This window comes from Centroberyx gerrardi, chromosome 3 (assembly GCF_048128805.1).
Source record: "Centroberyx gerrardi isolate f3 chromosome 3, fCenGer3.hap1.cur.20231027, whole genome shotgun sequence".
NCBI lineage: Eukaryota > Metazoa > Chordata > Actinopteri > Beryciformes > Berycidae > Centroberyx > Centroberyx gerrardi.
Genome location: NC_135999.1, coordinates 7,317,712 through 7,387,249, shown reverse-complemented (window position 1 = coordinate 7,387,249; position 69,538 = coordinate 7,317,712). Strand labels below are relative to the sequence as shown.

Here is a 69,538-nt window from a genome sequence, read left to right as displayed (position 1 = left end):
GTGCTGTTGAGGCGGACCACTACAAATAAATCTATGTATGAGAAAGTCTGAGCAGACACCACTTCAAACGTATGGGGCTTTACGAATTAATCAAAGCTCTGCTGGTTCGATGTCTGAGGGCACGGTGCAGCGAGTCAAGTTGGACAGGTACAGTGCAGTAGCCATGGGAACAAGGCCGGCCGCCACCTTCAGAACGGTCAACAGCCTCTCTGCCGCGTTGGTCACACCGTCTGGAGTCTGGAGAGGGAGAAAATTACACAAGACGCCTTTTAAGCATCAGAAAAACACACAGTAAAAATACACAAGTAAAAATACCAAACATTTCCTGGTTACAGCTTCACAAATGCTAAGATTTGCTGCTTTTCTCCATTTCATATCATTATACAATCAATACTTTGTTTTTTTTTTTGGCTGCTGTTCAGACTAAGTAAGAAATTTTAAGAATCACTTTGGGCTCTGGTAACTTGTGATGGGAATTTGTCATTATTGCTGACATTTTATAGACTAAATGGTTGATCGAAATAACAATTGATAGATCGATCGATGAAACTAATATTTAGTTGCAGCCCTACTTGGGAAGAATTCATGATACATCTCACAAATCCTCATTCATATTCCTAGGTATGGGTGGTGGGGCACCCAGCCACCTATGCAAGATGCACCAGTAGCTCACTGGGTAGAACCTAGAACATGGCACTAACTCTGTCAAGGTTAGGGAAACATACATGTGTCCACGCATTGGCATATGCTTGTTTTGAAATGTAAAGACGCTCCTCCACTGACCTGATCCTCTGCACACAGCAGGGGGCAGTGCAGTGAGGCGGCCAGCTTTCTGACAGCGTCCAGGCGCTCTGCGGGGACTGAGGCATTACGAGCTGGAAGAAACAGATGCAGAGGGCAGGACAGCCAGTCAGACAGGGACACAGAAAAAGCTGAGCTAAGGGATAAAAAGCTGAGCTAAGGGATGGTCAATTCCCCACATGGTGAGAGGGACATCACAGATAAACTGTGGAAAATGATCCATGTTAGAAAGTCTTTGCTAAATGTCATCCCATTTGCTCCCTCTTTTGTCCTCGTCCATGTGCTGTGGAGAGTTGAGGATTGAAAATAGTAAAGCAAGCAAATATTTGGGGGATTCAACCCATTTCCATACCATTAGTGACCACGAAACAGACTTTTCCAAGGAAATATCCAGGGTCCAAATACTTCAGGGAAGCTTCTGCTGACTGAAAACTACAGAAAAAACAAACAGTATGTGTCACCATCAACCACCATCAAATGAGAGTAAACTAAGTCTGTATAAAAACCATCAAACTCTCATATTAATTCCTTGAACTATATTTGGAGAGAGCTGCACTTATTACTGACATGTGAACCATAGACATACACAGGCCAAAGCACCTTAGAGAAATAAATAGCCTCTTTCCACACCATGATGAAATTGGGCCTTCCAGCTAAATACTGTGATGACCAGAAATAAAAAATATATATATATTTGAATCTATGGCCAGGTTTTCAATCAATAACTGTTGGTAACAAGATACAAAAAAGCAAACAGATATTTTAATTTGGGAACTGCCCTGGCCAGTTCTAGTTGACAAATCAGTTGAGTTCAAGGTTTCCCTGGAGGTAAGGATTTTAAACTTACCTGAGCTCTGAGGTCAGGTGGATGATGAACACCACCAGGTCAATCCTTGGACGGCTCTCCTCATTCTTCATGGGCAGTGGCAGACTCTTGGCTAGTCTCCTGATCGGTACAACGAACACACAAGATGTCATGTTGAATAGGATTTATCAGAAGGGGCAAGGGGGGAGACGTGAGGGGAACTAAACCCTCTTGTTTTCCCAAAATATGTATCACATCCTCCTTGTTAACTCTAGATTTGAAGGGCATGTCAGATTATGACAAACCATGGTCCAATTATTAGTGAATTAACTAGTAAAAAGGGCATTGGAATAAGGTGTCAATGGTTTAAAATCAGTCACTTAGTCTTAGTACAGGCTCGATTCAGAGCTAGATTATGCATGATAAACTAAAGGAAAATCACCACTGGCCATGTGAGGTCTTTACCCTGTGAATAAAGCAAAGCTAGATTCAAGCATAAGGTGGTGGGTGGTGTTTCCAGTTAAGCTGTGTGCATCCACTTGCACAGGCACTTCTTTGAGTTAACTTTCAGTCTGTAGTACAAAGTAGTACTCACACATTCACAGTGACAGCTGTCTCCTCCACCAACGCGTCTGCTAAACTCTGCTGGAACTGCTCTTCATTCTCCACCAGCTGGGAGACAAACATGACAAATCACCACAGTGGATGACACTCAGTGCTATTCCACACTGCAAAATACTTATACTGCAATATGCTGGGATATATTTAAAAATGTACATAACCTGGCCCAATATGTATTTGTATATATAGATAACATTTATTCAACATATATTTTAGACTACAGAAATACATTTTCTTCCTATGAGCTGTGGACAACATAATCTATATGCAAGTAATCAAAATGCATTTTCGCCACACAAAATGACGTTATATATATATATATATATATATACACACACATCTATATATATGTATATACCATCTACACATACAAATACATTTCCATTTTTTAAACATGTCTCAAATATATTCTCAAGTATATGTGAAATCATGTATTTTTTGCGGTATCAGCTGCTTTGTTTTTAGCACCAACTCGGGCAACACACAGGCTTTGCTCTTTAGCCGAGGTTAGCTAAAGCTATCAAAAATAAACTTACCAGTATATTCGCTGCGTTCAGACCAGGTAATTTACTAAAGGGCTTCAGTAACGACATGTTCACATAAACATAGAGACAAAAACAGTCCACAGGCTCTCAATTTCACAGATTTGGTGAATAACTCCACAGTGGAGTTAGCCCTTTCCTGGTTGTCATTTCATGTGCTGCTGCTGCGCGGTTCTTTTCCGAACGTGCGTCTGACGTCATGACGCTTTTTTTTTTTTTTTTCCTCCAAAACGTGGTTCTTCTCTGCCACCTACAGCCCACAATGTGTCTTGCAGCGCAGTCCACTGATATTTTACCATTTCAAAACACACCTCTGAACAAACTGCTATTATTTGATGTAATACTTTCACATAAATCTCTTTTTGCTTTCCCCTCAACAGGGAGGACAGAATACAAAGTATGCTACAGAAAGTCTCTGCAGCTGGCATGGATTGAGATTCTTGCTCAATGACACTTCAGCAGGATGGGTGATTGTGGACATGAGTTCTTGAACCCAGGTCCGGTTGAAGGACTTTCTCTCCAACCACTAGACTACTCTGGTGCCCAAACATAAATGTATGTTTTCAATACTAGAAAAATCCATTTGACAAAAATCAATGCATAAACAAAAGATGGAGGGAAAGAGACACATCTGTATAAGGAATCCCTTGCATTTGAGTGGAAGCAGAAAATTTTATTCACTTTATAGTAGATGGCACAGCAAAGTACAGATCCCCCCAACCCCACCCCAATACATCCAAGTTGTATCACAGCAAAAAGGACACAAGTCTGTTCACTGGGCCTCAACTTAAGTACCAGTACTTAAAAATGCATGTCATCTACATGCATTTACATGTCTGGAATTGAGTGGAAAGACTTGGATGACTTCTTCCAGGGGACAAGTATGTTTATTTTCAAAGTATGAGTTCATCACCATGTCTTGAATTTAAAGGCAGACTCAAGGATGTGTCGCAGATTTCCGGGGCAAACCTCCCACTCAAAATGAGACTGTTATGGTCTGAGGGCAGATAACAAAAACACAAACATCAAAAAGTGCCTTCAATCATTCACGACTCATTTCTGCGGGCGTTATGTCACATCCACGAGTCTACCTTTAACCAATGTAAATAAATCCATAGCTACTAAACCTCATATGAAACAGACACCAGATTCCTAATGGAACGCAGGCAAAACAACAGTATTAACAACATTGAAGTTCATACTAATGATAAAAAAAAAGAACAACACGTCACCTTAAGTGAAATAAAACAGACTTAAGGTAGGTCTTCCGTTTCTTCACTCCCCCATCCCTCATCGTTGTCCAATCAATTGTACATGAGATCGACAAGATGGCATAAAAAAAATTAAAGTACTGCTTCCTGGTCACTCAAGCCTTTCCTAGGTCTTTCCCATCCATTCACCACACTTGAAAGTCACTGTCTTACATAGAAAACTGGCTCTGCGTGTGACCTTGACCGCCACCCTCGAGGCTGTTCCATTACCCCCATGTTCAGTTCCCCCCCCCTAATGTATATGCATGTCCCATTTTTAACATGAACACACATACAGTACTGACACACACGCATCCACACCCGAACGCTCTCAGCTCTCCCTGCTCTGTTAACTAAACAATATATCCAAATCTGACTCTGGAGGCGTCCCTCCCCCCCCCTCATATCTCCCCCGACTCTCTCTCTTCAGAGCTGGAGCGTCTGTCCCGCTCGTACGACAGGGATCTCTCTCGCTCCCGGCCCCGGGCCGTCTCCGGGGAGGTGGACCTCTCCCTCTCCCTCTCCTCCCTGTCTGCGAACTCGGGCCTGTCTTCGCGCCGCGCCTCTCCTCCTGCGCCCTCTCTCCATCTCTCCTGGGACGGGGAGCGCTCTCTTTCTCTTTCGGTGTGAGATGATCTGTCTCTGGAGGACCTGTGGGGGGAACAATCGGCCATGAAAAGACAAAACTTTAGTAGGAAATCCAGTTCAGTCGTTCTAGCACGTTTTTCACGTGTTTCCAACATGGCTGTTTGTTGAACACGCATTACATTTTAGAACTTAAAAAAAGACCTGCCTGATAAAGAATAAAGTAGCTTTGGTTTCCCCTCACTGGAAAAAATATTCTTGAGCTCACCAAATTCAGATAATAGCTGCCATTTTAAGTACAGCAGTTAAAATGAGAAGCATTTCAGAGAAACATGGAGCTAAGAACATCAAAGCTCCCCCCAGCGCTCAGAGCCATCTTGGCTGACAGCGTTAAATATATCATTTAACTTTCAGGTCTTGCCTTATTCTCTGTCATTTAGGCCCAATACAACATCTGAGGAAGGTAAAAACTTCCGACAGACACAAACATTACTTGGCTATGGATCTGCAGGCTTTTTGTTTGTTGAAAAACAAACTGGTAGTGATAATTACGGCTATTATAATAACAGGCTATAAATTACACTAGCCTTCAAGACAGCATTTAAATTAAATATGGAGTTGCTTTTTAAATTGTCTAGGCATTGGCAGCTCCCTTTCAGTAAGCAGTGGCATGTATTCCACTGTGATCCCCAATGTAATCATCTAGTTGCCCGAGCAGAGAACTTCCAACTGTACGTTCATTTACAAGCACCTGCGTGAAGCTGATTGATGCTTTTCTGTGTCAGGTGAATTTCTTGCTGAAGATGAAAAATTCAAATTCAAGCTCAGTAAAGTTGCATCTATCTCGCTTTGGTTGCCTCCTTCCATTGTCTTTCCATGTATTCAGACTGCCTCTAAATTTGTTATTGTATGTAGTTTGGTGATTTAATGAGGTAAACTGGTCTCAGACCAGTGCTCCTGTTCCAAGATGTTTTCTGCACACAGGCCCGTGCCTTCAACTACAGGACACCAACTAGACAGCGGTTGGACAAAAGCCTCACCTCTTCCTCTTGCTCCTGTGAGAGTGGGACCGTGAGCGGTGCCTGTCCTTGTGTCGATGCTTCCTCTCTCTCTCCCGGTCCCGATCTCCACCCTCTTCTCTGGAACGAGACGAGCGGTGCCGTCTTGAACGATGGGAGGACGAACTGCCTCCGTCCCTGAGATGGACAGATACAGATAGATTCCAAGGTAAAAATGTGACAAACGGGTAGGTTGCAACAAAAAGGGGCATAGGCCTGTTTCTTTCAGGTCCCCACATTGCCGTAATGGGATGTTTTAATGAGCTCCACGAGACTACATTTACATTTAAAAGCCTGTGTTATAAACCATTAAATTATGCTACATATACCAGTAGTTTTAATTCAGTGCTATAAGCATTAAATAAAGGCAATTTAGAGTATATTTGCCAGTGACCCTGCAAATGCAGGCAACCATCTGTCTAAACATCTTTCTCTGGGGAAACGGAGAGGAAACCTTTCACCTCAACAGCTTCTACCCAAGCTACACACTGCTGTATCACATCAGGTTTTTTACACTATTCCACTCTACACCTTTATGTCTATGTTCTATAATGCTCAAACTACTTAATTCACTTCACTGTATTCATAATAAAATGTCCACTTAAATCCCACTGGAACTGTAAGAACACTGTATGCCATGCTGTTATTGAATAATGTACACAGATAATTAATGTAAATATGAAGGGTGGAATGTACACTCTGTGTCTATCGTATACCCAACACTGTGCCTTTGCACTGTATGCAAGGTTGTGTTGTACCATGCCTCGGTATGTTTTCTGAAACAGTAAGTTGTTAATACGTCTCTGCACCAATGCCACCAAGACGGATTCTGAATGTTTAAAGTGATTCTGAGCAAAGCAGGCCTACCTGTATCGTTCTCCGCTTCTAGATCTTGACCTGAGATGGGAACACGGACAAGAGAGTGTCAGTTGCAGTATCCCGATGACACAAACCTGTTCTTTGTACAAGATAACAGTGTAAGTAAGGTTGTTTCTTACCTCCTTCGGTCCCTCTCCCTGTCTCGTTCTCTCTCCCATTCTCTCTCCCGTTCTCGCTCTCGTTCCCGCTCTCGTTCCCTCTCTCTCTCTCGTTCCCGTTCCCGCTCCAACTCCCACTCTCTCTCTCTTTCCTCCTCTCGGTCGCGTTCCTCTCGTCTTCTCATTCGCATCCTTTCTTGTTTCTCAACAACTGCTTTCTGGGTGCAAAAAAACGTAAAACATAACTGAAAAACTGAAAACATAACTGAAACCATAACTGAAAAAGTTACCAAAAAGTGACCATCTATGTTCAGCACAAATGGCTCTGTACTTTTGTACAAAAACGCTTGCAGACATAACCACAGTATGTTTCACAAAGTGGATAGAAACAAGTCTTACATTTAGACTGTGTAGCTTCTCATGGATCTTGTTGTTCAATAATCATATCAATTAGAGCAGTATGTTAGTTCAAATACACCAGTTACCCTTAGTCTGTCAAGCTTCTCTCGGATTTCGATGAAGCCGAGGTGCAGTTTGCCCCCAAAGTGGTCGGCCAGCCGACGATCATTGTCGTGGAGACCCAAGTAGGCGGAGCACACCTCACACACTCTTAGTTTTTGTTGCTGGAAACTGGAGGCAGGCATCGAGTTCCTGTACACATCCTGTAAGAATGCAGATGGTAGCACTAAGAAACAGGCACACATTAAATATGAGTATGAACTAAGGGCAGAGGATATCTTGCTGCTTCAGGCTCAAGGCACTCTGTTAACTCCAAATACACAGTCAGAGAAGGAGATTTAGTTCCCTATCTGATTTCTGTCACTTTCCATATCGAGAGGCGATTCTGTATTCTTACTTTGAAATGCCTTTGGTTACCTGCATCAGGGAAGTATTCGTATGGTAAAACGTAGCTTACCATCACATTTATTCACAGAATGTGAAAATGAGGCATTGGTGTAGATTCAGCCTCGTTAATAAACCACACATAAAGCCTTTATTCAAAGAATTTGAATACCTCTAGTCTGGTAAGTAAGATGTAAGTGAAACTGTTCTAACATAATAAACATCTCATAACACGAAGCAGTCACAAAATCTCTTACCTCTGCCTCTTTCTTCATGGCCCGGGTCTTCTCCACCTTTTCCAGTACTTGCTGGGCCTCGTCCACGTTCCCCTCGCCCCCCAGCTGCTCGGCCCGGGCCAGCAGCTTCCCAATCTCCTCGTTCAGCTCATGGACACGCTCAGCCTTATCAGGCAGAGAGAAACAGAGATAAAATAGGGAGAAAAAAAAAAAAAAAAAGGTAAACAAAGACGATAAATGCTTTTTTTGCTCTATGTGTCAGATTCTTGACATTCAGCTTCTGTGGTTTCGCAGTTTGCCCAAGAGATTAGCAACTCTCTACGATAAAGAGCACAGCATTCACGAAGACCCGATACTAATCCCACTAACAACGTGAACAGTGAGTCGCTCACCTTTGCAGCCACTTCAGCGCTGATCTCATCCTGTGTCTCAGCCAGTCTCTTCTTGGCCAGCTCGGTCCTGCGGTCACAGTCAGCGATAAAAGACTGAAGGTGCTCAGCAGCCTGCAACAAAACAAGGATGAGTGGGTGTCTATACATATGTGTGGGAAACCGCACACCCTCGCATTACCCACAGGCAAGTATGCTACTATTATGACATTCCTGTACGTGTGTGGCTGAGTGAGTGGCTCCAGTGAAATCATAGAGAGACAATAAATAAATATATCAAATGAGGTATACATGGTTGTGTGTGTGTGTGGATGACAATACCACAACTCACATCCAGCTCAAAGAAGTACTCCTGCTGCTTTGAGGCAATCTCGTAGTCCGCTCTGAGGGCCAGGTCATGGACTTTCACACACTCTCCCAGGTCCATTCTCTGCAGGAATCAGAATGACATCAATGCATTACGTTTACATGCTGACTGAAACTTGATTATTTACCAAATCCCAGCATATAGCGGCTGAACCACTGGCTTGACAAGAAAACATTAGTCCAGTTATCAGACAGCATGTCAACATGAGCAGAACAGCATACTTGCGTTTTGAAACAATACTTTAGTTTCCATCTAACCATCCAGCGATCACTCTAGCCTTGAACCTGTAAACTGATCTAGTGGTGTTCACTTTTTGGCTTATGGGCTCTGAAAACAAATGGATGTCCATTTGTGGTCCCCTCAAGCAATGACTTTTACTTTCCCTTGTGAGGATGTTTCACTCAATTATTGATGAAAGCCTAGAGGCTTCATTATTTCACCAGCCTTGACATTTGTCCTGTGATCGAGCCCATAAATTCCATAAAGTAAAATGCCATCCTGCTCTGGTCCATTTTCATCTGCATCACACCAAGACCTGTAAGTTTGATTTATGCATGTCCTTTGCATTACCCAATCACATCTAAAATATGTGTTGACATATACAGACACAGACACTAAGACAAACATACAATGACTTCAAGTACACTTATTCCAGTGGTGTGTGTGTTGGAAACGGGACACTCACGGTGCCTGACAGTATGTCATGAGGACACGAATCCAAAAGGTGACTCTTGCAGACCCGCTCATCTGTGAATTTGATTCTCTGCCGCATGGTGTCTCCTTTAAAGAGAAAGCACAGAAAAGCAGACATACACGGGTTAGTACATAACTGTATTATCTACGATAACTTCGCCAGTGTGCCAAGCCCCTAATCAAAACATACCAAGTGATTCTGGAGCATATTTGCAATGAATGAGTCACTCATCTGTTCCAGTAAAGCCTAAGGTTAGCTACTCGTATAGAGTCGTACAAAATGACAACATCTGGTGGTGAGAAATTGGGCCATGAACAAAATAACAGGATTATAACTGTAACTAAGTAAAACAATAAAATGCATCAAGATCTTTCTAGACCTGCAAGTGATGTTCACTACAAGTTAAACACCTTTACCAAGTTCACTTCAACTCAAAGACAACAGGTAGCTAGCCGGCTTGCTATCCTGCTAGCTGGCTAGGTTAGCAAAGCATGCCTCACTGGCACTATCTGGCTCGTTAGCTTGTTGGCTAATAAGCCTAGCCTGCTAACAGCAACACAAACTTGATTTTGTCAGACAGCGATCTCAAACACAGTCTGTCATCAGCCCGACTCACCATCTCTCCCTGTCCCCATTAGCTGGTCCAGCATCGCTCGCATTTGCGCCTGGGCCGACATGTTTCTGGGTGTTTATGTTAGTCACTCCACGCCGACAGTCTCCACACATGCAGCCTCCACCGCAGGCCTCGGTGACGGCTCCTCCACCACCACGGACAACTTTTCCCGAAGAGAGGAAGCCCAAGTTCCCTTGAAACAACGAACTGGCTATATACAGTACTATTTTACTGGTTATTACACCACACAAACTGCTATATATGGCTATATAACGTGGATGGCACCGGGTCGGTTGAGCAAGTCTAACGTCAATTTGAAAACTGCTGGAGTCCCTCCTGTTCCTCTGAACTAGAGATGGTCGTGTGACGAGTTGAGAAAGCGGTGACTGAATGTAGACGGGGTGTTTTGTTAGCTAACTAGATTTGTATCGAAGGAAATCGCCAGTTCTTCTGTAACTGGAAGATCGACCATAGCATCTAGCTGTATTTCTAGCCGGTCAGCTAGAAGTTGGCAAGTTTATTCAACGTCCTTTCTTCCCTCTCGACTTCCTATCTCTCCGTGCGCGCCGCCGCGGAGTCGCGCTCTCCGCCTCGAGGAAGTGCTGCAGTCCTCGCGCGCTGGTCGGCTGGATGATTGGCAGGTCAACGTCATACGCCTCATTTATCAAAGTATTATGAATCATTCTTTTTGAAATATAAAATAAAACACATGATAATATGTGATCTAAAATATATATTTTTAATCAGAATTGAGTCAGTGAAGTAGAGCTGTCAGATATGTCTTGGACGGACGACGCAGAAACAGTGCTGAGTGTGCACTACATGATCGATACACGAAGTTTATGAACCATAAATATATTAAGTCTTTGAATTATTTATTATTTTTGTGGTTGGTTTTTTTTCGTCCGAGAACAAGACACGCCCATAAAGTCATCCCAGTCCCAGCTGTCCCACCCCTATTACAAACTGGAAAAAATGGCGACGGCTATGCTGCGGCTCTCTCGGCAGTTTGTTAGCAAAAATGTAGGAATAATGAGCCGTAACACCGGCTTGAAAACATCAAACCTGTCTAAGGCGACTCCTTGCCGAACTGTAGTGTCGACAACATCGGGAGCAATCCTGCCGAAGCCGGATAAAGTAAGTATTTTTGCCTGGAAAACCCGACAAGAGCATAAAATTATATTGACAACGTAGGCGGGACTTGGTTCAAAATTGACAGCAGCTGTGGCGAATAGAAAAGCAGGAAACGTGTTGGAACGTTCAAGTCAGCCAATGAACCGGTGTTTGTTTTACGCAAAGGTATTTTCAGGAAGTACTCATATTTTGTCTGTTATGTAGAAAATCTGTATATAATGGAAGTGTCGCATATATTGGAATATAAACACTCTGAAGCCTTGTTTGTTTAATAGTAATACAATCTGAACTTGCCACTATACATCTTGGTGTGCAGTGTTAAGGCAAGAAAGGTCGGTTACGACTGCCGTTAAAGGAAAAGGAATGCCACAGCAAAACTACAAGTGTCTTAGGAATTATAATGATACCACAGGAGATACAAACGTGCCATAAAGGTCACTACTGTTGATATAAACTCAGTATTGAGTACCACAGACACAATAAGTCCCTATTGGAATATTATTTGGTTCGACTGTCGAGTTAACAATATTGTGCCCCTGTTTTAAAAGGACAGCCTAGCCTCCAGTTTACCTGATGTTGGACAGTTCAGTCTAGTTAGCACAGTTAATACAACAGAACAGAAAATCCCTCTTAAAGCCAAAGACAAGAGCCAAATCATTCATCTCCAATGTCATTGAAAGAAATGTATAGACCTGTTTGTATAAGCTGTTTGATCATTATTAGACTGACTCTGTGATTGAAATGAGCTTCATTTAATAATTGATGCTCACAGATTTGAACCTGAAAAAGCATGGAATGTATGTTGTGTCCACAAAGTTATTCTCCCATTCAGTGTCATTTTTGAGCAGCTCCAGGCTTTGTTCATGACTTCAGAGATTAGGCTCTTGTTTCTTGTTTTGGGGAGACGATTGTCCATGTTTACAAATCTAAACTGATCTGTCCTAAAGCAAAATAATATCTTGATCCCTTTAAACTGAACTGGAGATAAATTCATGCTAAGTAACTAACCAGTTCCTTGTTGTCTCCCCCCTTGAATCATCCCTGATTGCTGAATGTGGATGTCACTTATGTTTTCCAGACGTCATTCGGTCTTATCCGCATGACCATAGTGGTGGTGCCTTTCCTGTATGTGGGAACTCTGATAAGCAAAAACTTTGCTGCTCTCTTGGAGGAGCACGACATCTTTGTGCCAGAAGATGACGATGATGACGACTGAGCTAACGCCAGTAAACAAATGGTAAAGTCAAAGTGTACATCGGCCACACCTTATTTCACCTTTAAACATAATCTAAACGTACTTTCTTCTCACAATGTTATCTGAGTGTAAAGGGTGTGCCAGCTGCACTTAAGAGGTAAATCAACCGAAAAGGTGCTGGTTTGTGGCAGTTTGCAATGATGACAGTTGATAACAAGTGACAGTTCAAAAACGTTTTATTTCCTTCCACAGGGTGCTTTGCAATAATGACTGAAAGCATGCCAGCCAGTACAAGGAAGACGGAAAGAGCACTGTGACTTCCAGATCCATCCCTGTATCTCCCTCCATCCATCCCCCTCCTCCTATCTTCTCCCTTTCAGCTCATTTGCTCTGAAATATTTTAAAAAGAGATTTCATATCATATTCATGTGAGGCTATCAAGGCTACCAGTCATGCCTTCACTCTTGTTTGCATGTTTTTTGTCTTACAACTCAATAAATTAAGTCGATACACATGGAAAAAACACTTGTTAGTTTTCTTTCTTTGGTATTCTTGTTTAATCTTAACAGAGGCAGTCGATGCATAGTGGTTTTTGGGAAGTAATAGTCACAATAAAATATTACTCTGACAGCTCCACATCACAGCCAGGCAGAGCCGTAACACCAAATCATATTATTGCATTGTACTGACATCTTATTACATTGCGTATCTTGTTTTCTGTTGGCTTCCTGGCTTTGTTCTTATAAGGTCACTTTTTTTTTACAGTTTTCCCCACCAATCAGGTTTCTCTTGCCCCCTCCTGCAGCGCGGCATTGGTCAGTCTCAGGTGTTCTTTGAGGGAGCCCATCTCCAATTGGCTGCGGCCCTTCGTCTCACTCAGCTCTACATAAGCCTCCTTATAACGCTCGTAAGCCGCCTCCTTCTCCTACAGGTTGGGACATGACAAAGATGGTTGGTGTGTCAAAGTCAAAGAAGGGAAGGATCATTGGACCGGTGTAAAGCAAAGCTCTAAAAATGTGTGATAATTGATTTTTTTGGTGTATAATATTTTGAGCGGTTACAATAATGTAGTGGGTCAGAGCATCAAAGATACCTTGGTAAGAGACTGTACTTCACTCTGTAGGCAGCTGATTTCTTTCTGAAGATAGTGCACCTCGTTTTCTTTTGCTCTTAACAGCGTCTGAAACACACAAAACATGACCTCTTACTATGACCAGTTGATTAAAAGATTTGAGTTTTCACATACAGATGGGAAGTTATGTCTGTGGGGATTTCACCAAGTGCATCAATGTGGTTGAATTTAGAGCTTATGCTGCTAAACACTAGTAATGTGATTTATAAGTGTTGAGAAATATGTAATCCAGGCAGTAGATGGCAGTATGTCCTGCACCAGAATGTGACCAACCACAGATGGACCACACAAATGAGGACACTGGGAGGAAAAAAAAAAAGGATGGCAATATTGTAACAGGGAGCCAGGAATGGGGATACAACACACGCAGTGAGCATGATCTGGTCAATCTGTTTCATTACAAGTGGGTTCAGAATTCCACTGCACATACGGATCCCGCTTCCCGGCTCCCATGACACTACTGCCCAATCCTTTTCCTTCTAGCTGTGGCCCAAGCTAATCAGTTTCTCACAGCACAGGCACAGCCAAGTGTGTGTTAACTGAAACTGGGTTGGTTGCGCAGCAAGAGGCTGAGGTTACATTGTGAATGTACCTGTACGCTCCTCTGCCTGAACTGAGCATCACCTGTTTTCATGTGAATTGAGAGAGTGTAGAATCTAATTCAGTCAACCATTTTACTCATGATTATCAATACCTCTACTTCTGACGGACTGCGTTCAGTGTTGCCATGGGATGCGACCTCTGACCTCTGCCCTGTGATGAAATAACGCATGCGGCTGATCTCCTCAGCCAGCTTGGTCTTTAGCTCCTGAAAGAAACAAAAGGAGAACAGACATTTTTATTATAATGATTGTTTTGTTTTTATTAAATTAACTTCATAAGAAAAAAAAAAAAGGCATGGAATTTGATGAGAACTATCTTGAACTCTAAACCGCTCTTGTAATGTGTAATGTGTTTGTTAGAGAATCATAGAATGAAATTAGGAACCTCTCTCTCTCTCTCTCTCTCTCTCTCTCTCTCTCCCCCCCCCTCTCTCTCTCTCCTCAAACCTGGTTCTCTCTTCGGAGCTGCTCCATCTCTCTCTCCTTGCGGCCCAGCTCTGTCTCTCTGCCTCTGCTGCTCTGCTCAGTGCGGCTCAGCTCCAGGCACTTCTGAGAGTAGCGCTCTGACAGCACATCCAACTCGCTGTGTAAGACGTCACCCTGGGGCCTGACACACACACACACACACACACACACACACGCACACATTATGGAGTAAATTATTATGCCCCATCATGCAAGAGGTCATGGTCTTGTGTAGAACATTTGAAGCCTGCAGCGAGAGCCTGTGAGATGGAGAACAGTCTGACCGCGTCGATGATAATAATATGCCTATAATAAACTTACGTCTGTCCTCTGTACAAAGTCTCCACATGTGCCGCTCCTCCAGCCAGCCTCCTGGCCTTCTCCACCTCTCTCCCCAGCCCCTCCCTGTGAGCCGCTCGCAGTGCCTCCATAGCTGTAATGCACAGAGACGGCAGTAGCAGAGAAACAGTGTGGTGTTCGGACAGCTAGAAGGTGGGAATGTATAGCAGAGTCATTCTGCAACCAGCTAATGGGAGCAGCAACCAAATATTCTGATTGTATAGCATATGACAATGTAATGTGCAAGTACGCCAACTGAAGAAGAGAGTAATCTGTTTATGGAGAGAAATTCAAATTCAAAATTCAGAAATGGAAATGAAAAAATTAGTATTCTATTCAATAAATATGTATTATGATATTTGAATACACAAACCAAGAAACATATATTTTTAACAACAAATACTTTGGTTCTTGTGCTTTGTAAATTATCATATAAATGAATGTAAAATTTTCACAAACATACATATTTGTGAACCCATGTTAATCATTGAAAAGTCCAACTGGTTTTCACCAAAGTTACCAAACTTAAAAAAAAACAAAAAAACTGTACGAACAACATATTTTCGGAGCCAAAAACATTACAGAAATTGGTGACTCTGCATTAGTGATTCAAACTACAGGTGTGCCATGGTTTGTATTTGTTTGTGGGTTTTTGAGACTTTTGTTTCACTTGTGCTGGTGAACCGCTTCACAAACAGGCTGAATCCTGCCTTGCGCTTTGCAGTGGATCAGCCAATCAGATGCAGAAATATACAATGACATCATGATAAACACTGGGCTTGTCCGCTGGCCTGTGGAGCCTGTGGGTCCAGACCTTCAGCATGCCGCCGTACGCCTACTGCGCTGAAATCTCTGAGCGAGAGCGGCGTGACTGTCATCAAGGCTCACATGGCCTGTGTTTGTTGCCACATGATAGGCAGAAACCCTCTTTGATACCCGGCCCCTTGCCCATGTGTTCCCCTCCATTTCAAACACAAACTTCTTTGCCACTCGTCATAGCATCTTGCCAAATTGTGCCCTGGCTGTATGAAAAGGAGCGCACCCAGTGATGAACTCACTGATTGGCTGATCCAAAAGGAGTGCACCCAGTGATGGACTCCAATATAATAATGCATATTTATTGGATATTATCTTATTCATTTCCATTTTTATTTCTATTCACCCCATCTTATATATTTCTGAATTTGGAACCAGAACTCCCACCAAACTTTGTCTCATGGTGTAGTCAGTTTCACAGAGAAGCATAACTTGCAATAGCCTACTAATATAAGAACAATGCTTTTTGCTTACATTGATATTGCTACACTCAGTATATAGTGCCACATCACTATTATGACCCATATATAAGGAGATGAATACAAGATGTCTTGATAATAATACTAATACTAACACTAAATAGGAAGCAAACCCCTAACCTAATCCTAATGTGTTTGTGTCATGCTCTGCCCACTGAGCTCACAGTCTTCCTCACCTTTAGCAGCGGCCTGGCTCTCTTCCTGCAGCATGCTGTCCCTCTGTCTCTCCAGCTCCCTGATCCGCATGCCGTGCTCCTCCTGCAGCTCCTGCAGTTCTTTCCGATGAGCTGCTTCCATGGCCTCCAGTCTGGCCCGACAGGGGGCCCCGGGGCCGCACGGGCTGTCCACCTCCATCCCCATGGCCACACGCTCCCTCTTAATGCTCTCCACCTGCTGTCTAAGAGAGAGGGCCTGGGAGAGGGATTAGTGGAGACCGAGATGGGAGGAGGAGAAAACAAGAATGAGAGGGAGAAGGCAGGAATGGGGAGGAGGAATGAGACAGAAGAGACAGAGAGGGAAGAAAGGGGGAGGAAGGGGTGGAGAGATTTGATATCCAGTTTGGAGGTTGGGAACATCATGACTCTGCTTCTGTACATAACGTCATTTCTGAGTGAATGTTTTTGCTTTCTTACCTCCCTTTGAAGGGCTTCAGCTGTATTTGACTGAATGGTTTGGGCGCCATTCACAGTCGGAGCATCCACTGTGGAGCTTGCTTTATTAGTTTGGGCACCAATGACAGGCTGGAAGTCCTCTTCAGGGATTGACTGATAAGTCTGGGAACCAACCAGAGACTGTAAAGCCTCTGGGGGGCTCGACTGGTGAGTCTGGGCTCCAATGAGAGATTGCGCGCTCAACTCACTAAAGGACATCCGCTCGAACTCTGCCCACTTTCTGTTGACGTCTGAGTCCATGGTTTCAATTACAGGCACGGGTACGCTCCCCTTCTTCAGCTCCATGGAGTCCCACCTGCTGCCCATCTCGCTGAAGGGGATCCCCTCCTCGAACCACTTGTTCCTCTCCTCCAATCGCTTGGCCTGCTCCCTGTCCCAGCCCTCCCCCGCTTCTCTCTGACTGGCTGGAGATAAGTCTGCATCCAGATCCCCGTCTACAGACCCAGTTTGGTGGCGGTCAAGTGGATGAGAGTTAGCAGCAGATGTGGTGGAGTTGGTAGGAGTAGTTACATAGTTGGAGTCCTTGCAGGTGAGCCGAGCGGGAGGTTGGCATGGCGACGGTCTCCGGGAGAGGGGGTTCTCTTTCTCGCTACCGGTATCTGATTGGCTGAGGTCAGAATCAAGGGAAAGGCAAGAGGATAGTGTTACACATCAGAAGAAAGATAATAGATTATGGTTAGTACAGACAGACTCCTGAATCACATTGTCTGCATTTCTTCACCATGTTCAGGAATTCAAGTCTCTCTCCTGAATTCACATCTCTTCTTTGAATTAGATTGAAAGTTTTAGTATATATAACAATAAGTCGTAAAAAGGAACAAACAGCATGAGAACAATTACAGATTTGCCATGCAGGATTTTGCTGTGAAATTATGACTCATCAAATGATAACAGATTCTGTAATTGTTGCCAATCCAAACAGCAGTTTCATTGATTTTCTTTGCAGTTTAATTTTGTTTAATTTATGAGTTCTTTGGCTTGATTTCCCACAAGATTCCCTCTGGTAAATCTTTAGACACAACAACCAAGCAGTTTACCCCCAATGTGCTCTGAGTTCAGCCCATATGCAGACCTTGCTTCATGGAAGCATTGTTGTCAAAAGACAGAATATATATCTATGGGCCACAGCACATAGGCCGCAAGGATAAAGACAGACTCACGGTGTGTTATCCTGGATCGCCTGCTTTAGTAACTTCACCCAGTTCCGTCGTACTCTGGAGGTCATGGCAGAGAGAGTGAACACTGCTCTCTTTGTCTGGAGGAGATCAAAAGAGAGCGGGAAGACACACATACTGTTAATCAGGAAGGAAGCAAACAGCCAAAGCACGTAATTGGTATGTATAGGTGCATGGAGGGGGATTTCTGTCTGCCCTTGTGTGTGTGTGTGTGTGTGTGTGTGTGTGTGTGTGTACTGTACAAAACAATGACCAAAACAGTAAATACATACATGTATTTGGAACCCATAGTTCTTCTCTACATCACAGTCTGACACATTCACACAGGATGTCAGATCGATCTCTCCGTCCAGATCATCTGACTGCAACACAACAGGAAGAGATACAGGCACAGATACAATCTGTATCACTGGAGCAGCAGCAGCATTGCTTTTTTCCTGTTTCACCTCTACTGTATTCTAACATTTTACTGTGTATTATACTGTGTTTTTTCCTGAATGAAGTACTGCAGGTTAAAAACTGGGTAATATTCTTAGAAATCATGAAAAGCATATCTGGCCTTACCTCCTCAGCTTCTGAGTCTCTGTAGAACCTCAGTGAAGCATCACCCAAAACAAACCAGTGTTTCCTCCACTGAGCAAAACACAGGAAAAATTAGGCCAGGCTGAATCATTTCATTTCATGGGCAACATTAAGAGAATTTGTGGTATAGAGGTAAAATACATCTACTGATAAAGAATAACGATCATTACTATATGTGGATTTATTTATGAGTAGTTTAAAAGTAGAGTCTCTTCCTTGGTGCTGTTTACTGTCAGTAGTATGTATGTGATTATGGTTATAACAGGAGTTAGAGTAGAAAATGAGAAAAACGTCTTACCTTGCCATTATCATCCAGTCTGGACATCCACCCCTTGAAGTAACAACATCTGCAAGGAGAGAACAAGATGTTTCAGCATTCTGCATTCAGTAGTGGTTTCTGTCTCACAGCTAAGTGTGAGACTTAGAGGAAACGGAAACTGTCAAAACCAGAAAATAACTGCTGACATTTCTTCATAACATTACTACTGTACATCACTGTGAACCAGAGACGCAAGCGCACAAACATCAATAACTAGAAGAAAGCATGGAAACGGAGAAATGCTGTATATTGAAAATGTGGGAATGTAAAAAAAAAATTAAGGGATTTTTACAGAACATGCTCCTCATTCTAAAAAGTATGGTTGTAAGTGAAACGGAAAGCGACAGAGGAACTGATGAAACATTATTATCAGAATCACTTGAAAACATGGGAGAGAGGGTGAGAGAGAGAGAGAGAGAGAGAGAGAGAGAGAGAGAGAGAGAGAGAGAGAGATACATACTGCTGAGTTTAACATTAAAATGTGGACTGGTGTAGTGACACTTAAACGGCAGTTGAATTAGACAACAGAAACTCTCATTTTGCGTGTAACATGTGTCCCCTTGGTGATGTGACAGTTTCCTGTTTCTCAGGTGACAGCCAGTTAGAACTTGTCAGCACAATATGACAGAAAATACTTACCATGCATGACATTGGGTCCAATATGTATGCCATGAGAGAGAGAGAAGAAAATGCATGTTATGGTTTGCCCCAAATGCAAGTAGGAAGTCACATGTCAGAGCACACCTGCAGGTCTCGTTGTTTTTCGATGGAAATGTTTTCTGAGGGTTTTCAAACTGCTGCAGGCTTTTGCGTACCATCGTTGCATGTGATTCGTCGCACTACACTTCCTGAAATTACATTAATTTGAGTAGTTTCATTTTGTGGTCATCCATCGTTCTCTGCATGTTGGCTCAGCAGTTCTAGACATGACATTGCAATGCTGAGACTGCAGGGTACATCAGCTCCAACCACCCTAGAATCTATTAATAAAGAAGATAAATCAAAATGAACATGCTGCCCTAAAACTTGCAGTGCTAACTAATGGCTTTTTCTGCAAGGTGCTTCTATACAGGGGCGCCTGAGGTAAAAGAGCTGAAATAAATATCAAGGAGCTACTTTAGAATGAATGTATGAATGGCCCAGTTTCCCCCTGGCTGTGATTTATACAGACGCCAAGAGTCATGGGATGGTTCTCACCTGTGTTTGTGTCTGTTCAGGAAGAGCTCTCGCCTTCGCCTTTGAAGATCTGTGCTTTTCACTTTGACCATCTGAACTCTTTGATGGGATGTACAGACATTTATGGTTCTTTGTTATTATAAAAAAGTGTTGTATTTCAATTAACATTTATGGCGAATGTTTCTTTGCAGTTATCCCACTGTACCTGTGTATGAAGAGATGTTGCTGACTGTCTCCGAGACGATCTTCCACCCTCCGAGTCCCGACATTTCTCTCGTCTATCTCTCCCTCTCTCTCTGCCTCTCCCTCTCTCGTCCGACTCTAGCCTTGAACTGTAGACATCTACTTCATCTTGATCCCTTACAAAATAAATTACAATGGTATAGAGAAACTGCATAAAGGAAAATGTAAGCTTAAAGACTGACGCATGCAAAAAAACACACTGTTAGCACTATCTCTATCCTTTTCTTCTCACTGAACTTTCGCATACCTCTGCATAAGCTTCATGTCTCAAGATCAAGTTCACATTTCGTTCCCCCCCCCCCCCCAGTGTATTAAGGCAATTAGTTTTGCAACAGTGAATCATCAGATATATAAGGCCATAATCATGTATTCAACATTGGGGAGAACTAAATGCCAGAGGGTCTGACATTCCTCCCCCTGAAAAAGGTTCTCAAAACTAATTTCCTGCAACTTTAACATACATTTTATAAAATAATAAAGAAATAGAAGTTTTGTTTTAACATCTATTGATTTAATTATATTTTTAAGTAAAAGACTTAAAAAACTTTTTTTTCTATTGGCCACTGTAGCAGAAAATAAGTAAAAACAATTATTAATCATAATATTGGCAGGTATGATTTGATCATATCTGAATGGAGTCCCCTCCAATATGTATTATAGTTACGGCTCTGATGAGATGTAAAAATCATAGTCTTTTTTCTATACTTGCTACACTGTTGCACTGGGTTTGGGTAGTTACAGGTCCAAGAGGAAGTGCTTGAAAAATGATACAGTAGTAATGCAGAATAGATGCAGGGTGGTGGAACATGCACTATACCACGCAATACCACACAGTACCACCAACCTGGGAGTCCTGAGCCTCTGGTCTCTGCGTGGGCTGGGACTCTGGTTCCGCCTCCTCAGGCCTGAAGACTCCTCCTCAGACTCCATCTGGATCTTTGGGATATCAGCCAGGACGATGTAGTCATCTATGGTCATCCCCACCTCAGATACAGATTCAGAAAACTTTATTGTAACTACTCTATCTGGGACAGAGAGGTGTCTCTGACATAGGCTCATCAATAAAAATACAAAACATAAAAACAAACTCATAGGTAAAAACCGATGTACCTCTTCCACCTCTGCTGGAGCCTTCTTGGGTTCAGAGGTCAGCAAGGAGTCCAAGCCCCGCCTCATGTTGCTCCTGCTTCTATCACCGCTGACTGTACCATTTCCCTCATTGCCCTTATCAGTCTCCATGGTTGCAGCATGGGAGTTCAGCGAATGGGCAAGGAGCTGGGAGTCCACGCCCCGCCTTGATGGGGAAGAGCCACAGGAGGGGGCGAGGCTGAGCAAGGAGTGTGACGACCCCTGCCAGGTGCCTTGAGGAGGGCTGGAGACGCTCTGATCCTGCATCTCACTGGGTCTCTTTGAATACGTCTGTGTTGTATCAGGTCTGCTATCTCTAGAATGGGGCTCCCTCTGCGGGGTGCGACTGTGTGTGCTACCGCGGCCACTCCTGGATGGGGAGCCTTCATGGCTGTTACGAGTGCGAGTGGTGGCAGAACTGTTGACCGCCGTTCTGGGTCGAGGAGATGCTTGAGATCCCTCGTAGGAGTTTGGCTGAATGGCTGAGGAGCCACGGCGGGAAATTGATTCCAGATTCCTGTACAGTTTCTCAGAGTCCAAACTGTGGCTGTTTGAAGCTTGCGATGGACGCCTCGACTGACGGCTGCGTCCCCGATGTGCATCCTCAAATTCACCATTCTGTAAATGGCGGGAGTCTGTACGCTTGTGGGAGGGGCTGGATCTGGAGGGCGAGGCAGGCCGAGAGGTAATGGAGGCCCTCCTGCGAGATGGACTGGACCTGCCCGATGTATGACGAGACGGAGTATGAGATGGGACCTGAGAGGGACCGTGAGATGAGGTGTGAGACCGAGTTTGACTCCTGGAGTGGGAGCTCCTTCGCTGGGACCCCACAGGAGATTCGGTCAGCTTGTAGCGGTCCGGGCTCTGGGACTGGTGACGGGTCGGAGAGTTCTCCTGGGACTCGGTTCTCCGTCTGAAGTTGGAGTGGTACGTGTACCTCTGTGGGGATTCACTTCTCCACGTTTCCTGCAGAAATGTCTCTGTGCTCCTCCTCTGGGAGGGTATGCCGAGGTTGACATTCCGGTAGGGGACACAGGCTTTGGGCTCAGGACTGTGGGTACTGGGGAGGGGATGGCCCCTCTCATAGTAACGAAATGGACGTTTGTTCTCTTCCGCCTGCCGCCCACCATCGCCCCTTCTGTCTGGAGAGAAGTAGCCACTCTCTTGTTCCCTGTCTCCTCTGGTCTCTGAAAATAATACAAAGCTATGGTCATTGTTGTACCCTGTATGGGTGCATGAACCAAAAACAGAATTTCTCTTGCTTGTACACAAGAGATCTTAAGAGGCATAATGTTCTCCTTCGTCAGGGTTATTCTGCACATTCAAGGAAACACAGTAGTTTTGACATGAGGTTTATATTCGTGCATCTGACCTGATGTCCGTCGGGACCGGTCTCTGCCCCTCCTCTCATCCATCCAGGAGCTTTCGCTGGCTCTGTGGGGAGAAGGGTCCAACCGGGTCATATCTCTCTGGGCCACACAGCGCCTCTCTGGGCTGAGAGACCCGCTGCTCTCTGGACAGTCCGACTGATTTGGAGAGCTGGAGAAGGGTAATACAAGGTCATCACAGACGTTGGCAAGGCCACACTGTATGAACACTGTGTGTGACTGGGGCTTTAAGGAAGATACATTTGCTGGACAGCCACTGGGCTTGGTGACCAGTGAGCAGTCGGCCCAAGAAGGTTATATGGAGTTAGAGAGATGATGTGATGATAAAGAGCTAGTAGTTATTAGGATGTAATGTTAACATTCTAAAGTGTAAGTTTTGGGAAATTAGTATTTTAAAGCTTAGCACTAGGCAAGATTTTATGTAAAAATACAGCTGTCTCATCAGCCTAAATCACAAAGTGGGGCTGCAACAGAGAAGAGCATCCCATCACCCCTAATTGAGACGCTGTAGATTCACCCTATTTGCCCAAATACAATTCTGGTGTGGACTTCTCCACATGAAGTGACAAATCAAAACTTCAGAATTACACAGTGTCTCCTAAACAGCACTGAGCCGCACTCTGTCCAGAAAAAAACGTTCTTTTGCTTCTCTTGTCCCTTTTCTTTCCTTTGGTATAAACATGAGCGTGCTTTGGGCAGTTTTCTGATGTGATGTCACATCATTTTTGGGTATTGAACTGCACAAAATTCAGACAGTTACCTCTTTCTGACATTTGGGGCTGCCAACATGTGAAGTTACGTAGTGCAGCTTTAATGCTGGTGACTTACTACACCATAAGAATGACTTCAAGCCTTCAGCCTCCATGTTAAACCGTATTAAAGCAATGAGACCAGCAATATGGACCTACATAAACTCAATGTCCCAATAGTTCTTTACTGTAGGTCACTAATGCATTGTCTCTATCTTTTGCATTGTAAAAGTGAGTCATGATGTATAACCAAACAAAGTTAAGTCCTTGACAGCTACAGTAAGGTTGAGCTCATACAGTAACATAAAGAGACAACCCCTCCAGGCTCACAGCGGTGAAAGTGTGCATCTGTGTGAGTGTGTGCTGTAGCAGGGGATTGTTGAAAAGGAGCTGTGCTCACGTCGGCCTATTCTTGGTAAAAAGTGGTTTCCAAAAGCAGGCCACAGGATACAGTCACCTGGATTGTGTGTCAGTGTCACAGATATTGAGTTCCCAGTCAGGACTCAGACTGTGGACCGGGCTCCAGTCGTACGTCCAACAACTGCTGATGTCATCACTGGCGGCACTTGTGGTCACGTCGGACAAGGCTCGATCATCATCAGCGGCAGCCTGATTTGTGGAACACACAAACACGTCACGCATTTCAACCAGTTCTGAATAATTCAGTGAAGGTCAAACTGGTCAGTGACTTCAGGACCTCAGGGAATGTCAGAGCATTTCAAATGAAGAATGATTGAAATTAGATCTAACGGAAAGTTCGGAGAGTCAGAACTGCCAAGTTTAGCTGTTCATAGAAACATGCTTTGGTATTTGTGGCATAATTTAATTAGATTATTTTTAGAAAGTGGATCTGTATCATGACCTTTCGTCCTGTTTTCAAAAGAGCACATTTGGATGCTGCTGCATGTTTGATAATGTTTTATATTATGCAGTAACAAAATAATGAATACACTTTATGATTATGACTGACAAAAGCTTAAAAATGAAAATTATTACAATTATGACTGACAAAAGCTTAGCACAGCAATTACTTGATTGCTTTTGCCTGTCAACCTGTTAAGTTTAAAGGACAAACAACACAATGCAACACAAATATACTTCTATATTGCATACGCTGACATAAGCCTAGTCAACTAAGCATTAAGACATATTTTACTTACTGTGACTGCTTGCTGTCCTTCAACTTCCTTCGGCCAAATCTGCTGTCAAGTCTCTCAATAACTTTCCTCCTTCTCTGTTTCCCTCTCTCCATTCGTCCAGCTCAGCCAATACATTTAGACTGCACAGAACGTAACTCAACCTAGTCTCTGGCCATGCTCATCATTATTTCATTGCTCTAGTGCTTTTGCATTACCAGAACCGCCCACCCTCTTCTTTCTCACCCTTATCTTGATCCCTCCTTCAGCTCTTACCCTCATTAACAGACAATAGACAAAGTTTTACTTGTTGTTTTAGCTTTTGATCTCTTGGGTGCATGCAGGCTTAAAGAATACACAGTGCCATCACTTTGTGTTTATATCAAAATAAAAGTGTTATTTTCGTAACATGAATTAAAAGAACTTAACTCATGATGCTCCATAGAGATAATTTAGCCGAAGTGGGCCGGGGCTGTGGGAGGGTACGTGTGTGCATGTGTCATATGAGCATATTAGATTACAACCCATTCCCCTAGGATTGTAATGAGCTTTCATTAATTAATGATACAGAATCAAACGCCACCTTGTAGTTTTATCATCCTCCTCCCACCTCCACATTTGACTTGGTGATCTTGCATCTATATTCAAAAGCTTCTAAAGAATGAGAGCAATGAGTTGGGATCACTAGTTACGATCACATGATTATATAAACTTTGCTATTGCTTAAGTGGCAGCATCAGGTAAGCAATTTATTTTAAGAATGTTGAAGTATACTGGGACAGATTGTTTCACTAAACCACTGAAACATAACCATCCATGTGAACCCACCTGTTGCGCAGCAGTGGTGCAGCTGAGGTGCATGTGACCCGGCCGCAGGCAGCAGCCGCAGCGGGCGGGGTCAAAGGTGTTGGGCTGGAACTGGTGGCAGTAATAGTCCTCACCAGAGAGGGCCATGACGCTCCTGCTGGATCTCCCCTGCTATCGCCCAGTGGTACAGTCCATGGCTGGGTGTCTCTGGGGCATCTTAGCACTAAGATTATCTTTGTCTGATTGATTTTCAATAACAAGACAACATGGTAACAAGGCACAGTTCAATAACACACTATAAATAACCCACTATCACAAAATGCGTTGGGTTCTTATTAGTCATGGTTAGGCAGGCTATAACAAATTACATTAAAGGTTTACTGTTTAGACATTCATTGTAGAACTGCGTATTTAAGCAGAACAGTAGCTCCACATTTGGTATCAGAGGCATATATTTAAAAAATATAATTTTGTGGTGTTTTTCCTATAAATAGAGCTCAATGAATCAGTTCTACATGCCTCTAACCATATAATATCTCCTCAGGACAGTTAGTGAGCATTCCTTAAGCTGAAGCACAATTACCCAGATAGCTTGTTGAGTGAAACACACACCACTATTGATGGGATACCTTTACATGTCTGAACAGAAAAATGGTGACATTGTATAGTGTAACCATTACACAGTAACTCAGGAGGGAAACCTCCTACAGCATAATTAACCTGTCATGGTACACATGCATTGAAAAATCTTGTTCTAAATGAGAAAAATCAAATATCTACCTTATTAACTTATTCCAAATTCTTCATTTTTGAGGAGAAACCGTTGAAATAGTGCTTTATATATTAGCTCCAAGAGAAGATCCTTCATTCAAAGCTCAGCTTCTTCAGGTGAGGATGAAACTGGCCTGGTGTGAGCATGAGGGCCTTGGAGGCTGGGGTCTTTTGTCAGAAAAGAAACATTCATTGGTTCTCACTTGGGCCCAATACGGAGACTGTGTCCTATCAAATATCATCGTCTTTAGAGAGTGAAACAGGCTACTTACTCCTCTCGACAGATGTCCTATGGTGGTGGGCTTGTTATACAGATGGCTGCTCTGACAATGCAGCCACATGGAGGAGAGATCGCCTTTAAAACAATATAATAGAGTTATAGTGCCTTGGTGTGGGAACTACAAAGTCAAAAGAAACGCTCATAGGAATTATAGAATGCTAATAGAATGAAGAATAATAGAACATCATATCATCTATAAATTGATAACAAATTCAAGTCACTGTTCACTTTTACCACGTCTGTGAGACCTGAAAGGAGGTGAGGTAATTTATGTATCTCATGTTTTTTACCCTCAGAGGACTTTGAGGCTCTACAGTTTGTAGGCAGGTGTGGTTACAACACATTGCCAAGTTGGCTCCCATTGGGCACTGTCAGTTATTTGTGGCAGAACAAAAAACAACAGCACAACTTTATTTTCTGTATAACTCCTAAGAGTAAGTATGTATCTGAAGGCTGTTTGCTTCATTAGTCAAGCAATTCCCATCGGATGACAAAGTGTTAAGTTGAAACTTAGTGTTTGAACAAGCCACCAGAGGGGGCCTTTTATCTTGACAGAACCAGTCGTGTGTGTGTGTGTGTGTGTGTGCGTGTGTGTGTGTGTGTGTGTGTATACACAAACCTACATACAGGCACGCATACTCACACACTGAGGACCAATAATCACGAGTAAGGATAAATACACGCTCATATTCTATATTCTCTATTGTCTCTCGTTCTCAGTCTCTCTCTCCCCTCTGAAGCACATACACACACACACACACACACACACCTGCGCACACACACACACAAACACAGAGTTAAAAAAAGCCTGCACACTGTCTGCTTGTAGATCCTAGTCTGCTCATCAGAGATTCACAGAGATGGTGTGTATTTATAGATGTACTTTACTCTGTAGCTCGTTTAAGAAAATAGGTGAGAATTGAGAGCTGAGGCCCAGTTTACCAAGTGAACCTGCCTGAGTGTAAACTTAAGGCAAAGTTTGTGATGATTAATTGTAGCCTCAGTAATTGCAGTTTTGAAAGCTTATCTTTTGTAGATCTATCTCTGTTATTCTGTCATCTCTTAAAGCCATTTCATTCCATAACACGGTCAAATAAAACTCCTTCAGATGATACAATTATACATTTTTGGCAAGGGAAATGAGAATTAAGAAGAGTTATTTCTACCTTTACTTTTGTGTCACAGTTGCATAGCTACACTCAGTTGCTCTGGCAACAGTTGCCATAATGAGAGAGGAGATCCAGTATCCATGGAAATGCAGTTGGAAAAGTTCAACCCAGACAACTTTAGACTAGCAGGGAGGTAAACACATTTTAATGAGTGTGCTAAACTTAGTCCGAGTTCATAATGGTGATACAAGTTTTTTGTTATTCATGGTTTGTTTTCAATAAGAATATCATCAATGCTCTACTTTTTTTTGCTACTTCATCTATTCATCTCTTTTTCATTAGCACACAGAAAACAGTGGAGAGATGAAAGGTAAGTTGGACACAAGAGCATTTAACAAGCCAAGGTACACTCTTTCTCTGGACACACTGGGTATAGTCTGTATATTGCTACTGACCTACACAGGAGAGTGGGGTCCCAGTCCACTCACGTCATCAGGAGTATCATCCAAACTACCACTGAACTACTGAACTGCACGACTACTGAAGGGTCCATCTCTGCTGGATGTTTTGCCTATCAACTTACAAAAATGGTTCAACTCTGAGAATCGAGATAAGAGTGCTTCGCCCGTGGCCAGTGCTCCTCCTTATCAGACTCAAGGGGACATCACATGCCTCATTAGTTTGGTTTACTGAAGCGTTGGTGACATTTCAGAGACAGACAGTCCTCCTGCAGGTTTCACCCCCTGCCCTCCCCCCTTGTCTCAGTGCATTGCACCCAATGTTGCAAAATCGGTGGTAATGTCCTCTTACGTCCCGAGAATCCTCATTTTAACTGTATAAGAGCTGCAGTATCACTTGCAGGGGTTGCAGGGGTTGGACAAAGTAACAGAAACACCTAATAAGTACCTAATCAGGAGCAAGGCCGACTAATTGCCTTCAGAACAGCATCAATCCTTGAAATACTGTCGTAGAAGTCTTGAACTGCGTGCTATGGGATACTGGGTTATTCTTCAAGAAGGGGAGATTCTAGTTCTTTGAGGGATGAAGGAGGTGGAAATCTGAGCTCCAAAACTTTCCATAAAGGTTCAGTGATGTTTAGATCTGGTGATTTTGGAGGCCATGGAAGATGTTTGACTGCATCCTGGTGTTCATGAAGCAACTCTGTGTGCAATTTGTATAAATATAGGATATATAGGAATATAGGAGCATGATGAGAAAACACTGTTGACACCACAGAGTGCTCCTGGTCCTGTAAAATGGCCTCATAGTAACAATGCAGAGCAATCATCTGATCTAATGACTCCCACAAGATGGCTGCCCTTAGCATTACAGATCCACCAACATGTTTAACAGTTGGCAGCAACCATTGTGGGTTGAGAACATTTGAGAACATTTTGATTTTGTCCAAATATAAACCCATCTGGATGTAGGAAAAAGGGGGAAACATGACTCATGAGCCATATTACTTGTCGTGTTTGCCAGAAGGGCAAGCAACTATATGTGCTGCTGTGGCTAAGAGGCTGTAGTGTTTTCTTTAGGTCCTTGTTGAACTGCCATGTCTGAATGCCTGTGGTAGTAACATTTATAAACCAGCTGATGGTCTGTAAGTTACTGCTCCTGCTGTGGCGGTTTCCTGATACGTCATGGCATTTTACAGCAGTAGATTGTTTGACAGGTTTTGCACATAGTTAGTTGGACTTCTTCTTTCTGGGCTCATTGAGGATGTAACGTTAGGCCTACTGTAGTAAGCCTTGGTAAGTGTATGTTAACCTTTGTTGAGTTGCGGTAGCAAGCTATTGTTGGTGATTTTATTTTATTTTTCAATAAATATTTTCACTTGCCAAGACGTTCACCGCCGGCAAGCATGTAACTAGCACTAAGCTAGTTTTCACTTGTTTCCTTGGCTCAGAGCTCCAGGTTTTGTGCTGCTTACACCAGGTTATGCATCTTTGTGTGTCAGTCTTGGATACGTTCGGTTTCCAAATAGAAGCCCTGCCTAAAATACCAGCTTTGTGAAGCTTATGATGTACAGTTTTTGTTGAGACTGTGGCGTTGATTAAATTCTGTTGTAATATTCAAAGCCATAGTTTTGTTGTGTTCAGCAACTATCGTCTGAAGTGTCTGTTTATCCCTGTTGGCTACGGTGTGATTTGAGTGGTTCCTCTTTGCTGATGCAGTTTGTGTGTGTTTGGCATATGTTGTCATGATTATTCAAGACTGCTTCCCTTTCCATGTTAAATAATTCTGCAGTTTTTAAGGCCAACAAGCTCTGACTACTTTGGTACTCTGTTAGTTGCTTCATGCTGTTTTGATCGTCAGCCCTCTTTTAAAGATGACACATGCTGCTAACTGGCATTCAGCTGACTATGACTCACCTGTGTACCTGCCTTTTGAAGTTTATGCTTTTTATTTATTTTTTTTACTTTTTCAGTTGCCTAAAAAAGGCAGCTAAGACAAACTGCAGCACATGCTGTGTGCTTGCCTCGCGGCATTGTGGGTACAGGTTGGAGTTTCAACCTGTATCACCAATTCTTTCTCTCTGCACTGCTGTACTGTCTACTGGAGCAGAAATAATTTGAAAATACTTGTTAACAAAACAAAGAAACAGGTCTCTATAACAAGGTGTCTCAACATAGGAGGACTGCTCACAGATCGCTGATTCAATCCCCATCTCTCTCATCACAACATGGAGGACAAAGATTGATCCAGCACTCCTAACCCTAATCCTAACCCTAACCTAAGGCAAGTATTGATCCTGACCAGTACTCCTACTCTTAGATACCCAGAGCCGCCTCCTGAACTCAACAACCCTCACCCTCTTTCTCACTGTCAGATGAACAAGCCCTCATAATTTATCCATCCATGCTCTATGTTTTATGTAAGGCAGCTGTTTATCATGTCAAATCCTGCTTCACAAATAGGAGAAAAGCAGTTCAGGTCGCTTTTGCATCATTGACCATTAGAAACCATCATTGCTGCTATATCAGTCGACATAGTTTCAAAGATGAAAAAAAAGATATTATCAGTATCCTAAATCAATGTTATTTACATACTCTTCATCTACTGGTTCTAATGTTTCCTCTGTCCATTCATGTTGACTGACAACTTCAAAGCTGAGATGGCAGTTTACATGCGATGCCGTTACATCACCACTAACACCAGAGCAATCAATATTGTACCTCCTAAAACTGCTGACAGAGCAGTTTCACCCCTCACATTTTTTTAAAATGATTTTATACAAAAATCTGAACAATCTCCAATATTTGTTTTGGCAGACCCTTACTAAACCAATCAGATATAATTTATAACATAAAAACTATTTGTCAACTTGATAAATCTGGGAACTGGAAAATTCAATGGCTGAAAAGAACAATACAGATATTGCTCTTACAGTATCTCTAAGATTAACACTTTTGTTCAACCTGGACACTTTTGTTTTGAATAATTGTTTTGTTATATAAGCCTAACTTGAAAGAAATTAAAGCAACAGCTGCAACACAGAACTGGCCAAAACAATTGGCAAAAATAAGTATGAATTCTTGCAGCTGTGTTCTTTTTTGTCTCTGTTTTTTTTTTTTTTAATCTTTTTTTATCTAGAAATGCAGAATAAAAGACATGGATTAGGAGTCAACTGAAGTTATATTTTTTCAAAAACAAAGGTAAAAAGGACATGTTGGTGTTTCCAGTGTTAGAAACCCCACTGTATACAGTACTTATTTGGAGTACATTTATTCATCCGCCGGGAGTGATTGGCCTCTCGCTCCCTCCCGCCCCCCTCGGCCTGCTTTTCTAAAAACATGTTGACCTGGATCTGCTTTCAAAGTGAGAAATGAGGCGGCTGCCTGCTTCCAAGTAAATTGGCTCTCATGGTGTACGAGGGGGAGTCATCAAGCGGGGCCACAGAGACACTCGGCACTACAGAAAATAGCTCCCATCATCTGCTTATCAAAATGGAAAAAAAAAAGCTTTGATGGGAAGAGCTGTTATAATGGTGGTTAGGGCTTTTGGTGTTGATTTTTGTCATTGACCTCTCTTAAATCAGTTTTGCACTGGGAAAAGTCGTGTGTGTCCCGTGTGTGTGTGTGTACGCGGCCATGTGTGCTTTGTGATGCATTTGTATGTGCATGTGGGGGGTGATAAGGAGAAGTGATGGATGATCATGATGGAGACAGAAATACAGAACTGCCCTCAGCAAGATATGCTCCTATGAAGCATTAATATCTGACTGCCACCTAGATTAGTGCTATTTCTACACACAGATGGCCGTGTTGGCAGTGAGGACGGCCTTTCCTTCACCTCGCCGAATTTCATGTCACACTTCATGACTTGGTATTCACCAATCAGAGGCTCTACTATGAGACACGCTCGTTTGCATTCATAGTGTTGTTGCAGGGGGGATCTGCTGAAATGCTGCTCATGCTGCTAGAATTAGAATTTATGTTTTATTATTGGTGCACTATATCTATGGGCAACCCACATTCAATTATTTAACTATTTAACTAACTGATTATAAAACTTTCTGGAGTTGAATCATCCAAGGAAACTTTACTGTACAACAAAACAGTAACAACTTTCATTTCATTCAGACTTGTTAGATGAAGGACGTTGTGTTCCTTAAACTGTGAGCTATTTCCAACCCACTCATTCCCTCTGTGCACCCACTTAGTTAATCCCCCAACCTCCGACCTATGCCCACACTGTTGAATCCCATATTACTGTACCCCCACTCTCTCTCTCTCTCTCTCTCTCTCTCTCTCTCTCTCTCTCTCCCTCCCTCCCTCTCTCTCTCTACAATGAAACATGCAACTCCCACCTGTTCTCTCACGGAACGAAGAAGACAGGACTTTTAAAAATAAATTGCGTGGAGAGAGAGAGAGAGAGAGAGAGAGAGAGAGAGAGAGAGAGAGAGAGAGAGAGAGTGCATGTGTGTTTATATGTGTGAGAGAGAAAGAGCAGAAAGAAGGGAAAAATAAAGGTTTCCATGGAAACTATAGAGTTGTGTCTAATTGGCAATAACATCTCAAACAGGTCTGCAATAGGGAATCTTAAAGCTGCGCTCACACGGTTGACACCGAGCTCTCACTGTCAGTAAACATTGCTTTTTATTTATTGGAGTGACAGATGGCATTCAATGAATCCAGTGCGACAAGTGTAAACGGTCTCACCCGTTGCTCTGTTTCGTCTCTTTCTGTGATGAATGATTATCAGAAGGTGAAGCAGGAGGAGATTATCTTGGCCCACAGGTAACACTCCAGATTTGATTCAGTCTCCCACACAGGAAACCAAACATCCACCATGCTGCCAAAGGAAAATCCCTCTTTTCAAGGCAGATATTAAGACTGGCGAGGTCTGCGGCAGGGCTACAGTGCTGCAGACATTCACACTTCATCTCAGATATCCCCGATACACAGTTACCACTCTTCTGATTCACTGTGACCTGCGGGTCACAAACTGAAGTTCAACGCTTCATTCTAAGAAGCAAAGGTCCCGGTAATTGCGAGAGGAAGTGATCACAAATCGCTGTGTTATGTAATCTGAGGTCAACCAGACAAAAGACAAAATCTCACTTAAATAAATCTGACTTCATCGTCCCCTTAGCATGGGGTTGCATGTAGATGACGCTTGAGGAAGATAACAGCGCACTAAGAGAAGTCATGCCAGCAACAAAAGCAAACTTCACTCTGCATGGAAGCAATTTACATCAAAGCACTTAGTAAATACAAAAAGACAAAGCGTACATTATAAGTATGCAACTGTTTGTGTAATGGCAGCAAAAGCACAGAATATGGCTTGAATTGAAAAACTGATTCACACCGCTGACGCCATACATTTTCAATGAACCCCAGCCTGACTTTTTACAGTGTGTGTGTGTGTGTGTTAGCAGGGTGCTGTAGCTGCAGGCGGAGGGCCTTCAGAGGTCAAGGTGCCGGGAGAGGGGGGGAAGCAGTGAACTGGTGGAAGTTGCAGAGATCGTGGCAATTACTCTCTTCTGCCTCTCTGATTATCTTCAGGAGACTGGCCATTCGTTTATCATGGTTGACGGTGCAAGCAGTTCATGTCCTCCACAACAATACAGATAGGCTATGTAATATCCTCCAGTAGAACCCTGTGAAGAAGAACAATAATAATCATATAATATATTTTAGAAGGATATTAGACAAATATCACAACCAAAAATATAAAATCCTATAGAGATATTATTATACCATAGGAAAACAATTAGTTATACCATACGAAATATTTAATAATTCCATACAGTATGATAAGGTCTCACTCAACTTACTTATTACTTATTGAGTACTACAGACAAACTATAAGTTCCTATAGCAATATTATAGGGATATACCATAGGAGATAAAAAACAAACAAACAAACAAACATACAACCTCGAGTAGGATAAAGTCACTATAAACTCACTACAGAGTACCACAGACACACTAGAAGTTCACACTAGAAGAGTATTATAGGAATATTATAGGAATACCATAGGATATAAGAATCCTTATGTACAATAAGGTCACATTATAGAGCACCACAAACACACCATAAATCCCTATAGGAATATTATAGGAATACAAGATTTTTCGTTGGGCTTATAAGAGCAGCATTGGTTGGTCTAAATTATACAATGCACAACTACACTCTCAGCAACACAATAGCATATAAATAGGGACATAATCAGAGAGACAGTCGGCCCCCAGTGCGCGCTCTCTCTCTCGCTCTCTCTCTCTCTCTCTCTCTCTCTCTCTCTCTCTCTCTCTCTCTCTCTCTCTCTCTCTCTCTCCCACACACACACTGTCAGGAGAGATGCGCACCAAGCAGGAGCGTCTCCGTTTAGGACTATGGGGCAACAAGACATCGTACAGAATGGAGACATGTCCAAGTTTGTGAAAGAGCCTTTGGGGACCAGATCTATGAAAACCGTGTTTGCTTTGTAGAAAGGAGCCGGAAAGACGACACCAACAGCAAGCCAACTTCAGTATCTTTTTAGGAGAATGAAACCAACGTTATTTTTCAAGTAATTCCGACCTCCGTAATACAAGGTGAGTGTTTCATATCTTCATTTGTCCTTATTTTTTGACAAGCCCCTATTGCACGTTGGTTCTACTAGGGAAAGTTATCTCAAACTATTTTTTTTTTTATCAAATAATCTGTCAATCCCAGAAGGCATTTTTTATTTTTTATTTTCTGTCAACACGAGTTACTAACTCTCAGTTTTATTGTTTACTGATCCAGAGTAAGCTCATAATCTTCACATTTCAACGCTAGTTAGTCAGCAACTCTCGCCTCGTTGAGTGCTGCAAAACTTGCCTGTCTCTGTTCTGTCTGACTACCCAGAAAACAAAATCAATACTTTAACAAAACGTTCATCTGGCTGAGTAAGTCGACTGTGAACAATGTGGGGGGGTGTAAACGGACAGAGAAAGAGATTTTAAAGACTAAAATCATTTTTCAAGGTTAGGGTAGTATTCGGCTCCCCCCTCCCCCCTCCTGTCTAATATTCCTGCAGGCTGAATTGATTTTCAGGACCGGACAGCTCCTGTGGCCCAAATGAAATGAATGGACGTCACAGCTGCTGCCTGGTTTGTAAACTGCATATCATGTATTGTCCTATCCCGAGTCATTGATTGGCATTTAAGCCTATGACTCAGCTTGTTCAATTGATGTATAGCCAGAGACGTAATTCACTTTAGTCATCTTTTTAGGCTGACATCACTATTTATAACCCAAACTCACAGTAAATATCATAGTAACTGGTACCAAACTGATGTAACTAAGATATAAAGTTAGGGTCTTTTATGAAAAAAACGTAAATTAAAGCTTCTCTGAAAATATAATTGATTTGTTTATATCACAGTTGACCCACTATACCGTCCTGTGTATTCCATATACTTTATAAAGGGGTTTCATGATAAATGGGCTACTTCATACAATATTCACTTAATGAATGATACTTGCAAGTATGTGTAAAGGAAGACTGAAGTTCTTTTAGTAGGTTAGTTGTCAAAATGAGTGAATGGCCATTAATCCAGTTTCCCCCTGTTGTTCCTCCTCCATTAAGTAGAGGATTCAAGTGCTTTCCACACTAAAATAGCCCTGCATCCCCCCATATTTGCTTGTTTATTAAGGAGTATGGGCCATGTACCCTTCTCAAATATTAGTTTTCAGAGAGTATGTTGCAAAGAGAGACAGAAAAAAGAGACACAGCATGAACCAATGCAGTCGCTCATACCTAAATGGGTTGAGCCACCAGGATGTAGGATTACGCTCACAGTCCCTGCATGGACAGACAAAACTGTTCTGAGGAATATATTCTATGTACAAAGTGATGCCAAATACATTCACATTGGGAACAGAAAAACAGTCAGTGTACATTTTTCATTTTTTTTTTTTTTGTCATGACCTTTGGCTTTTTTGTGTGTAAATCTTCTCCTTTTTTCTGTAAATGACATTACATATTATAGTGACATCCTGCGATGCCATAATCTCTTCATCTTCATCTATATTTTTTCTACACTCCCTCCCACCACATACACTTCTCTCCTTTCCTCGCATTTTTCTTTTTTCTTTCTTTCTTTCTTTCTTTCCTTCTCTCTTTCTTTCTTTCTTTCTTTCTTTCTTTCCTTCTCTCTTTCTTTCTTTCTTTCTTTCTTTCTTTCCTTCTTTCCTTCCTGCCTTTATCCCCCCCTTACTTTTCAGATCATCGGGTCTCAGATTAAACAAAAGGGCTTAAACCAGGTCGCACAACGAACATCTACCTTTCATATTGTTGTTTGGATTGGGAGATTAAGGAAATAGTAATCTGGCATTTGACAAGGACTTCCTCTATACTTTTCTTTGCATGGGATTATGCTGTAATGTATGTTGATTTGATTCCTCTGACGTAGCAGAGAGAGATACGTCAGACTGTGGCGTTCCTCTGAGGTTATCCTGGCATAATGTGTTGCTGTTTGTTCCTGCCGTGTTGGAGAGGCTTTGGTGTGCTTCTTGATGGAGTGAATGGAGTCTGTGTGTGTGTGTGTGTGTGTGTGTGTGTGTGTTTGTGTGTGTTCACTGGACTGTGTGTGAATAGTCTGAGGTCTGGGTTCCCTCAAGAGAGACTCGCGACATGTCAACCCTCTCCTCTCCTCTCCTCTCTTCCTCTCCTCCTCTCCTCCTCTCCTCTCCTCCTCTCCTCTCCTCCTCTCCTCTCCTCTTCTCTCCTCTCCTCTCCTCCTCTCCTCTCCTCTCCTCTCCTCTCCTCTCTTCCTCTCCTCTCCTCTCCTCTCCTCCTCCTCTCCTCTCCTCTTCTCTCCTCTCCTCTCCTCCTCTCCTCTCCTCTCCTCCTCCTTCCCAGTTGTGTCACATAATAAACCATCACCACACACATGATACAGTGAATCAGCCCCGTACAGAGGAGAGAGGTTCCTATGGAGACGGCTAATAACTATGATCAACCATTAATTACTGCAACTCTCCCCTCAGGGACTAGCAGCTCCTGTCAGCTGAGAAAAAAATAAAAGCCACCATCCAGGTATATGCTGACAACAGCTGGGTGCGCTAGTTGTAGTGTCTTCTCAGCAAAAGTTTGTTCTTGTTTATTTATGCATACAATTAATTGTACGTCTACATTTTGGCCACATTCACGTATGCTCTTGAACATTATGACTGAAAATAGAAATGAAAATAGGCCTCATGGAAGTTTCTAAATGTCGCAAGTTCTGTGTTAGTGTAATATTTACAAACATCATAAATTATAAAATAAACCTTTTATAGCCCCAAAAGTGCACAAAAACTCACGTTTAGCTGTCAAATATGATCAGTGCTTCAACCTTCAATCCCATAAATCACTATGTAAACAAAGCAACAAGTGGGGTGAGAGTATTTCAATAGGGGTGCATACTGCAATTATGGATTGGGCCTTTGAGAAGCAATAGACATACTGACATTTGAATCAGTTATTTATAGATTTTGCAGTTTTGCTTGGCAGACACCAACGTTGGCATGCACAAAATCATATTCTTCAGAAGTAATGACTCTTGTTCTTACTGGATTGATTTCAGTAAAATGTAATTGCAGTACAACACTATCTCTCACTCACTTGCCTCCATTGTAAACCTCCTGATCCAAATAGTGAACTGTGAACTTTATTATCCGTTACTGATCCCACTCATGATGTCAGCGGCAACGCCATGGGGCCGAGCTGTGTGACGTGGCATGTTGGCTCGCCTCTTTAAGAAGCCTTCAAGAAAAGGTGATGATATCACATAGATGCGATTGACCAGCTGTGAGTGTGACCGAGCTGACGTAATCATCTGCCCTCTCGGGATTATCCTGGGATTATCCATCTGGCCAATTAGCAGCCAGTTCACAACATCTGTCCTGGGTGTATCGGGAAAAGAAGTCCAGCAGCATCACACAACAGTTATCCACACAACAACATGACACTAAATCCCATCAAAATCTGTGTGTGTGTGTGTACGTGCGTCTGTTTGTGTTTATGCATAAGTGCTTAAGTGTATTTCTGTGTGTGTCAGTGCCTGTACTTATTATTGACATCACAGCGATATTGAACAGAGCCTTTTAAAATGCAGTTGTCAAAAATACTCCCAAGACAATCCATTACTGCCTTGGTTAATGCTGCGCTGTCAGCTTGCTCACGTCAGCCAGAGTGATGCACGCACCAATAAAAAGTAAAGCACTAATGCCCTTTTGTTTTGCACGCGATTGGCCTTCTATTGGTTATGCAACCTGGTGCTTTTTGGCTCTCCTGGGTCCCAGCTTGCTGACATAATAAGCCGAGTGAAGTCACCCTCTAACCTTGTCATGACGCCAAACCGCAGATCAATTGTTCCTCTAACAGTAGATTGCCACTGATTCATCTCTTTTTTAGACCTTTGGCCCTTCCAATGCCTGTCTGGTTTTCCAACCCTAGTTGGCCTGAAGGTCCCTAAGGCTAACCACTAGCAAGGACCTAATCGAAAAGCTTTCATTATGCATAACTGTCTGCTCTGCTTTATGCATGAGGGTATGGCCAAAATTTGCAGTGTGGGATTTTTGATTCTGGTGATGTTTGGTGTTGTGGGTCCAGGAATTAGTCCTTGTTAACCCCATTTTTGTTTGTTTTATTTTGTGCTTGGTTTGAAAAAAGTCCTTGCCCTGTACATATCAAATGTGTGAAACCTCTGAGGTTTGAAGGGTGAATAAATATCCTTTGTGTTCCCTTTCTTCTCAGAAAATGTATCATCAGGAGGCAGTGCTGATATCTACTGTGAGACAGACCTGAGTCCATACTGCCTCCCTGTCCAGCTACAGTACTTTAATGGTTGGAACTGCCCGCCCCAACCTACATTACTGCCCCCGCAGACACAGCCTGATGATCACTGGTGCCATGGGAGCGGTGCGAGTCAACAGGTAAGAAGGGACGGGAAATTAACTAACGATGTCAATGACTGCAAGTGTTTCCTTAGTTTATAGTGCAGTTGTCAGAAATATTTAAGACTATCCATTACTATTTGGAAGAAAACTGAAACTCCATCCATTTATTATCACAATGTAACGTTCCTCAACTCACTTTCTCCCCACTTTACTCCAGATACAGCATCGTATCCACAGATGAAGACGCCCTGAAGATCTCCACCCTGGGCCTCCACAACGGCCATGGGCCTCTGACGCAGCAGACACTGGCAGGGGCCCGCATGGGGGGTGAAGGAGGAGGAGGAGGAGGAGGAGGAGGAGGTGGAGGAGAGTGTCCAGGAAGTGAAGAAGGAAGAGGGACGTTATCCCTGAGAGTGAACAGTGAGCCCATCATCCACAACGGTCGTCGTACCTCCCCCTCCTGCCGCCTGGGCCTGGACCTGGGCCTGGGCCCTGGCCGCCTGCGCAGCCGCTTCGTGAAGAAGAACGGCCAGTGCAACGTGGTGTTCAACAACATGGAGGACAAGCCGCGACGCTACCTGGCTGACATCTTCACCACCTGTGTGGACATCCGCTGGCGCTACATGCTGCTCATCTTCACCACCACCTTCCTCCTGTCCTGGCTGATGTTTGGCCTGGTCTTCTGGGGCGTGGCCCTGGCCCACGGTGACTTTGACCTCCGAACCCCACTGGGGCAAGGGGAACCGCAGGGCGCCGTAGAGGAAGGAGACGACGAATGGAGGCCGTGTATTCTCCACGTCCAGGGCTTCATCGGAGCATTCCTCTTCTCCATCGAGACCCAGACGACCATCGGATACGGGTTCCGGTGCGTCACCGAAGAGTGCCCGGTCGCCGTGGTGACGGTGGTGGTCCAGTCCATCGTGGGCTGCATTATTGACTCCTTCATGATCGGCACCATCATGGCAAAGATGGTGCGGCCCAAGAAGCGGGCGCAGACGCTGCTGTTCTCGCATCACGCTGTCATCGCGCTGCGCGACGGCAAACTGTGCCTCATGTGGCGCCTGGGGAACATGCGCAAGAGCCACATCGTGGAGGCCCACGTGCGCGCCCAGCTCATTCGGCCGCACGTGACGTCGGAGGGCGAGTACCTCCCGTTAGAGCAAACTGACATTGACATCGGCTACGACGACGGGCTGGACCGGCTGTTTCTGGTGTCGCCCCTGGTGGTGGTGCACGAGATCAACAAGGCCAGTCCTCTGTACGGCCTGAGCCGCACCGACCTGCAGAAGGAGGACTTTGAGATCGTGGTGATCCTGGAGGGCATGGTGGAGGCCACGGCCATGACCACTCAGGCCCGGAGCTCCTACTTGGCCAAGGAGATCCTGTGGGGCCACCGCTTCGAGCCCCTGGTCTTCGAGAAGGGGGACCGCTACCACGTGGACTATTCCCGCTTCCATAAGACCTACGAGGTGCCGTCTACGCCTCAGTGCAGCGCCAGGGAGCTGAGCCAGATGACCGGCCGCGGCGGGCAGTCCTCATCCTCCACCTCGACGTACTCGCGGTCTCCGTCGCCATTTGCCCCGCGGGCGGCCCGCCACCTTCTGGCGCCCCACTCCCCCAGCGCCTTCTGCTACGAGAACGAGGTAGCCTTGTGCTGCGGGGAGGAGGAGGAAGAGGAGGATGTGAAGGAGGAGACAGGGAGCCCGGGTGGGAGAAATGACAGAGAGGGAGAGACGAGAGATGACGTTCACTTGGGGTTCAAGGAAAGGTTCGTGGAGGAGCAGACGGTGGAGATGCTGTGCGTTCTGGACATAGAGAGTCAGATTAACTTTGACAGACTACAGCCAGCCCTACCTTTATACATCAGCAGGGAGTCAGGAGTTTAAAGCCAATCAATGGGTAATGGCTGGAATGAACTATGTGCCCTTCCATTTGTTTTCTCTCTTTGTCTGTGTGCATCCAACCAAAGTACTGAAATAGTGTAAAAAAAAGAAAGATGAAGAACAATCTAAATCTAAATTGTAAGTTTGGTGAAAGAGAAGGAGAATTGTGCAACTGTAACAAAATCTGCACAGCTTTAGCTCATAATTTGCTGTGGTTTCAGGTATTGTACACTTTTAATTATAACATGCATCGGCAGCCTACTTTGAAAACTATTTCTGAGTTCTCTGAAATCATGAGGTGTTTTGAAAACATGCTTTCTTGTTTTATTCAATATGCCATTGTGTATGATCTACAATGAAGCTTTTTATTTTTGATTTCCATTCAATTTTTTTTTGTAAATATGATGTGCTTTTGGTTTTTTGTTTTTTTTGTTTTTTCAAAATGGTCACTTTAGCTCAGATGTATACATCATGTATACATCATATACAGATAAATGTTATGAATGAGAACGTTCTTCACTTCCTTTAAAAGAAACATGGCAAAAATGCTCATTTGGGTGAATGAGTTCTGCCAGTGTGCACCGTTTATTTTATCAATGTAAAAAATAAATAAGCGATTTCTGCATTTAGAACCTATGGCCACTTCTGTCTTCCTGCTTGAGGTCTGTTACTGTTCACGTTTGATAAATGAGCTCTTCTCAAAGTCCATTATATTTCTTAATAAGATTGGAAAACAAGTAAACCACAAGTGAACCATGAAACAGCACTCAAACACTTAGTCAAACTAACATGTACAGATGAAGAACAAGCACTTTATTCTTACTTTTATCAATAGAGGTAGACACTTTGTAACAGTGTGTTGTTTTGTATGAATAAAGCACCTAATAAAACAGCAGCATTTGCTGTTATGCTTGAATTGTCTCTGTCGAGTCTCTATGCGCATTTCCTCTCAGACCGCTGGTTTAAGGTTAGCGGTCAGCCCCATACCCATGCTGATCGCCACCTGTCTGCGATTACTCAGGTGAAATCTCACGCATCTCATTGGCTGGCTTCATTCTGGATCAAAACACAGGGTGGTTGCTCTATCTCTGTAACAAGGACAAATCCTCCTTCCCCCCCCCTCCCGCCTCACTTGTGATTCCTCCTTTGGAAAGCCCAAATCGGGACGCTCTTGAACAGAATTCAACTATAACTGCCACAGTGCAACTCTTTAATGGCCCGGCTGAGATTATTTCTGTTTGGTTGTGTGTATATTTGTGTGTCCCGGAGAGTGAAGGACAGCTAGAAATAGATGAAACGCAAGGTAATGAGAGAGCACGTGGACAAACTGGGCTGAGGAAGGACAGACAGGGTTGAAGGGCATCGGAGAGGAAGAGAGGGACAAAGAGAGAGAGATGGGGGTGGGAGGTAGTGTGTGTGTGTGTGTGTGTGTGTGTGTTGGTGTGGGGGGTGTAGAGGCACTTACCAGAAAAACCATCAGGAGGCACTGAAGCCCATCTTAATGTGAGAGGATGGAGAGAGTGTTCCTGACTGTTGTGCAGGCTCCCTCAAGTGGTGGACCAGGACACCGCAGTGATGAACTGTGCTAAAGTGCTATGCCATGCTACTCTCCTTATATTAGAACCTAGATATCAGCTGGATACATTGAAGTTATGCTGTAGTACATCACAGCATTATTTTCTATGTGGATACACTAAATCCCAAACAGATTTTCTGAGGTTAAGTGGTAGCTATTCTGTACTAGTTGACATCAGAAAACAGTCTTTTTTATGCAAATTTGTAGGAAAACTAAAATCATACATGTTTTCAAGCAAATTGCTCTGAGGAACTCTTTCTATCTTTCTCTGGCTAGACTACAGGTGGTGCAGCAGTCTAAGCCTTCTATGTAGTTCAGGATAAGCACAAACAATACATCAGATGGCCGAGAGTCTGCAGGTTTTGATTTCAACCAATGACTACAGCCGCTGATTTCTCTGATTAGCACACCTTCAAACAGAGAGGAGGAACTAATCAGTGAAATCTGTGGTGAGCTGCTGTAGCGATAGGAATTGGAATGAAAACCTGCAGACTCTCTGTTCAATAACAGAGACGGTGAGCAGGATACTTGTTGTTTTCCTTCACATTTTCACTAAGATCCACAGTTAACAAGAGAGATTAATGATAACAAAAGGCATACAATTTTGCCCTCTTTTCTGATGTTTTGTCCTCATCACAAGGCCAAACGAGGCGACAACGTCTCAGCTCCAAAACTTTGCGTAGGCGTAACAGCTAAACAATCTACGGGGGAAACTCCCTCCATCATCTTCCTCTCCTGTAATCTAATCATCCCATCTCTGATGCCGTCAAATGTCTCGTCCCATTTCAGCCTAACAGGCCATTTCCCCCTCACCCAGCAGTCTCCCCATCACTCTGCTGTCGTCCCTTCCTCCTTTCCCTCGCTCCTCTCTCTGATGCCAGCTAATTAACCAGATCGTCACCCACCCCCCCCCCCCCACCCCCCGTCATCTACATCCCGAAAAAAGAGCAGCTGGGTGACCTGTGTGACCTTTGTTAAGACTTCTAATGGCCGACTAGGATCTCGCCTGATAGGGCAGAGTGTGTGTGCGTCTTTGTGTGTGCACTTATGTTTGTGTGTGTGTGTGTGTGTGCTTTCATGTGTGTGACACCCTGTATATCTGCGTGCCCTCCCTGGCCTCACTGGCTGTTTGTCCCCCGGGGCTGAGCGGCCAGCGTCGGCGGCAGTGTGTGTGCTCAGCAGGGGACAGTATTTAGGCACTAAGTGCTGCAGTTGGGGGATCTTTGATTCCATAATGAGCTGTTGTGTGTTGTGGAGCCGTGAAGCGGCTCGCTGGGGGGGGACAGAGGAGCATTGTGTGCAGCACAGCACAACACAACACAACACAACACAGCAGAGGAGGGCTGGCTAAACTGGGTTGGGAAGCACCACAGGGCAACATCTTCTGTGTGTCTGACTGTCTGTCTGCCTTCTTGTATCTGCATATATTTTTGTTTACTTTACTTCCCTTTAGTGCAATTAGTCAGGTTTCAACAGTGAACTAAAAAAAAAAAGTGACTTCTTAAATTTCTATTATATATTTATATGCTATTTATTCTACTTTCCTTTATATACTACGTCTACAAAATACCTATTCCCTAAATTTCTAATTTAAATTTTTTTGTACGCTACTTTTTTAATTTTTGTGTTTGTTATGTTTAATGTGACCTATGTGAGCAGCCCACCAAGTTCAATTTCTAATTATATGTAGACTTACTTGGCCTGATTCTGATTCTGACTATCGCACACCTGTCTGCTTATCTCTTTGTTCACCTGTTTGTCTGTCAATATGAATGTCTGTGTGCCTGTCTATCTGCTTGTTGGCCTGTCTGTCTGCCTGAATGTTTGACTTTCTGTCTGTCTGCCTGAATGTTTTGTCTGTCTGTATGTTATTCTGTTTGCCTGTCTGTCTACTTTTCTGTCTGTAAGTTGATCTTAGTGTTTGTCAGCCTGTATTCTTCTGTCTGTCTGTCTGTCTGTCTGTCTGTCTGTCTGACTGTCTGACTGTCTGACTGTATATAAGTGTGCGGCTGTCTCTGTTTTTGTGTCTCTCTCTCTTTTTCTTTCTCCCTCTCTCTCTCTCTTCAGCTGCGAAACTAATAAATTCACATCTTTCTGCTCTATACAGTGGGTGAGACATCTGCACGCATCTGTCGCTGCGCGGAGTTATCTTCACGCAACGGAATAATGGGGTTGCTCATGTGTTTCAAAAAAAAGAAAAAAAAAGACAGACGTGAAGAATGCTGTAAATCTCCATATTTCTCACTCTCTCCTTGAAAATCCCCCATCTATCTTTCTGTCTCATTCCCTTTTATCTCTCCCTCTGCTCAGCCAACAACAGAGTCTTTCATGCAGCCATCTTGCCCTCAGACCCCTCAGGCCGTCTCTCTCTCTCTCTCTCTCTCTCTCTCTCTCTCTCTCTCTCTCTCTCTCTCTCTCTCTCTCTCTCTCTCTCGCTCACACAGACTAATTAAATGTTCTGAGAAAAACTCATGATTGGAAGGTCTGTTACTGCTCTCTCTCTCTCTCTCTCTCTCTCTCTCTCTCTCTCTCTCTCTCTCTCTCTCTCTCTCTCTCATAAAATACATATTTGAGACATTGCTCCACATTGCATTTCATATACTGTAGCTATTTTTGCAATCAAGACACAGCATGTTTTCCATACCAGCATATTACTTTATTTGTGGTTTCAGATCATTGAACATACAGATACATCTCATCCAAAACATTGCAAATTTCCCCTCTTTGTCTCTGGGAGGTTTCTTAACATTTGACAGCAATGGTGGGGAGGTGAAATGTAAATTTGTTCGCTAATTACTTTTAGCAGTGATGTCATACCTTTTCCTACCCCTTAAATTAGCCTCTGCTCTTGTCAACATAACAGTGTAAGCATGAATAAGCATAAGCCGCACAGTGGAGATTATATAGAGAAAGAGATTAGACCTGGGTCAAGCAGTATTTGAAAATTAATCTTGCCATTTGTTTTAGCCTAGTTGCAGTACTGCATGGTACCGCAAGGGTTTCCTAGGACTTTACCATGAGTACCAGTATGTTTAGGAATAAGTTACCATAAGAATGTTTTTGAAAGACAATTTAGTTCACTTTTCTGTGGTTGACAACTAACTTACTTGACTCTCTGACTCGCCCCCGAACTGCACCCAACTAGTAGTCCAAGGAGGATAAAACAAATGGCCAAGAATTATTTGTAAATACTATTTTCCCTCGGTCAAATGTAAATGTTCAAATGTTCAGTGAAAAATAAAGAGCTGATGACATTTGATGCCAGCTCCTCACTTCTACCCTTTCCTTCCCACATAGAATCACAAATACACAAACTCATCACAAAATCTTAATGAAGACACGTGTGTGTGTGTATGTGTGTGTGTGTGTGTGTGTGTGTGTGTGTTTAGGAGCCTGTTATGGGTCAAATGAAGCTGTCTGCAGCCTCTCATATGCAGAACCATAAGCTCTTGCTTAATTGCTTAATTGGATGACTATGTTGATTGAAGAAAACCTCTGGGGTCAAAAGAGGCCTGACCTGGAAGTTCACCTGGGTCCCTGTGGCCCTAACCTATATAATCTAGTTTAGTTTAGTTTAGTTTAGTTTAGTTTAGTTTGAGAGTACAAACTCACAGAGAGACAGAAGATACAGACAAGAAGTTATAAGACAAAGAGGAATAAAAACCTTACATTTTCCTTCATAATTGTCAAAAATAAACAAACAAAAGTCCAGTGACTCGCTCAGGTTTCCAAAAGTATCATAGCACAATTACATATTTATGTAGATACATTTATATAAGCAATACATTTATAAATTGAATCAGACATAAAAAACATCAAATATAAATAAACGTCAAATTTGTATATCTAATAGAGGAAGCAATTCCAATCCTTAATTTTAGCATCTTGTTGTTGTGTAATATCGCCACTGCAGGGCACAAAATGAGCACTGGAAGTGTTGCCAATTGGAACAGACAGTCAACATCCGACACGTATGTGTGACAAAACAACGTGACTGAACCACTGTGCTGGCATGTATGACTGAGGAGCAAAACAGCCGTTGAGTCATAATGTAAATGCCACTATTGTCCATCTCACCATCATCATCATCTTCATTATCTTCATCATCATCCTACCCTGAGTTTCAACATCCTTCTGCATGTGAGTCAGATGCACAATTTAGATTTCTCTCTCTCTCTCTCTCTCTCTCCCTCTGTCACTATCTTTCTTTTGCTCACTCTCTTTCTCTCTCCCACTCAATGTGATTCTCCTCGCTGTTTCTCGTTAATTCTAAAAGTCATTTCTGTATCTCTCTCTCTCTCTCTCTCTCTCTCTCTCTCTCTTCCAGTTACAACTGAGGTAGGGGCAGAGAGAGACGCGGACACAGCAAACCGGCAAACAATAGGCCATTCATGATGCCCTGCAATGCAATGATGATCCTGCTCTGCCCTCCATCCCCTCCTCTCCTCCACCACCCCCCCACCCTGCACCAGCCTCCACAGCTGCACAGGAATGTGGTCCAACAAGTTACCCCCCACCCCCCCTCCACCACCACTACCACCACCACCACCTCACCAGTACCACCGCCATCGCAAACCGAAGCCAACCCAGCCTCGACCCCCTTTTTCCCAAATACAAAAAAAAAGAAGAAGACGAAGAAGGCAAGAAGCGAAGAGAGGGGGGGGGAACTCTGCAGACGGAGCACAAAGAGAGGATTCATGGTCGGTCACATAGACTCCCAGCAAAGAAAAAAAAAAAAAAAAAAAGAGGGGGACCCATTTAAGTGTGGTGCAGCTGCACTAATTCACTGGGTGAAAATGGGCGAAAGCGAGTGACAAAGGTCAGATAGCAGAATCATTTTTTATTCATCCCTACGGGCGGCGTCTCGCTACATCACATGACTATAAATCACAGCTGCTTAAAAACTCACTCGTGACGGTGAGTCAAGTAAACAGAAAACACAAACACCTGCGTCCCTTGGTGTTGTTAAAACTGTGACATTTACTGGGACTGTATGGAAGCACTTCAACGCTTCAAGCACTGATTCAAAAGTAAAGTCAATTTGTGATCCATCGCCTGCGTCCTTTCGAAACACGGCCCACGTCCCATTATGGGTCTCACTCCAGAGGTTAAGAAGCTTTTCATCCATTTTCCATCTACATGTTCTTATCCCAGTACTCAAGATGGCGTCCGGCCCAAGCCACTGAGTCACAGCAAGTCATTCTGTGATCCGTGGGTATTACGTCCATCCTTGATCCTTGAATCCTCTCTGGTTTCAAAAGATTTCAAAGCATGAAGAAGAGCAAGGGGGAGTCTGTCTGTGGGCCAGGTGGCTTGTGAAATCACCACACAGCTCTAATTATAGAAGAGGGATAGGAATCGATGGGTGGCAGCGGTTAATAAGACGCACGGCCGAGTGCGAGAGTCGGAGTCAAAACATTTGAGTCACATGAGGTTCAGCGGTATTGAAACCGAGTCTTGGAGTTGGAATTCCTCGGGCAGGCAGGCAGAGATCTGACCCCATCTGGTTCTCACACAAAGCCCTGAGAGGCTTCGGCATTTATGAATTACATACAATGTTCAACTCAAACACTGTGAAATACAGAGGCAAACGAAAGCATAAGAGGAAAAACACTGCATCAGGACTGTGGAGGTTTCAGACAGAGCTTCTCAACTGACAAGGAGCATCAGTAACGATATCTGACACTAGAAGAAAATATGCTAATGTCTCTCTGCCATTCATGACATATAATTTCGGAGCCTATTGTCGAGTTCGTCATCATTTGGGATGAATGCCGGCATTCATTTCTGCCCAATGTGCCTATTGACATGGGAATGAATGCTTTCCACCAATTATACAACAGTTTAATGCAGAATGTGACCCAGCCTGTGAATATTTGACCGCTGTGCGTGCTTCCCTTATCTGCATCCCTCTCTCTCTCTCTCTCTCTCTCTCTCTCCTTCTCTCCATCCATCGTCAGATTTCAGGAATTTCCCCGGGGAGTTGTTCATATATTAAGGCCAAAGCAAAAGGGCATACTCTCTCTTTCTCTCAGTCTCTCTCTCTCTCCCATTCTCTCTTTCTTTCTTTCTCTTTTACCTTCTACCACCTGACCATCAGATCACCTAATTCCCAGTCTATAAACAGAAGCCGCTCATTCCTCAGAAATAAATGTATTTACTCTGATCAGAGGAAGGCGTGTTTTTTTTAACTTGAGGCAGGACACAAACCTGAACCAAAATGGCCGCCCCCTGCCTGTGTGTGTGTGTGTGTGTGTGCACCTGAGGGGTGACTCTTTGACCTCGCTCCTGATCATGAGATCCTGTCCTCCCGTCCTCGCCCCTCTCCCCCGGGAGCCGCAGGAAAGAGGCTCTTGTGACACAGCGGTCTATGCGGCCATAGAGAGGCCTATTACTGCAGTCACATGGCAGGTTAGCACAGGGAAGTATTGCCTGTGGATAATGGGACCATGTGAGCTCTATTTTCCAACAAGTTACAGCTGCCCCGAGGCCCGAGATGGCCTCACACACAACACAGAAAATGTCAGAAAGCGCATGGGAGTTATAGCTTGAGAGCAGTATGTGATGTTTCTGGTTTTTCCTCACGTTTTTTTGGATGATGAGAGTGAAATAAATCATCTAAAATTTAGATTTGGCTGATATTTGCTCTGTACATTTGGGTAACAGGTGGAATATTGGGGAATTGTTTCAATCTTTTTGAAACAAGTAGGCTAAAAATGTCTTAGAAACAGAAAACAACATGGTAATCTATGTAAAAGTCATCAATGAATTAAAAGAAAAACCTACATGAACAATTTTGTTGTCCCTTTATATCAATGCTGGATGTCCATATTACTGCATTAACCCCTTTAGATTAAGCTGAAGTGACTTCTGGTCCAGTTGCTTCTGTTCTGATTGCTTCTGTTAAGGTTGACTATAGTTTCAAGTTTGAAAGGTCATCATATTTATGAAGTGATCAAATGTTTTGTCACTGAACTGACTAGTCCTTCCAAATAGAGATAAAATAGTGGGATATTTGATTTGAAATGCAATACAGTAGAGATGCATAAAAATATAAAGTTCTCTGAAATCAAAATAGCCTACTTAAATAAAGTACAACTATCTGAAACCTAGACTCAGCTATATAATTTGAATGAAAACTAGAACTCCCTCCTGCTCAACAACAAAAGACCTGCAGGCAAACTTGAAACAAACGCCAACAGGCACATTTCAATCGGCTATATCATCAAGAGTTATAAACTATGCACCAAGTTATTAATAGCTGCAAATAAAAACATAATAGGCTTTCTTGTTAAATTGTGTTAAAGCAACGAAAATAAGGCTCATAAGCGTTTTAACAGCCTTCTGAGGCCTGCCGGGAGGTGAATTAGGAATTTATAAAAAAAAAAAAAAAAAGAAAGAAAAAAGACGCTTCACTTCATTTTAGGAAAGTCCACTTATTTCTTCGTATTTGATTCGTTAAAGGAAATAAATTTTATTATGTAACATGAAATTGGATTTCCTAAAATAGGCCTAAAATAGGACATTAGACGTCACATTTTGAAAAGGTTTTGTAAGGCCTAAGGACTTTCCCTCCTCTGCAGTTCAATAATCATTCAATCAAATTAATTTATTTTATTTTCGTGTCATTACTAAATGGCCCATCTCACATGGGATTACATGACACAATTATAACAACATAGCCTATGACCCAGACTTCCAGGTCACTCAATGTAATAGCGCTGGTTATTATATTTCAATAACTGTAGGCCTACATTATCTTTGGAGAAAAAAAATCTCAGCTAATGAAACGTTTCAATAGTTTGTAGCTTTTCAGGACACGGCGGTCCTTTTGAAGAAAGAATAAAATAGAAGTTTTAAAAACAGTTGATTTGACTATTTACTCTCTGTTCATATTTGATCAAAATTATCTATGAAAAACGTTTTGTTCCTGAATATACATTTTCTTGCTTTACAGATTCTAAGATGCGGGCGGCCGCACACATTACATTAGAGAAAAAAATCCATGACCTTAGTTTTTGTATTTCCAACACTTCAGTTCTTAATTTTTTCAATAGATTTCTTTTTTTTCTCAATAGCACCCACAATGCCCGTATGAAATAGAACTACAGTAATCCTATAATACAATTTTGAAAGAAAGCAAAATTGTATAGGCCTATAGAAATATTACGCACAGGACTATTACAGGATTATTATAGTGATACCAGAGGAAATTAAAAAACATTAAATGCGATTAGGTAATTATAATATTACTACTGAGTAAGACACAATAACTCCCTATTATAGGACTATCACAGTGACACTATAGGAGATTAAAAACAAACATAAAATCCGTTGAGGTCATAATAAAGTTAAAGTCACTATTGAATACGGCAGAAATACTATAAGTCCCTATAGGAATATTATAGTGATACTATGGGAGATAACAATTCATACCAATACGGTGAGGTCATTCTAAAGTCACCACAGACACATTATAAATCCCTATGGGAATATTATAGTAATTTTTCATTAGGGTAAAACCTCAGTGGATTAAACACCATATTCCTACATTATTGGGAAAAAATGAAATTAACTGTGTTTCAGAATAGAATGTATTAATTAAAGACGCCTCCTCTGAACACGTAAAGCGGCACATTGCTCTGACAGTAAGCAGACTCCCTTGGGTGCCACATCTGAATCTTACAGCTCTCCCAACGCACTGACAGTAAAACCACAGCTCCGTCCTTCTGGCCTGCACAAGCCAGTGAAAAACTGACAGAGCCACACACACATTTCTGGACACTTTCTGCAGAAAAACACAACAACCTTCAACCATTAGCCTGCACCCAGTATATAAAGACACTCACATCAAGCCTAGGAGGCCTCAGGATCCTGCAGTGTTGCATGGTTGGGTCGGTGGGGTGCAGAATGCAGGTCGCACCCCCCCCAGCCCCCCTCCTCCTCCACCCCCTCATCCCCCAACCAGCCCCCCACCATCAACACCTCCAAGGCCCGAATCCAGGTGCCGGTTGGGGTGTTTGGAGATATAAAAGTGACGGAGCAAGAGGATACAGAGAGAGGTCCGCATGTCCCGTCTGCGCCAGAGCATTTTCTATGTGTGTGCCACTACTGTCTATGCTCGGACATAAGGGGAGAAAGACGCACACATCGCTCTCTGTTATCAATTTTTTCCAAGTTTGCAGCACAAAACTGCTTTTTGTTCCCCATTTTTTCATTTACGAGGGTTAATGGAGAGAGGCTTGGGCGTTTGATCACATGGTTACAATTCACCTGAGATGGAGACAAAGAGAGCAAAGACAGAGACGAGAGGGAGAGGGAGAAAACTGAGACACGGACTCAACATGAGAGGCATAAGGGAGACACAGGGGTTATTGTTGCGTTTATTGTGCGTGTGTGTGCGTGCGTGCGCGCCCGTGTGTGTGTGCGTGTGTTTCGGTGTGTGCGTGAGATGCTGTAAAAGTCCCATTCTCTTCATTCTCAGGCCGCGCTTAACGGCACAAATTGTATATGTGTGTACAAATTGACTGGAAGTGTATCATGCAGTGTAAAATTCCACTTTTCTTCTGGTTCAGCCTTGCTGTAAGCACGAAACAATTCAAATAAACAACATAAGATTATTTTTATTATTTTTAATTATTCACAAGAATTTGGTAACTTGCTTTTTCATTGAGGATTTTTTTTTAAGAGTCTCCACACTCATGTTAACAGTGCTCAGCTCATCTTTTTATTTCCAATCTACATGTATTCTTTTAGCAGCAATTTCTCTGAATACAGCCTAAAATTAGACCGTAGACTCGGCGAATTAAATAAATTCTGGTGTTGAGTGACTGAAACAATTGCATCTTGTGAGCAGCTTCAATAAAGTTAGTATCCCCTTCATCAATTAAACTTCTAATTTGAAACACTTTGAAACACAGCAGCTCCACAATGCCTTATCCTTTCCAACAGAGAGTGCGGGGCCTTCCGAGTTAAATGATAAGAAATTGATTATGGTTTGTACTATAATTCATCATATTGCAGGCTAGTGGGCTGTGATAAAGAATAGCAGAAATGCGTATAGCCTACAAATATTTATTGAAAAAATAGTTGGCAATGAACGATTTAATTATGGTCATAGACAAAAAATGTAGATGCTGGATGAATTAATATTAGTTTACATTTTCATATAAACTAGGATAAGCCAACATCCAGTGATGTAGTGGTAACAAAAAATAAGGGTAAACTATGGACCAACAACCAAAATGTATTTTTATTTACCACATCATTTGATGTCCTTTACATATTCAGAACATTTAAATTTATTTATTTATTTATTTATTCATTATTCATTTAAGAAGATTATATTTTCATATAACTTCTATCTGTCTACTTTTTACTATGTAGGTAGGCCTAGTAGAATTTTTTTTAACTCAAAAGGTGTAGTGTGGTATATGTTTCCTGTATAAAACGCATGGTAAAGTGATTGTAGGTGGGGTTGCCCTCCACTGCATCCCTCCCTAAATTCAAACTATACAATCCCATCCTGATTTTTTGAGAAACGTCGCATAATTTGACCACAAATAACTCTCCTCATAATTGTTTATTTGTTTGATATAACATGTCAACACGTCCAACAAAGCTGGCCTTCTTTTGGCTCTAAATGGCTGCACTGTAGAGTCACTTAAGCCACTCCGATGTAAAATCTCACCTCTTCTCATTGGAAATATTCACGGTGACGGACAGACAGGCATTAACAGTATATTACTCTCCTCCAATCAAAGAGCGGGAGGATAATTAGAGGGCCAATAGGAGCTCGGCCTGTGTGCCGGGGGGCGGGGCTAGCTGTGTGTTGGAATGCTGCCTCTCTGGGAATGTTTTCCACTTTCAATCACTTTTTTTTCTCCCAGTCCTTCTCACAAGGCGCTCTTTAAGCTCCGGTGTGGCCACACAGAGCAGCCATTCATCGGCTCTACAGTCAGCCACACACACTCCCATGTTGAACCATTGGAAATCTAAATTGGTAAGTTATGTAATTTTTTTTTACTAAATTTCTATGATAAAAGGTAATAGGCTATTTCTTATCAATATTTACCCGATGCCAACTTTATTCTCTGTTGCTTTCATTTTAAGAGGCGTTGCATCAACTATAGTCTAATCAAAATATTTCATGGGCAGAATATTCTTCTTTGGCTGCGCTCTATTCGTTCAGATATTAACCTGTTCTTGTTGCTAGTGATATGTTGTCTCTTATATGCCCACATTTAAAACGCTAAATTTCTCAAACATACACGGTAGAGCACCTGATTCACAAGCTCCTTCACACAGATAAAATAGCATACCATTATATGTCAAGTAGGCCTAAACTTTAGGGCAGTTTTATTAAGGCTTATGAAAATTAGAAGTTTTGTTGACTTGTTTATTAGTATTGAATTATGTTCAGAAAGCGCTAAACTTTACATCATTTTCAGGTGTGCTTCTGGTGAAACGGATTTCCAAACCACCCGGGCCAACGGCGGAAAGGATTTTGGGACTTTTACGCAGCAGTATGGGTTTGCCTGAGAAGAGTCAGCAGTAACGGGGATCGCATTAGACTCCAGACATCTTATTCAGCTGACACGTCTTTATTACCTTCAGCAGCTTGTACTTTTTGTAAACTAAATTTTCCAATCGGGGGTTGTTTTATCATTGGTTGAGGAAAAAAAAAATGTCCGGCGAGGAGCACAGCCTGTCCGAGGCGGAGCTGAGTCCCGGAGGGTCAGACGACGGCCACTCGCTGTCACCGACGCACCCCGGGGCGCCAGGCGGCCAGGACTCGCCTCTGGCCGGGCCGCCGCAGCAGCTGGCCGCGCTCTGCGTGGCGGACGGCGGCGGGGAGGAAGGCAGGAGCGAGGCCAAATCAGAGGAGGAAGACGACCGCTTCCCCATCGGCATCCGGGAGGCGGTCAGCCAGGTGCTGGACGGATATGACTGGACACTTGTGCCCATGCCGGTGCGCGTCAACAACGGGAGCAAGAGCAAGCCGCACGTCAAAAGGCCCATGAACGCCTTCATGGTGTGGGCGCAGGCGGCGAGGAGGAAACTGGCCGACCAGTACCCCCACCTGCACAACGCGGAGCTCAGCAAGACCCTCGGCAAACTGTGGAGGTCTGTATGGAGAAGAAGAAAAAAACAAAACACTGTGGCCATACATTGGTACATTTCCTGTGTAGTTTGTGCGTGATGATAAGCAGGGATCTAGAGGTAGAGGGCTAACTTTGACCTCCAGTCGGTGATCATCATAAGGCAAACAACCACCAGTATAAACAAAACTCAATTATATTTTCATAAAAGTGTTCATGTTTTTCCCCCTTAAAAATCCTACTTCATATAGCCTACATCAGTTTGACACTGCTTACTATGATGTGTAGGCCTACTATGAATTACATCATTAAAATTTCTATATAAAAATCAAAAAATCAAAAATATACCAGTGTAAAAACATGAGTTAACTGCGTTTAGGTGGGTTTACCCTCCACTTCATCCCTGCATTTACCCAATACGCATGCTATGTGATAACTAATATTTGCTATTTACAGATTAGTTTACATCTCCTGAAAAAAAAAGTACTTTCACATTAAACTGGAACGCCTGTGAGCCTAAATCGCTCCCTGTTTTCCTCCCCCTAGGCTGCTGAACGAGAACGACAAGAGGCCATTCATCGAGGAGGCGGAGAGGCTGAGGAAGCAGCACAAGAAGGACTACCCGGAGTACAAGTACCAGCCCCGAAGACGCAAGAACGGCAAACTGGGGCCTGCCAGCGAGGGGGACGGCCAGGGGGAAGGGGAGGCCAGCCACTCCCAGTCACACTACAAGACCCTGCATCTGGAGCATAACGGTGGGGCCGGGTCTCCCCTGGGTGACCTCCACCACCACCATCACCACCACCATCCTGCAGGTAGGTTGGCTCGCAGGTTTTCCCTCTGGCTGTCCATGTCTGTGGTTTCCGACTGGACTCGGTGTTCTTACTTATATTTAGCCCACTCAAGAGAGATTTGGTCGAGGAAAAAAATGTCATTACAAACAAACAAGTGGATATAACACTGAACATAAAAACAAAAAGAAAATCTGAAACTGCAAAAAATAATAGTAGTTTTTTTTTTAGTCATAATTCCTTACTCTTTGTAATTGCCAGAAGGAAAAATCAAATCTTTGGAGCTGCTCTATCTGATGTGACAGCTCACCTGACCGGTTGTCCCCTCTTTCTCTCCGTAGGTCAGGGTCACAGCCCGCCCACGCCCCCCACCACCCCAAAGACAGAGCTCCAATCTGGGAAACTGGCAGAGGCCAAGAGGGAGGGGGGAGGAGGAGCGGGCGGGGGCTCAGGGGCGTCCAGAGGAGGCCTGGGGGTGGGGGCCGAAGGGGGAACCGGTGGCCCCTCGTCGTCCGGCAACAAACCCCACATCGACTTCGGCACCATGGACATCGGTGAGATCAGCCACGAGGTGATGTCCAACATCGAGCCCTTCGACGTGAACGAGTTCGACCAGTACCTCCCGCCCAACGGCCACCCGCAGAGCGCCGGCGGCGCCTCCGCGGCCGGATCCTCCGCCTCCTCGTACGCCTACGCCCTGGCGGCGGCCAGCGGCCACTCCGCCTGGCTCTCCAAGCAGCAGCAGCAGCCTCAGGCCTCCCCGTCGTCCTCGGACCCCACCAAGGCCCAGATCAAGAGCGAGTCGGCGTCCGGGAGCCACTACGCCGAGGCCTCGTCCTCCCCCTCCTCAGGCACCCACGTCACCTACACCCCGCTCAGCCTCCCGCACTACGGCTCCGCTTTCCCCTCGCTGGCCTCCAGGGCGCAGTTTGAGTACGGGGAACACCAGGCCCCCGGGGCGTACTACGCCCACTCCGGCCAGGCCCCGGGGCTGTACTCGGCCTTCTCCTACATGGGCCCCACGCAGCGGCCCCTGTACACCACCATAGGAGACCCCTCCAGCGTGGCCCCCTCTCACAGCCCCACGCACTGGGAGCAGCCGGTCTACACCACGCTCACAAGACCTTGAGGGAGCCGAGCCGAGCAGAGGGAAATATGGGAAGCGTGCGAATGGGCGTGTGTGTGTTTGCGTGTGCGTCTGTGTAAATGCGGAAGTGTGTATGTGTATTTGTGTATATGTGTGCGCCCGTGCCATATTGATGTTATATTAGAAGTTTTTACTTGTTTAGCCAATGTAATGCGAGATGCATCCATGGGGCCTTACACAGTTATCCTGAAAAACAGCCACATGCAAACACACATTATAAAGTGTGAATCAATGGTCAATAGCCAATCAAAATAAATAAACCTTAACAAACGTGTGCCATCATAAGTGTATGAGTTGAGATGTACAGCAAGTGTGTATACGAGAGGTAGGCAAGTGAGATTTCGCACATCGAAGCTGAACAGATGTGGGATGGATGAATGAACTATGATATGACCCAGGAGCGCTGGGTTTAGACTGACATAATCAGATTTTATTAACCAAACTAAAGGAGATGTTTTCGACGTCATAGTGTTATTTTATATGAGTAGTAAGTTTATTGTTGTTGTTGACATCCTAGGGTGTAACTTTATCGTGACTGATTTGATATTACACTTATACATCCGCACCACTGCTTTGGGAAAAAGAGTGTTTTGTTTCAAAATAATGTTCACTGGGTTTTGTTTCAGTGGCCAGATAAGGACAGTTGTAACTCGGTTTCCTTCTTAATCTGTCGTAAATGCAGTCTCTATTTCTGTCCATCTTTTCGTTGACTTCATTGAACTGAACAAACATTTAAGGGGAAAAAAAAGGAAAAAGAGAGGGAAAGAGAACTCTTAAGAGACATTTCAGCTTACATACATATCGCTCAGTTTTGGACACATTACCTCAGCTCTATTCATATTGTGCCAATAGTAATAGAGAAATACTATCCTGGGTACCTGATCAAGTAATGCTGAAGGTATTAAAAATTTCATAGCACTAAACCTTCAGTTTAGTCACTGGACTTCTTCTTTTTTTTTTTCATGCTTTTTAAGTGTATACCTCTTTTGTTGCATTACATTTGATTTGTCCAATTACTGAGGTAAAATCTATTAGTACAAAGTCTCAACCAAATCTCTTGAGATAATTGGCCAGCTTTGGGTCCTACTTAAGGATTAGAATCACATGTACTACCGTCCTGCACCGCATGTAGGCCAAAAGCATGTTTCCTTCTTTACAGCTTTTCCCATTTTGTGTCCAAACTGCCCTCCTCCTCTTCAGCAATGTGAATAATGGTCATTACCACAGGCTTTACCTTTATTACATGATGCATACTGTATCATTTTATACTGACCCTCTTACCATGTAGTTATTTTTATGTAAGTAATAATGCATTGTGTGTCATACCTTTGCTTCTTCCGTTTTGTATAATTCTGGATAGTTTTGTAAAGTGTTTGCTATACATTCGCTGAGTATTTTGCTTCCTTACAAGAACAAGCAATGTTGAAATATTATTGATGTTGTCATCTATTAAATCAATTTATTTATAAAATCCTGTGTAAGATCATTATTTTTTTGCAGCACTGATATTCAGCGATAGCACATGGTAAAGTTAGCAAGTGAAAGGTGAATAACATTTTTTTTTTAAAAAAGGGCTGCTGACGTGTGAACTGTAATAACAACACGATCAGCGCCCCACCAACCTAAGCTGTTTAGTGTGTTTGTGTGTTTGGTAGGCTAAAATTGACTACTAATTCCCCACATTTAATCGGCTGGGGACTGCGTGTTACTGAGCGAGACAAAGAGAGCCATTCAGTGAGAGAGAGAGAGAGAGAGAGAGAGAGAGAGAGAGAGAGAGAGAGAGAGAGAGAGAGAAGGGGTGGGTGTAAAGAGCCAGAGGCAAGGCCAATTTCAGCTCAGTAACTTGTACACACTTGGACTTTTGTACATGGCCTTCCTCTACTTTCCTCTCTCCTCCCTGCCTTCACAGTCAGCTGTGTCTCAGCTAAAGGCCGCATGCAGTTCTGTACTGACCTGGGTGCAGAGGCAGGGAGAGTTGCTCATTCAGGGGGCATCTGAAATACAGATAGTTCCTTGGAATGGGATTACGTTAAGAGGGTGATGCAAAAAAAGGATGGAGGGGTTACAGTATCCAAACTGAGAGTGCAGCTCTGAAATTAGTTTGAGTCAGTAGTGGAGAAAAGGGAAAGTATCTTCAAGCTGGAGGAGGCCATGAGGTGCCACCTAGTAAGCTAGTCACTTAAGGGTGGGAGGGTGGAAGTGGGAGTGTGTGTGTGTGTGTGTGTGTGTCAGCTCAGAGTTCTTAGCAGCACGCCTGGTTTAGGTCTCAAGACAGAATGTTTTGGAAATTTGGTTGGTGGGAAAAAACATGAAAACACTGTTGTAGTTCATAGTTCATGGTTGATAGGAAGACACATGCAAAACTAGAAGGGCACTCGGAGAGGCAGACCTCCGCCAAGGCCAATAGTCCAGTCTTCTATGATATGCAAATGTGCAAGCACAACCAATATACGGATCCGCTCCAAAATGTAATGGGTTCTTCCTTGGCCCATGCTACACCCTTCCACGAAGTTTCACGAAAATCGGGCCAGTAGTTTTTCCGTAACCCTGCTGACAAACAGACAAACAAACAAACAAACGGCACCGAATACATAACCTCCTTGGCGGAGGTTATAACAAGAAATACACACACTGATGAATTAAAGAGATAGTAGGACCACAGAGGTTGTACCATGGAAGTATTGGGTGGTAGGCAGACCTTTATCAACTCTGAACGACATTTCCCAGCAGACACCGCAGTGTGACGTCAGTCCAAGGGCGCCAAATTCTGCAGCAGACAGAATCACAACAACACGGAGGAAACAGCCTGTCATCCCGTTTGGTGAGAATGAGCTTAATCCAGTTTTATCATAAAAAACACACATTTGACAGTGTTCTTCTAGCAGTCCTAGAGAATATGCTAGTTACTTAAACATGAGACATTAGCGTATGTTGGGTTACAGAAGTTAAGGATGGTTTTTGCATTAGCATGTAGCATTAGCTAACGTTTGCTAACGTTTCAGACCAGTTGCAACTTAGCGTTTGGCTTCAGGTAAAATGCAGTAACATTACCTACAGAGTTAGTAAGCCAGAGAGCACGAGCTAACCATACATTTATTTGGTGTCTGTGTCTTTTGTAGTTGTGAGAGTTGAGAAAGTACCGCGAGAAGTAGTCCAAAATTGACAACGTTGAAAGACTTGATAGGAGAAAGAGTTAATTTCTTGTGTTTCTCCTCTTCAGCGCAGCAGCCATGGATCTCAGTGACTTTGAAGCAGACAACTCGGTGAGCTGCCGTCTGGTTTCTGAAATCCCTGATATCTGCAAGAAGGAGGACTGCTGTCTGGGCATTGACGAGGCGGGCAGGGGGCCTGTGCTGGGTATGATGCTGTCCACTGCTTCTACTGTCTCTCCAGGGGGCTGAGCTGACATTTAGCTTCCTAATCTACAGCCTACAGTGTTTTATTCAGACTAACTCATATTGCAAGGGTTTGGGTATGCTTTGGTTACATTACATAGCCGGGGGCTGAAGGCACAAATGTTCCATTCACAAACCATCTGTCACTCTAGAATAATTTGGGAACTTACCTTAATATTCAAAGTTTGGTTCCCTGAAGGCATCAATTCTATTCACCATTAGTTGGTTGATTGATTGTGTTTGGTGTTGGCTCATAATTTGTAAAGCAGATACCCTTAGGACAATAACGTTTCATCTACAATGGTGCTTAGTCGGGATATTTGAGAATTATGACAATAGTTCTCTTTAGGCTATTTAGATTATAATATTAAAAACAATTCATCCTGCTGTCTGGTGGCACTCTGCTGAGCCTACACAGCTGTACAGATAGTTCACATTGTATTATCTAAATTCAAAGATTGGGCATTTACAACTGTATATATATTAGAAAGTCACAAGATGATCATATTGAAATTGTTTCCACAAACTTGATTTGCCGTCTACCACCCCGACCCGAATGCAGATTTCATTGTGTGAGCAATCACTGTACTGTGTGACATGTGTTATGGTATATTGTCAGTAATCATGTTGTTTTATTTGTTTGTGATCCAGGACCCATGGTTTATGGAATATGCTTCTGTCCGGTTTCCAGAAAGGAGGAGCTGAAGGACTTGAAAGTGGCAGGTAATCCTGTTGGCTTCATACACACAGGGGCTGATCAGAGGAGGAGATTGCACCCTCTTTCTTAGCAAAAACTTTAAAATGCATCCTCTTTGTAAATCTTCCCAAAGAACTTGGGGAAAGAGTGAGGTGAACTTGTTCACCATCTCCCTTGTTAAATTAGATAAAATCACCAACTGCAAATGAATAACTTACATTTTCAACTTACATTTCAAAACAAACAGACTGAAATGTGTTTTTCATTCCCTGACCAGATTCAAAGACGCTAACAGAGCCACAAAGAGAGGATCTCTTCCATAAACTGGATGAGGCCAAAGGCTTTGTGGGCTGGGCTCTCCAGATTCTCTCACCCAACACCATCTCCACCAGCATGTTACAGAGGTACTTTGAAACATACAGTGTTTCACAGTGTTGCTTTCTTTGTTTCTTATCCATATGGCATGTTGTGTTTGCACACACACTAACAAAGTGTCTACTTTCCACAGGACAAAATACAACCTGAACGCCCTTTCACATGATGCAGCGATTGGTCTAGTACAGTATGCCTTGGACAGTGGGGTTCAGCTCAAAGAGGTATAGAGACAAGTAATAAATATCTATAAATAATTTATCCATAAATCATCAGTCGTTTTTATTGTGTTGTATTGAGTCGTAGTTTGATAAAATATTGCTGTGTCCATATGCACAAATTGTGTCTTAAAGTATTCCCTTTGAGCCATATAGAGCGCTTCTTAGTGCAAGATTAATTTCAGAGCAACAACAACTTTCATCCGTCTGTCCTGTCGTCCTGCAGGTGTTTGTGGACACAGTCGGCCCGGCAGATAAGTATGAGCAGAAGCTCTCCCAGCGGTTCCCGGGCTTGGAAGTGACGGTGAGGCCGAAGGCCGACTCCCTCTTCCCCATCGTCAGCGCTGCCAGTATCTGTGCCAAGGTTAGTGGCCGCCAGGGAATCATATCTCTGCATCTTTCTTTTATCATTTTGAATTTTGTCACAATTTCTCCACCCTATATCTGTCTCATTCTCTCTCACTCCTTTTCACAGTCTTCAGTCTTTTACTTCGACTTGTTCAGAAGTTTGATAGTTCACCTTGAATCCGCTTCACTTCTCTATCGGTGTGCTGAATTTGATCCTGTGAGTGGGGGCAATGGCTCAGTGAAAGAAAGTCTTTTCACTGTTTCAAAGGTCTTTGCTTTTAAATAAATGAAAGGAATTTATGAGAAGCAACAAGATTCATTCCCTTGCTATCAGCTGGTTGTTTTTAGTTACTCATTCATGTGTTCATTTCAGAACAGAGGTGGGTAGGTTTTACAACAGGAGTTGTGATCTGGACTGGTGATCTGAGATCAGTTTTCCATAGTGACACTTATACAGTATGACCATGTAACTTGACCAGCAGTCTCTTGTTCTTTGAAGTTTTATAATTGTAGACCCTGGTGTCCAGAACCATGGATAGAAAAAATTTGACCAGGTTGTGCATGTTACTGCCCCTTCTCATTACATTTTGTAGGAAGGTTTTATAAGTTCACATTTTGTTTGAATTCAGCAAAAGTAATCCCAATGTTGGGTGAACAAATGAGTGAGATAATATGTCAGAATCTCTGCAATATTGATAGCACCAGTGCTCTATGTTTTATTTATTTTTTTTAAGTAAATTTTGTGCATCTGGCAAACTTTAGAGCAGGAGGGCTTCGCTCTGTGTTGTCGGTCAACTGTGCGCTGGGTAGGGAAGGGAGGGGAGAGGAGAGGACGGCTGAGCACGTTCATCTTCTAGTTTTCCTTCAAAGTTATCTACCGTTCCTTTAGGTTTAAATATATAACAATTTCCTCCTTAACTTTGCAATGGTGAGGTAGATGCCTAACATTTTAAATGTCTGCTTGCATAGATTTGCTTGTTACTTAGCAGCGGTCATAGTACAGGATTGTGGAGGTAATATGGCTGCCACTGAAAACTGAAAAGTCCACATTTTAAGCTCTGTCCAAATTAAGTCGGTGGCTTCGCTGATGTTGTGTGCTGATCCTCAGGTGGCCAGGGATCACGCTGTAAAAGGCTGGAATTTTGCTGAGGACCTGGGAGAGGTGGATACAGACTACGGCTCAGGATACCCCAATGGTAAGAGCAGAAACAATATGTAGTGAACAGCACTCCTCCAACTCCTCCGCTTATTCCTTACCTAATGACAACCAGTTGAAAAACTGTTGTTAGAAGTGTATTGAATAAAATGCACATTTTAGTGCATTATAATAATTATCAGGCATTCCATTTTTTATGTTGTCACTCTCCTGCTATTCAAGAAAGACTCTAAACAAGCTGGACTATAAAAAAAAAAAAGCTATCCATGTAAAAACTGATGAATATTAGATGACATGATCGTTGTAGGCGCTGTGAGTATTCTGACTTCCCTCCTGTTCCTGTTTCCAGACCCCAAGACTAAAGCGTGGCTGCTGAAGTACCTGGACCCGGTGTTTGGTTACTCCCAGTTTGTCCGCTTCAGCTGGAGCACTGCACAGACCTTGATGGACAGCAAGGCTGCCACCATCCACTGGTAAGGAGACTACACATTCTGATTTATTCTCACCATAGAGTCAAGGGTGGAAAAAGAGAACAAACTTGACAAAAATGCTTTTGATAATTGATTTTGTATGTGTGTGTGTGCAGGCGCACATGCATGCATATTCGTTAGTGTGCGTGTTGTATATAAATCAAGCCCTTTAATTTCCAGTTCACGCTTACTGGTACAAATTTCTGTGCAAATCAGTTGACCTAGGATCTGTCATAAGTAACCCCCAGTGTGAAATCAGTCTTGTTTTGCAATCTGTGTCCTCAGGGACGATGATGAAGAGGACGGGGAGAAGGCGGCGCTGCGGCAGAACAACACGTCCATGTTGTCCTACTTCAGCAGGGCAGCAGGAGGTAACGACCAGAACCCCACCCACCAGACACACCGCTTCTTCACCGAGAGGAGGCTGCAGAGCCTGGACACACTCTGAGACGCACATTAGACGAGACACACACACACACACACACACACACACACACACACACACACACACATCATCATCACCAACTTCTGAGATTTTCATATACAGCCAAACAATGAGTCTCGGGCACAGATCTGGATGGACATTCTTGATGAAACAATTTATAGGTGTGCTGTTTGTATTTCCCATGCAAACTTGAATGGTGATCCACCTTCATTTGTCCTCCTTGTACATGTTTTTTATATATAAAAGAAACTTTTTTTAAAAACGCATTCATTTATTTGTCTCTCTTATAGTCCTTGTTACCACATAACTTGTGTACACAGAAGCAAAAAGGGCACATTTTGGACGGTTTGGACAGACTTGAATTGATGGTCTTGAATTCCACTACTGCCCTCTGGTGGCAATCTGACAAAATACACCTCTGTCAAACTGTCAATCCACTTCAGTGGAGCGCTTTCACTTGGATTATGAGTTCTCAACCCAACCCCGTTCCACATGCTGACTTGAAGGGGCACAAAGTGCAAACACAGTATTACAATATGGCAGATACAAAATGGGAACTGAGTACAACTTGAGTAAAACTCGTTAGTGACGCGGCACAGCTTGTTTCACAGATGCTGAAACAGTTCCTCTTGAATTGGGTTTTGCATTGCATTTTTTCCTGGGTAACTGTGTAGTCTAGCATTTTTTTTAAATAAATGAGGTATGAATTCTTATTTATGCTAGCTTAATATATTTATATGGTAATTAATATGGTATGTTGTGAATCAAATTTCAGTCATCTGTCCTCAGTGAACCACAGCATTAGACGTTTCTAACCAAAACATCTTCCAGGTTTTCTTCTTCATTCTCTGTTGTCTTTGTTTTGTTAAGTGTTATATATTGTGAATAATATAGATGTCTACTACAATTAGGAGGATGAAGTTGGATGTATTCCCCATATTATCATAAACAATCAAATGCATTAACTGTTGTTCTTCATCAACACTACTACTTTTCCCCTTGTTAAATACCAGCTGACTACAGAGTAATCTGTATTACCTAACAAAGCACACTTGGCATTGAATTGATCAATCCGCCTTCTCAGAAATCACAGCAGTCTTGGAGTGTTGTGTTGTTGACCTGTCTCACATCCCATTAGAGGCCCGTCCTCTTCTGCCTCTTCAGGCCTTTTCTCCAAGTTAACAATTGTTAACACACTGGTAACTTTGTGTACGACAAGACACACGTTGAATGTAAATACGGGAACACAAACAGCAGCTGGCTATGTAGGGGTATCCATTGTATAAATCATAAAAATACATTTAGCTAAAGTTAAATAAAAAAACAAGAAAAGGCATATCCATGGGTCCACAGCTGCTAGTTCTCATTGAGCTTCTGTCTGGACTCCTGGATCTTCTTCCCGCAGTTCATAGCCAAGGTGGACACAGCAAACGAGGACAGAATGATGATGGAGCTCCCCACAAACTGGGACGAGGCTCCTCTGGGTGTCGCTCTCATGGCTCTCCTGGGGAAAGAGTCTCTGTCGGAGGCTGTGGCGGTCACGGTCTGGACCACAGGTTCCATGGTTATGGTCCTGTGATGATGCCGGGGTGTCAGGAGGCTGAAGGCAAAATCCGCAAGCCCGTCTCGGGAGCTTAGCCCTTGGGTTTTCAGCAGGACAGCAGGGGGTGTCTGGATCTCTCTGACCAGACCGATGCGTAGCTGTACTGGATCTGTCACGTCCTCTCAGGTTCCAGCTTTGATCCTTGCTTTCTGTACTTCCTTTTAGAACCTCCCCCAGGCTCACGTCAAATCCCCCACAGTAGCCCCATCTCCTGCTGCGTCAGTAGGATTGTAAATAGATAACCCAGGACAGGAGAGGGCTAAGCCGGGATCTTCTCCAGTTTAAGACTTCCTCTTTTAATTCTATTAGATCACCCTCCCATTGTTCCATAGCGGCTGAATGGAGACGTTTATGGGATAGAAGCTTCCAGACAGTCAACACTGGTCTGTAAACAACAATTAGGAATGGGCTTAAACAATGAATACACTGAGTGCATGTACGGCAGGCTGGAGGCATGCAGTCAGTCATGAGGGTCGTTTTTGCAAAAGACATTTCCACGTGCTGTTAAGTGTTCCTACACTTTAAATAAATGCCATGAATGTTTCGCTCCTTATTCTTCAAAACTGAATAGAAACTAAATGAATACAATTTAATTTGCTCTGTATACATTTTCCACTCTTTATATTTTCTTGTTTGAAACAGATAAAAACATGGAAAAAAATCCTTAGCAATCTCATAATAGTCAACCATTGATAATGTGCAAGAGTGGCTCCTTTGTTGTCTGAATGAAATAGCGATGTCTTAGCAGACAATAAGGATTAAGGTGACCTTTAGGTTCACATGGGGTGAAGCAGATTACAACCAATCGAATAAATTGCAGGTTTTTTGTTTCCACTCATTACCGGCCATAATTAAATTTAGGATGGCTGCCAGAAGGAATGTATGGAGAATTTTTCTTGACTAGATGTGTGAATCCTATTACCCAAGAATGTCTAGTTTGTTTTACTGAACATACACAGTTTCCCATCGGCAAGTCGAGAGAATAGAGCTGAGTAGAGACTGAAAAGAAGATCAATCAACCCAGAAGACCCAGGATACAAGCGATTAGAGCGCATTTTCTGATTAAGAAACTATAAAATAAAAAGAGCTCAAATTAACATTCTGCAAAAATATTTTCTTGTTAAATGTCTACTGCCTAGGAAGTAGTTTAACATTTTTAAATAAATAAGGTTGTATTCCTTCTTATTTATAAGAGCTCAGATTGTGTCTTTATACAATATTAATATGGTAATTAATATGGTATATTGCAAATCAAATTTCAGTCACCTATCCTGAATGAGCCAACAGCATTAGAAATTTCTACCTCTTGATTCTCTCCAGTTTTAAGCGTTATAAACTGTATATTGTGAAGTGTTTTACATTTTGAATACTGTAGATGTTCCACTACAGTCGGGGAGGTTAAAAGGAGGATGAAGTCAGATGGTTTTCCCCTTATTAACTCTAACAATCAAATGCATCAACTTGTTTTCATCAGCAGTACTGCTACTTACCTTTCCCCTTGTTAAATACCCATTGACTATAGTGTAATCCGTATTATGTAGTAAAGCACATTTGGTAAGAAGGTGAGTGGAAAAACTCATTAACATTCTGTGAAGCCACAAAATCATTTTCTTATGAACCGTCTAGGCGATAGCTGTGCAGTCTGAACAGCATCATGACATCAAAAGGAATAACACCAAAGGAATAACATGAGTTCTTGAACTGAGAGGCATTCCCCCCCTAAATCTGTGCAGTTAGTTGTGTCTGTTTTCAGCACCAAGGACAGCGCAACCTCGCCAGGAATAACGTCATGACCCAGGTCACGACGAGTCAACAGGTCTCTAATCCCCGTGGCGGATACTCTAGATAGTCCCAGTTTCTTTTCACGTCGTCTCTTTAGTTAACGATAATGAGATTGCGCTGGCTCCTTTCCACCACTGACACAGAAAGCATTCATGAATGAATGTGTGTGGTGGTGACAGAGTCGTGATAATACCAGGCACTTCAACTGTGAGTCAGAGGAAGCTCCAAGAAATGAACGCTGCAGGCATAGTGGAGTGACATCTTCGGAAATGATCTGACCTTTTTCCTTCCTTTCTTGAACCATCTCCCCAGTGTTGATGTTCAAATCAATGATTGTGGCCTTGTTGTTCAGTTATTTGACTCGCCAGGCAAACCCAAATATATTGGCTTTCAGTCTGAACATAGGGCATACATGACATCGCCATCCAGGTTTAAATAACACAAGTTTAAAGTGGACTCCGGATGGGAGAGCTAATTGACAGCTGAGAGTGTTCTAGGAATAAAAGTTCCCAGATCTAACGATTGACAAGGCTGAATGCAGTCATATCCCACACAATTACCTCCATTTTAATGTGCAATTACCTGAAGTGCTGAATTCACCTCAATCAGAAAATAATTTGAAATGCATGATGTAATGTAGTCTTTAGTGTGTAGGGAATAACAGTAGTTTGTAATGAAATAGTTGTACCGGAAAAGGTCAGGGTAATGTCGCTGATTCTGTTCTATTGAGCACCGAATCAAAGATAATCTTCACCATCTTGGTAAAAGTATCAGATGGCAAAATTTATGTTCTAAATGTCATCATCTGTATAACTGACCTTTCAGGACTTCTTAATTAATTACCATGCGTAAGCCTCTGCTTGGCATTTCAAGCTGGCACTCTGAATGATTCTTTAACATCAGCTTTTTCCTGGGTAAAGTGCTCTTAACATTTGAGGAGACGTCAGCTCTCTCAACTGGCCGGATGACGTCACGTGCGTGCGCTCCCATGGCGTCCAGTCCAAACGGAACAGTCTGGTCTAAAGCTGCGTCTCAGCCGTGGATTAACAAAGTAAAATCCAGCCATGTTATCTCCAGTCTCCCCGGAGTGTGTTGTACCTGGTCCTGAGATAAATGATCTTTGTCAAGCTCTCTCAGGAGCCTCGACATACTTCTTCTTGTCCCCCTCAACAGATGGTGCCTCGTTTGAATTGTAATAGCAGATCTTTTCCACCGTGTGTCCCTATTGCCCCATAATGTGTTTGTTTTTTTCCCCTGCCAAGTTAAAGTTTCAGTATATCGCTGGTGGAGCTTTAGATATCAGTAGAAATGGGTTATAATTTTGGCATACATGGCTGTGACATGCAGAAAAATGCATCTACACATGTCAACTTTAGATTTTTCTGAATAATTACTATGTTCTTTTGGCTTGATCCTATCTTCATGAACCCTTTTTCACAAGGGGGACTCATTATCAGCTGTCTATTACACCAAAAAGCAACATTTACGGTATTTCTGCATGCTGCTCATGAATTATAAACAACACAATATAGGCAAGTCAATCCAGCCATGATAAAAGTGCACGTATAAAAGCATATAATGCCATACAGGCTCAGGCAGTCGTATAAAAGAACATGTAGCAGGTTCTGCCATGCCGCTGCAGCCGATGTGACAGTGACGGGAAGGGAAATGACTCAAGCTCACCTCAGATCTCTACCCCAGTTGTGAAGGTGACACTGATGGTAATCACAGGAATCGAGTGTTACATCCTCTCTATATGTCCCTGCAGTGTTGGCGCTCATATTTCTTCCCTTTCAGCACACAGCAGTGCTTGCAGTATGTTTTATAGGAGGAAACATTCCTTTTCTGCTGAGGCTGTGTACACTGCATGTACAAAATATTAGGGACACTTACTCTTTTCATGAAGTCCACTGATGAGGTGAATGCCGATAAAAAGCTATTATCTCATATTGATTTCCCTTATTAAATCTCTACCCAGTCACAAAGGAGGAGATGTAGATAAAGAGAAGGGTTTTTAAGCTTTGAGACAATTGAGATGTGGATTGTGCAAAACTTAATATCAGGAAGATGTCCCTAATATTTTGTACATTCAGCGTAAATAAATACGCTGATATAAGTATCTTAGAACAAACATATTAATCTGCTGACCAGGTCACAAGACAAAATAAACTGTTCTCAAGTGAGAGATAAGATAAAAGATATTTTATGAATAAAAGCCCTGATGTTTTGGTATAATAAATACTAGCGGAAATAGCTTTCTGCCTGTGTTTGCACTGAACAGAGTCAACAAGGGCAGGAAGCCACTTAACCGATCAAGCGGCATATATATTACCTCTCTCTCTTGAACTCCTTCCCCTCTCCTCTCCTCTCCATCTTTGTTAGTTTTATGTATGTATGACGGGGCACCCCTGAGACCGCTGGTCGTCTGGTGTTTTATTTAGAGAAGCTCCTCTTCCCAGGCCAGGCTTTTAGCGCAGCTGTAGTCTGTGACCCACTTCTAGACAAGACTAGAACAAGGAGGAGGAGGTGGGGGCAGAGAGGAGGAGAAGGGAGGTGTCGGGGGTTTCAGCGAGGAGGGGAGCGAAGGAAGTGGAGCCGCAGGACGAGGGGCAGTTGATGGAAGAGGGTAGATGGATGAATGAGGAGGACAATGGGAAGAGATGAGGGGGACCAAAGGGAGGTGCAAGGGGAGAGCTGGGGGGATGAGGAATCGGAGCTG

The 69,538-nt window shown here is 43.1% G+C and overlaps 7 protein-coding genes across 9 annotated transcripts in view; 4 read left to right on the top strand and 3 right to left on the bottom strand.

The window, feature by feature from the left end:
* Window positions 1–2,919, bottom strand: part of pane1 (proliferation associated nuclear element) — a 3,818-nt gene extending 899 nt beyond the window's left edge. Inside the window, exons 1-6 of one of the 2 annotated variants that reach the window (XM_078282621.1) lie at window positions 2,764–2,919; window positions 2,202–2,278; window positions 1,649–1,747; window positions 1,154–1,233; window positions 784–875; window positions 1–237 (exon numbers count right to left, since the gene is read on the bottom strand). The exon at window positions 1–237 is cut by the window's left edge and continues 899 nt beyond it. In XM_078282621.1, coding sequence (XP_078138747.1) covers window positions 91–237; window positions 784–875; window positions 1,154–1,233; window positions 1,649–1,747; window positions 2,202–2,278; window positions 2,764–2,820 — 552 coding nt within the window. In that variant the 5' untranslated portion in view covers window positions 2,821–2,919 and the 3' untranslated portion in view covers window positions 1–90. Of the gene's footprint in view, window positions 238–783; window positions 876–1,153; window positions 1,234–1,648; window positions 1,748–2,071; window positions 2,178–2,201; window positions 2,279–2,763 lie in introns of those variants that run through there. The other variant, XM_078282622.1, reaches the window with a different exon arrangement.
* Window positions 2,920–3,421: 502 nt separating this feature from the next.
* On the bottom strand, window positions 3,422–10,371 carry LOC139922966 (putative RNA-binding protein Luc7-like 1). Its single transcript, XM_071913623.2, has 10 exons — window positions 9,785–10,371; window positions 9,160–9,254; window positions 8,439–8,537; window positions 8,111–8,221; window positions 7,740–7,883; window positions 7,125–7,301; window positions 6,661–6,857; window positions 6,530–6,559; window positions 5,645–5,800; window positions 3,422–4,670 (listed from the first exon to the last, which is right to left on the bottom strand). The coding sequence occupies exons 1-10, from the start codon at window positions 9,843–9,845 to the stop codon at window positions 4,421–4,423; spliced, it is 1,320 nt and encodes a 439-aa protein (XP_071769724.1). The 5' UTR covers window positions 9,846–10,371; the 3' UTR covers window positions 3,422–4,420.
* A 356-nt stretch (window positions 10,372–10,727) lies between these two features.
* LOC139922967 (essential MCU regulator, mitochondrial-like) lies at window positions 10,728–12,501 on the top strand. Its single transcript, XM_071913625.2, has 3 exons — window positions 10,728–10,918; window positions 11,994–12,152; window positions 12,363–12,501. The coding sequence occupies exons 1-2, from the start codon at window positions 10,757–10,759 to the stop codon at window positions 12,129–12,131; spliced, it is 300 nt and encodes a 99-aa protein (XP_071769726.1). The 5' UTR covers window positions 10,728–10,756; the 3' UTR covers window positions 12,132–12,152; window positions 12,363–12,501.
* Window positions 12,329–18,777, bottom strand: LOC139922965 (TRIO and F-actin-binding protein-like). Its single transcript, XM_071913622.2, has 11 exons — window positions 18,670–18,777; window positions 18,354–18,422; window positions 18,062–18,151; window positions 17,775–17,869; window positions 16,576–17,221; window positions 16,120–16,354; window positions 14,631–14,742; window positions 14,292–14,451; window positions 13,937–14,050; window positions 13,204–13,290; window positions 12,329–13,035 (listed from the first exon to the last, which is right to left on the bottom strand). Exons 1-11 carry the CDS (start codon window positions 18,694–18,696, stop codon window positions 12,889–12,891), a joined length of 1,782 nt encoding a protein of 593 aa, XP_071769723.2. The 5' UTR covers window positions 18,697–18,777; the 3' UTR covers window positions 12,329–12,888.
* A 20,002-nt stretch (window positions 18,778–38,779) lies between these two features.
* LOC139922961 (ATP-sensitive inward rectifier potassium channel 12-like) lies at window positions 38,780–40,721 on the top strand. The gene is made up of 2 exons (XM_071913617.2): window positions 38,780–38,871; window positions 39,053–40,721. The coding sequence occupies exons 1-2, from the start codon at window positions 38,780–38,782 to the stop codon at window positions 40,719–40,721; spliced, it is 1,761 nt and encodes a 586-aa protein (XP_071769718.2).
* Window positions 40,722–54,244: 13,523 nt separating this feature from the next.
* Window positions 54,245–57,649, top strand: LOC139922995 (transcription factor SOX-10-like). Its single transcript, XM_078291553.1, has 4 exons — window positions 54,245–54,420; window positions 54,942–55,210; window positions 55,528–55,609; window positions 55,682–57,649. Exons 1-4 carry the CDS (start codon window positions 54,260–54,262, stop codon window positions 56,313–56,315), a joined length of 1,146 nt encoding a protein of 381 aa, XP_078147679.1. The 5' UTR covers window positions 54,245–54,259; the 3' UTR covers window positions 56,316–57,649.
* A 1,449-nt stretch (window positions 57,650–59,098) lies between these two features.
* On the top strand, window positions 59,099–63,700 carry rnaseh2a (ribonuclease H2, subunit A). 2 transcript variants are annotated; one of them, XM_071913646.2, is made up of 9 exons: window positions 59,099–59,154; window positions 59,554–59,690; window positions 60,380–60,451; window positions 60,703–60,829; window positions 60,934–61,021; window positions 61,242–61,379; window positions 62,472–62,559; window positions 62,869–62,992; window positions 63,275–63,700. In XM_071913646.2, the coding sequence occupies exons 2-9, from the start codon at window positions 59,564–59,566 to the stop codon at window positions 63,435–63,437; spliced, it is 927 nt and encodes a 308-aa protein (XP_071769747.1). In that variant the 5' UTR covers window positions 59,099–59,154; window positions 59,554–59,563; the 3' UTR covers window positions 63,438–63,700. The 2 variants fall into 2 exon arrangements, with proteins under 2 accessions (XP_071769747.1, XP_071769749.1); XM_071913648.2 differs by having other exon boundaries at window positions 59,127–59,154; window positions 59,559–59,690.
* The last annotated feature ends 5,838 nt before the right edge of the window (window positions 63,701–69,538 follow it).

Excerpts from the sequence above, each read along its gene's own strand:
- LOC139922966 (XM_071913623.2), bottom strand. The coding sequence starts at position 9,845 with ATGTCGGCCCAGGCGCAAATGCGAGCGATGCTGGACCAGCTAATGGGG. Across the intron at positions 7,302-7,739 it reads CCATGAAGAAAGAGGCAGAG|GATGTGTACAGGAACTCGAT; the intron begins GTAAGAGATTTT and ends GCATTCTTACAG. Across the intron at positions 6,560-6,660 it reads AGGGAGAGGGACCGAAGGAG|GTCAAGATCTAGAAGCGGAG; the intron begins GTAAGAAACAAC and ends TTCCCATCTCAG.
- LOC139922967 (XM_071913625.2), top strand. The coding sequence starts at position 10,757 with ATGGCGACGGCTATGCTGCGGCTCTCTCGGCAGTTTGTTAGCAAAAAT. Across the intron at positions 10,919-11,993 it reads TCCTGCCGAAGCCGGATAAA|ACGTCATTCGGTCTTATCCG; the intron begins GTAAGTATTTTT and ends TATGTTTTCCAG.
- LOC139922965 (XM_071913622.2), bottom strand. The coding sequence starts at position 18,696 with ATGTCCAGACTGGATGATAATGGCAAG. Across the intron at positions 17,870-18,061 it reads ACTATGGGTTCCAAATACAT|ACAAAGAGAGCAGTGTTCAC; the intron begins GTATGTATTTAC and ends GATCTCCTCCAG. Across the intron at positions 16,355-16,575 it reads CTGAAGCCCTTCAAAGGGAG|GCCCTCTCTCTTAGACAGCA; the intron begins GTAAGAAAGCAA and ends TCCCTCTCCCAG.
- LOC139922961 (XM_071913617.2), top strand. The coding sequence starts at position 38,780 with ATGGTTGGAACTGCCCGCCCCAACCTACATTACTGCCCCCGCAGACAC. Across the intron at positions 38,872-39,052 it reads GGAGCGGTGCGAGTCAACAG|ATACAGCATCGTATCCACAG; the intron begins GTAAGAAGGGAC and ends ACTTTACTCCAG.
- LOC139922995 (XM_078291553.1), top strand. The coding sequence starts at position 54,260 with ATGCCGGTGCGCGTCAACAACGGGAGCAAGAGCAAGCCGCACGTCAAA. Across the intron at positions 55,211-55,527 it reads TCACCACCACCATCCTGCAG|GTCAGGGTCACAGCCCGCCC; the intron begins GTAGGTTGGCTC and ends TTCTCTCCGTAG. Across the intron at positions 55,610-55,681 it reads CTGGCAGAGGCCAAGAGGGA|CGGTGGCCCCTCGTCGTCCG; the intron begins GGGGGGAGGAGG and ends CGAAGGGGGAAC.
- rnaseh2a (XM_071913646.2), top strand. The coding sequence starts at position 59,564 with ATGGATCTCAGTGACTTTGAAGCAGACAACTCGGTGAGCTGCCGTCTG. Across the intron at positions 60,830-60,933 it reads TCCACCAGCATGTTACAGAG|GACAAAATACAACCTGAACG; the intron begins GTACTTTGAAAC and ends TACTTTCCACAG. Across the intron at positions 61,380-62,471 it reads CTGCCAGTATCTGTGCCAAG|GTGGCCAGGGATCACGCTGT; the intron begins GTTAGTGGCCGC and ends GCTGATCCTCAG.